Below are 72,089 nucleotides of genomic sequence, written 5' to 3' on the forward strand. Positions count from 1 at the left end.
TAGACTCATACCCAGTTTTCCTCTTTCTTTGTGGTATGAGAACTAATCTAGCTCCAAAGTAATTGTGAGCATTTACACATGGGGACTCCAAACACTACAAAATGAGGGCATGGTTTATTGTTTGTTCATTGTATGATTTAAAGAAGTGATGAAGAAAATATTAATGATTTGGATTAAACTTAAAAGCATGTCACCAGTACATGTTCCAACCCTATCCTACTCTCACCCAAATGTTAAACATTTACCATCACATTCTTGCTTAAGGATAACAAAGTTGAATTTATAGGATCAATTGTACTATATTAGATTATTGGTTCCAGATATTATTCCATCTCTGGAAATAACCAGCATTTAATCCATAGAAGATGACTAAGAATAGGACACATGGCCCAGGGGTTAGAGTGCCCAACCTGGAGTTAGGAAGACTCATCTTCATGATTTCAAGTATTGTTTTAGACACTTACTAAATGTATGATCCTAGGCAAGTCACTATCTTGTTTGCCTTAATTTCCTTCTCTAGAAAATGAGCTGGAGAAGAAAATGTCCAACTTTAGTATCTTTGCCAAGAAAACCGCAAAAGGAGTCACAAAAAGTATGACATAAATGAAAAATGACTGAACTGAATAGGAGTTTGGCAACTGAGTAGGAGTCAATCCTTGTAGAATCCAAAAAGATCCTGGCATGAGAAACCTATTGAGCTCTAAAGAGCTGAAAGTGGAAAAGAAGAAACATATTCTAAGAGAAACATAACATACAATATTGATTTCCCGAGTTTGCCCAAGAAATCACATCTCTACAATCAAAGAAAATACTAAAAGCAAATTATCCAATTAAATTGAGAAAAAAGTTTAGTTTTTATATCTAGAGACTTTCTGAAATGGTATGGTAGTATTTTTTTGTTAATTAATAAAAGCTCTACAAAGAGTAGAACGAAATGAAGGGACAGTAAATAATTACATGATTTGAAGTTTGAAACTGTTCTATTCAGGAAAAATCAGAACCAATTCCCTTTTGTCTGCATCATTTACAAAAAATAATGGGTTTCACTTTTGGACTCAGGTGCAAATCAAGACATGGTTGTTTTTTGGTTTTGTTTTTGTTTTTGGTTGTGGCTAATGTGGGAATTAATTTTGTTCAACAATGTTTATTGGTTCCAAGGGTTTTGGTTTCTTTTTTTCTTTTCTTTTCCCCCCCAATGGAATGGAAAGGTTGGAGGTGGGGAGAAATAAGTTTTTATTCAATGAAAAAAAATTTCATTAAAAGAAAAAGAAAAATGTTGACTTTTGGTCCCCTATCTCTTCTCTCAGTGACTCATTTGGTGGTGACTGTAGAAAACTGGCTTTAATTAAATATATAGCATAAAAAGAAGTGTGTATTTGAGAACAATCAGTCAAATCAGAGTATGTAATTCGTGTATTTCAGCACCAGAAATATATCTTTGGGTCATTATGTAATGGATAGCGTCAATTCTTAAACCACTGAGATTGAAATTCCATAGCAGTTGAAACTTATTGACTGCTTAATTGTGTCATAAGTTTCATTATGACTGTAAACACACTATGTGGTTTCATCTGAGTCTGTAGATTGCTGCAAGAAGGAAATAATACCATATTGGGAAGTCTGATTGCAATACAGCACTAAATGGGGATGAAAGTGTTGGTAAATTTTTCTTTTAAGTAATCTGCCCACCTTTAGTTTAAAATCAATTCTCAGACAATGAAAGTCATAAATTATCATAAATTTAGAATTGGAAGGGACCTTAGAAGCCATGAAATCCATGATCACAATTTACATAGAAAGAAACTGAGGCACAGAGTGGTTAGATGACTGACATGGAGTTATGCAACAAATAATTACCTGAGGCTGGATTTGAATGTAATTCTTCCTGATTCTTATCCTCCTCCTCCTCTTCCCCTTCTTCCTCCTTTAGGTCACTAGACCACCCTTTGAGAACCATTGGTATAAGTTGTTTTTCTGCTCTCTTTACTCCATATAAATTCCTACAAGTTCTATTAAACTTCCCTGAATTCTTCATATTCATTCTTTCTTGAGGCCCAATAATATTATAACTTAATCCATAATTATAAATTAATCCATATAATCTGTTTAGTCATTTCCCAAGTGATGAATTTATTTTGTTTCCATTTCTTTGTTATCTCAAAAAAGGCTGCTATGAATGTTATTTTTTTTTAAGATGATGAAGTAGGAGGGAAATTGTTCCCTTTACTGAAGCTGTGTTCCCTTTATTGAAACTATGCTCCGTTCAAAATTAAATTGTGTCCCCTTTTTGATCTGAGAGATCAGGATCTCCCAGGCTCCAAGGAGTCTAGAGAGAGGGCCCATCCTCCCAGGATGAGAGAAGCCACACTATTCAAGGGCAAATCAACTCCCATTGATGTTTTTGAAATTCTAAATTCTCATTCAATTGAAAAATCCTGGTCTGATCAGCTCATGCTGCCCCAGCCCCCCACCAAAAAGATATCCTTCAACTCAATTCCTTCCAGAGGGTCAAAAGTAGGACATGCCATGGAACTTCTCTTTCTCTCCTTGGCATAGCTGCCTTCGAGGACCATCTGCCTACTGTGAAGACATTCTCTTTTCAGCATTAACCCCACTTTATCTCTCTCACCTATTTCTCTAACAGGATTACACCCCTTTTTACCTCTCCTGCTAGGAGATTTCTTTGCTAGGAACTTTATCTCTCTGTCTCTGCCTCTCTCTCTCTGTCTCTGCCTCTCTCTCTCTGTCTCTGTCTCTCTCTCTCTTTGTCTCTATCTCTGTCTATCTCTGTGTCTGTCTCTGTGTCTGTCTCTCTGTCTCTCTGTCTCTCTCTCTCTCCCTTCCCCAATGCCAATAAACTTCTTTTTGCCAGTCTAACTTTTCGAGTTCTTTTAAGAAAGATCTGCACCAACCAGAAGGGGTTCCTACAACTCTGCCCTGTGCTGAACCTCATCAGTGGGACTTCTTCCTATCCTTTCTTTTTCAATACGTGAACATTATTCTTGTTCACACATAGACCTTTTGCATTAGAAAAATCTGTGAGTGATGAACACAAAAAGATAAGTAATGAAAATTAAGCTTCTGTTTTTAACTACTCCTTTTCCAATCCAACTTCAATTCAAGCACTTATTGATTTCCTTCTATGTACCTAGGCTTTTGCTATGTGGTGTTTGCCCTGAAGGAATTTACAGTCTCATTAGGAAACCAAAATAACATGCAGGAATTACTGGAAGAACAATATTAGAAATTAGACAATAAAAAAATAAGCTGAAAATAATCTGTGTAAGGGAAGAATTGAATATGAATCAGAAAAAGAAAGCTAAAGCAACTGGATGGAGTTTTAAATTTGTTTCTTATTTAGAGAATAAATGCTTTTGTTGGTGAGAGGATAACTCCTTCCCCTACAGACTGACCACAGTCATTGTGGGTGATTGACAAGGCTCTCCATTAAACAAAAGAATTGTCAGTCCTTTTTTTTTGTGAATTAGAAAGTATGTTAGGGATCAAATGATCTAACACTTTACTTTTCTAGGTGAAGAAGCTAAGTCTGAGAGAATTTAAATGTCTTGATTATGGCCATACAGTAAACTAATGCAGAGCCAGCTCTTCTGATTTATAGTCTAATACTTGAGACCCAGCAGAAAATGCAGGAGAATTGGGATCAGATGTCTTGAGTTTAAATCTGACTCAGCCAGGTACAAGTTGCATAGCTTTGGACAAGTCACAAGGAGGCAAAGGAGGAAGAGGGAAGATGAGGAGAAGGAAGAAGAGGAAAAGGAAAAGGAAGAGGAGGAGGAGGAGAAGAGAAGGAAATGGAGAAAAAGAAAAAGAAGGATGAGGAGGAGAAAGAGGAAAAGGAGGAGGAGAAAGAAGAGAAGATTTCAGATTAGATGATCTTTAAAGTTTCTTCCAAATGTCAACAATCATAGAAATACTGTAAGAGAAACCCTATGCTGTGTTCTGTCGAGACAAACTCCTCCAAAGTAAATTCTTTCAAATGTCTCCACAAATGAATAGTTATGAACATAGAATAAGGTTATCTTCATCCTCAGGAATGAAATTGACTGTCTATGCTGCCAAAATCAAAGCCACATGTCCTGAAGGGATAGGATTCCCTCAGTCTTCAATATTCAATTACTTTCTGGAATCTGCATGAAATGTTTTAGATTCTTGAGAAAGAGATTGAATAAGTGGTGCTGCAAGGAGTGATTTAAGAACTAGGAAAATATCTCAACGTTAAATTTCTTTTAGCCCCAAACTAGCAGCCTTTGCAAGGGACCCTTAAGATTATTTTTTGAATCCTTCATTTGTCACCTTGCTCAAGGTCACATAGGTGATAAATAACAGTAATATTTGAATACAGGCTCTCTGTCAAGTCCAGTATTCTTTTAATTATTACCACATTGGCTTCCTTGTTGATGTATTCTAAATTGTGGGCTGTACCTTGCCACAAGATTATGCACTTTCCCTAGCCTCCAGAAACCATTTTTTCCTTTCCCGTTTTTTTTTTAAATTTTTTTTATGTGGGGACCTCCACCATGGGTGGGGTGAGGATTGGGGAGGCAGAGCACAAGCTCCAGCAGATTCCTCCAAGCTAGAGAGTGCTTTGGTGACACACCTGGTGATGATCTGCATGTCTGCCAGCCTAGTTAGGTTTGGACAAGCTTATTACCAGAAACTTGGCTACCAGATTAAGAAATTATTTGGCTCCAGCAATTTATAATGACTACTCATTTGCTAGGGGTTGCTATCTTCATCAGTGGAGGGAACTGTTGACAGATATAATCAGAGCTCTTTTGAAATAAGAAATATAAATTCAGCAGTCCAATTTAACAAAAAAATCTATTAAGCATCTAATACGGGAAAGGGATTATATCATATTGTTACTTTATTATTTAAAGTATTTTGTATCTTAATGTGGTAATGAAAAATTGCTAAAAGACCCCTTGAGGGAATAATACATGAGTTATTGAAGAGAGAGAGGATGGGGGGAAAAACATATATCTTGTCCTTCAGGCATCTTTTCCTTGGAAATAAGCTAAAACTTGGAGACATTCCTCAGATGTGAGACAGGAACTTAGTGGGAAGCCCCCAAAGGAGGTATGAACTTTACAAGAGGAAGATAGGAAATTGATTTAATGTAGATAAGCTCTAGGGGAAAGAAGGGAACTGCCAGTTAAAGTTATTAAGTAGAGTGAGCCAAGATACCTCACCTGTTGGCTGAAGAAGCAAAGGTTAAAGCCAGTCATAACAATAATAATAATAAAAAAAAATGAACAGAAGTACAGGTGTGGTTAGATAATTTTTCTGGAAAAAAAGATCTGGGGTTTTTGGGTACTGTGAGCTTGGTAAGAATCAACAGAGTGGTGTGGTAACCAAGAACGTAACATGACTTTGTTACCTTAACGGAGGCAAGGAGGAAAATGATTTTATTCTACTTGCCTTGAATATACTATAAGTATGAACTCAATCATAAGATATATTATTTTAGGAAAGGTTTTGGCAAATAAATGCATGCACATGAAACACAATATAGGATCTGAGATTTAGAAGTCTTGAAATAGCCCAGGCAATAAAATTAAAAACAGCCAAGATGTTCATAATTTAGAGACAATTTATTTACCGGCCTGGATGGCCGGGATGGACTTCTCCATAGGGTTCTGCCTCGAACAGAAGTAGAGACAGCCTTATAAGCATTCTTGTTCAGCCTTGGTTACATTTCACGTTAAATACTAACTTGACTTTCCACTTACAGGGCGAAAGAGGGGACTTTCAATGGCAGATGTTTGACATAGATTATAGATCAGGGTTATCGAACATCATAGATACCCCTCATTGTTGATCAGGCACTTTGAAGTGCAAAACACTTCTTTTAATCTAGTTTGAGCAAACATTTCTCCTTAGCCTGAGGCCCTTGTGGAGGAGGGAAGGGGAGGCCAGTCCTTTGTCCATTTCAGTCTAAGGGAACTTTGAATTCAGATTTTCAAAGATGAAGCAGAAGTTAAATGACTTGAGCTATGTCATACAAGCAATAAGTGATAGAATCGAGATTTGAACCCATGTTTCCCAAATCCAGGTCTCACTCCTCATCACTTGGACATTATGATAATCAAGGAAGTCTGGAGAAGAGAAGATACAGAAAAGGTGATGCTTATCTGTAAATGAGGGATTGCAATTGTTCTGTCTGGTCCCAGCAGGTAAAACTAAGAATATTGTCTAAAGGTTAAAGAGGAGTTGACTTTTGGTTTAATAAAAGGAAAAAAAAAACTTCTGAAGCTCTTCTTTGTACTTTGAGGAAGACTGAAAGAAGTCTTTTAGGTCATGTCATGCTTCCTAGCTTATTAAATGCCTAGCTTATAGTAAGCACAATTTATACAGAGATTTCTCCTTGTCCTTCCTCGTGTGATTCTTTCATTTATAGAAAACATTCATTTAACAATAAAAACAATATCTTTATCTGGAGACAAAACTCATTATAAAAGGACAGATAGCAAATAAATACATTTAAAGGTAAACATATAGTTTGCCAGGCAATGTTGAGGAGAGGGAGGGTGGAGAAATGAGTATTAAATATCTACTATGTGTCAGGTGCCATAATAAGTATTTTACAAATAGTATCTCATTTCATCCTCATAAAAACCCTGAGAGGCAGATGCTACTACAGATGAGGAAAGTGAGGTCAATAGAGTGAGTGAATTGCCCAGGATTACACAGTTATTAGGTGTCTGAGGCTGACTTTGTTCTCAAGTTTTCCTGAATCCAGGTCTAGCTCTCGTTCCACCTGTACCATCTAGCTTCCTATGTGCTACATAAGGCATAAGTACAGCAGTTCTGGGGAGTTAGGTAGTGCAATATTTAGAGTGCTAATCCTGGAGTCAGAAGGACCTAAGTATAAATCTGCCCTCAGATCTCATATATTTAACTCTGCCTCAGTTTCCTCATCTATAAAAAAGTCAGAAAACCTTAAATGGGGTCTCACTAAAAGTCAGGCATGATTGAAAATAACTGAATAACAACAAAAGCATGGGTTGCTGAGCTACAATCCTGTGCTTTTGTGACTAGTGAAAATACACTGAAAAAACTGAACAGTTCAGAAAGACATAAGCCACGGTTAGGGATAGTACTTTTAGGAACCTGGAATCTTATAGAAACCTTCTGGATTAGTGGAAGAACTTGCAAAGTCAGTGTCAGATTAAATCTCAGATGTGTCAGAACTGGATACAGCAGTGCATCCTCAGGGCTGAAAAGATCATTTTTGTAATGTAAGGAAGTGGGGCATATATGGGAGGACAATAAAAAGATCAGGTTCTGAAAGGAACTTTAAAATCTTACTATTTTGTAAGCACTGCCAACCCAATAAACCTATCTTGGACTAGAAATTTTTTTTATGTGTAACATGTCATTTTGTATAAAAAGACTTTAAAAAAAAGGAATGAAAGAATTATTTCTCTGGAGGTGAATAGTATATGTCATCCCTAGTCCTTTGAGATTGTCTTGGATCACTGTATTGCTGAGAATAGTCAAATCATTCACATTTCTTCATTGTACAATATTATTATTATAATTTCATATTTCATAATATTCTCCTGGTTCTGTTTGCCTTACTTTGCATCAGTTCATGTAAGTCTTTCCAGGTTGTTTTTTTTTTTTTTTTTCTGAAATAATCCTGCTTGTCATTTCTTTTAGCACTTTAGTATTCCATTACAATCATATTCCACAGCTTATTTAGCCATTTTCCAACTGATGGGCATCCCTTTTATTTATAATTCTTAGCCATCATAAAAAGAGGTGCGATAATTTTGTGAAAATAGGTCCTTTGCCCCTTTTTTGAATGTTTTTGGGTTATAGAACTAGCAGTGGTATTGCTGGATTAATGGTATGAACAATTTTATAGCCCTTTGGGCATGGTTTCTAATTGCTCTCCAGAATGAATGGATCAGTATACAACTCTACAAACAATTCATTAGTGTCCCAATTTTCCCACATGCATTCCAACAAACATATTTTCTTTTTTTTTTTTTTTTTGCCATCTTAGCCAATGTAATAAGTATTAAGTAGTGTCTCAGACTTTTTGTTTTAATTTGCATTTCTCTAATCAATAGTGATTTAGAGCATTTTTTTCCACATAACTATAGATACCTTTGATTTCTTTATTTGAAAACTGCCTGTTCATATCCTTTGATCATTTATTAATTGAAAAATAACTTATTTTTTTTATAAAGTTGACTCACTTCTCTATATATTTGAGAAATGAGGCCTTTATTAGAAATATTTGCTGTAATAACACCCACCCTTTTTCTGCTTTCTTAAAAAATAATTTTGGTTTCTTTGGTTTTGTTTGTGCAAAAACTTTTAAATTTTATATAATTAAATTATTTTACATTTTGTAATGTTCTATTTTCTTTGGTCCTAAATTCTTCCCTTATCCATTGATCTGACAGATAAATTATTCCATACTCTCCTAATTTTTTTTGTGATGTAGCTTTATGTGTAAATCATATACCTATTTTGACCTTATATTGGTATATGGTATGAGATATTGATCTGTATCTAGTTTCTGCCATATTGCTTTCCAGTTTTCTCAGCAATTTTTGTCAAAATAGTGAGTTCTTATCCCAGGAGTTGGGGTTTTGGGGTTTATCAAACATTAGATTACTATAGTCATTGACTATTTTGTCCTGTGAACTTAACCTATTCCACTGACCTATTTCTTAGCCAGTACCAAATGATTTTGATGACCGCTGTTTTATAATATAGTTTTAGATTGGGTACAACTAGACTATTATCTTCATTTGCATTTTTAATTAATTCCTTTGAAATTCTTAATCTTTTGTTTTTCCAGATGAACTTTGGTATTATTTTTTCTAACTCAGTAAAATAATTTTGTGGGAGCTTGATTGGAATGATAGATTAATTTAGGTAGAATTGTCATTTTTATTATATCAGCTTGGCCTATCCATGAGCACTTGATATTCTTCCAATTTATTAGGTCTGATTTTATTTTCATGGAAAATGATTTGTAATTCTGTTCATAAAGTTCCTGACTTTGTCTTGGCAGGTAGACTACCAAATATTTTATATTATCAACAGTAATTTTAAATGGAATTTCTCTTTGTATCTCTTGCTGCTGGACTTGGTTGATAAGATACAGAAATTCTGATAATTTCTGTGGATTTATTTTGTATCTTGCAACTTTGCTAAAGTCATGGATTGTTTCTAATAGTTTTTTAGTTGATTCTCTAAGTATATCCTCATATCATCTGCAAAGAATGATAATTTGGTTTCCTTGTATCTACTCTAATTCTTTTAATTTCTTTTTCTTCTCATTGCTAAAGCTAATATTTCTAATACAACACTGAATAGTAATGGTGACAGTGGGCAGCTTTGTTTCATCCCAATTTTATTGGGAATGGTGCTAGTTTATTCCCATTACATATGATGCTTTCTGATGGTTTAAACAGATACTACTGACTATTGTAAAGGAAGCTCCATTTATTCCTATCCTCTCTAATGTTTTTAATAGGAATGGATGTTGGATTTTATCAAAAGCTTTTTCTGTATCTATTGAGATATAGGATTTCTGTTAATTTGGTTATTGATATAGTAAATTTTGCTAATATTTTTCTATTACTGACCCAGCCCTGCATTCCTGGTATAAATCCTACTTGGTCATAGTGTATTAACCTGGTGATAACTTGCTGTAATCTCTTTGCTAATATTTTATTTAAGATTTTTGTATTGATATTCATTAGGGATATTGGTCTATAATTTTCTTTCTGTTTTGATCTACCTGGCTTAGATACTGCTGGTCATTTCTTATAGAACAATAATATTCCATTATATTCATATACCAAAACTTTGAATATTAAATCTTTCAAGAAGATTTCATCCTGCACTCAACATAGGGGCTACTTCCGCCATGAAACTTGCCCTTATCACTGCCATTGAATGTGATTTCTCTTTTTAAAAATTTTTTGAATCTTTTGGTTTTCTCATATGCCTTAATGACATTCTATTTTGTATTATACTTATTTTATTTATGTTTTGTCTGGAGTAATAGAATGCAAATTATTTTAAGGCAAGAGCTCTTCCATTTTCCATCATCTTATCTCTAGTGTGTAGCAAAGTGATCATTTGGATTTTGATTAGACCTGTGATTTCATTAATATAGGGAATTCTTAATGGGTAAACTCTTCCTACAAATGCAAATTGGTGCATGTGCTGCAACTTATGGTTTTATAGAGTTCCTTGGGACATTTGTGTGACTTGCTTAGCATCACACAATATGTGTCAGAAACAGAACTTGAACTCAGGTCATCCTGACTGAACCTGGCTCTCCTATACTATATTTCTATTATCATTAAATTATAGTAGGTACTATGTGGGCACCAATGGTTGTCGAATTAAATTGAATTGATCTTAAGTCTAGTTATATTTATACTTCAATATCTGATCTAAAATATTTTCCAAAGTATCTAATATTAGAAATTCTCCACATTAAACCAAATGAAACCACATTATCACAAAGGATGTTTATATAACCTGGAAGTATTATAGGTAAAATGAAATTTTTTAAATATAGCAGTTTATGTTACCTACTAGAAAAAGTCTTTGCAATATATTGGAAAATAATTGGACAAGGAGAGGTAGATAAATGGACTAGGGAGAAGAGATACCTTAGAAGATTTCTAGGTGATCTTGGACAAGGCACTTCATCATTTTTTAAAATACTTATTTCCTCACCTGTAAAATGAAGAGTTTGAACTGGATGACATCTAAGGTTCCTACTGACAACAAAATTCTAGGAATTTATGACAATATTGACCCATTTATTTCCCTCCTTCCCAATCCCTTAATCATTCAGAGTTAACATCTTGAGCTATTTACCTAGCAACAATGTATAGATTTGTGCTGATAAATCTGCATTTTCCTTTGAATTCCTTCTTGTAACTAACAGCAAATATTCTAGCAATGGCTGGCATCTCGAAAGTGGAAATCCACTTTGGGAATGTAGTGAGTTCCCAAGAGAAGGCTGGATGATTACCTGGATATATACTGCAGGGGTTTTTTATTCAGGTACAGGGAAGTCTCATACAATACTGAGATTTGGTTATTTGATGGATGCAGAAAAGGTTCACTTGATGTTTTGAGGGTTGATACTAAACCAAGTGACATATGGACCAGAATTGAATGAAGGGTCAAGTCTCTATTATTTTTATCAATGGCAATCATGACAGAGGTTTTTTTTTTTTTTTTTTCTGATTCTAAGAAAGGAAAGAACATATACAAGTTCCTGTCTTTTAATTTCTCTTATGCCACCCTACCATTGTGGTGGTGGTCATCCCTAAGGAATGGGCTGTAAGCCCATTGTTATTCTATCCTCTCTTCGTCTCATAAAAAAGATGGAGGTAATGGTTTGTGACTTAAAAATGGCATCAGATATTTCCTTGTTTTGTAGTATTTTGGTTGGTTTTCTGGAGATCTTGGAGCAGCCTTTATTTCGGCAGACTAATCACCACAAGAATAGCCAAATGTTAGTCTAAATCCTTTATTATCTCCTTCACAATCTAGTTTCCTTTCCTGGGGCCCAGCTAGCTTCCTTGTGGCCTTCCTGAGTCTTGGTTTCAATGGAGAAGCAAAAAAGGAGAGGTCTGCTACCATGGTGGTGTGAGATTAAGTGAATCTCTCTCTGAGTCCCCTGGGCTTATGTTCCAGCCTCCAGCCACCACAAAAGTGGACGATGGAATGAATGTGCCTCTGAGTCCCACCCTGGCTGAGTTTGTCCCAGTTTATATGCTCTATTATAATTAGATCATTTACAGTATACTGAGTATAAACTAATCATTATATCACTAGGGAACTATTATTTGTTGTAAGAGTAATGTATCATACTGAACTAGAGAACTATTAAGCACCATGCTAAACTAGATAACCATTGTCTCATCAATTCCACTGAGTTAGCACCTTGTAAGAATCAGAATCCTTGTTTCAAGTACAGAGTTCTGGCCCATAAAATTGTCCAATATTTCCTCCTTCCTCCAATCGTCTCCTTCAATTCTGGTCCCTAAAATTTTCCTACTTTTGCTTTAGGGGAAGAAAGGGACACTGAATTACAATTTAATCGTTTCTCAATGTTAAGAAAGAGAATGGAGAGATGTGAATATACCTTCATCTGGGATTTTAACAGTCTTGATATAAGGTATCATATGAGAGACTTGTGAAACTTAATGGTTATAAAACTGTTGAAAGTAAAAGGACAGTATTCCTTTTCCATCAGATAACTAGCATTACTTCTGTAAAGGAAATATTGTGTGAATCCAAAATTAAGCTGGTTGTTATTAGATGGAAGACAATGAAGCAATGATACCAAGAACTGGTAGGGGAAGGTATGCATCAATTTTATTGAGCCAATACTACTAATATTATATATTGTTAGTGAAAATGATGATGATTGTCATTTATATGAATCTTTAAGGGTTGAAGTCTTTGAACACAAGAAAACCTCAAGTGGTTTCATGAAAAATTAGTTGCAACTGAAAATGACAAAACAACTGAAAAAACCATTGAAGAAATAGTAATTATTTAACCAATATGTAAAATTGACAATTCTACCTATTACTTTACTTATTCAGTGCCATATCAATCACACTATTAAAGAGTTATTTTATAGGGCTAGGAAAAGTATTTTAAAAATTCAGCTGGAAGAAGAAAAAAAAGAATATTGAGAATTTATTGGAAAAAATTATGAAGGAAGGCAGCCTAGCAGAACTGTACTTCAAACCATATTGCAAAATACTTATCATGAAAACAATCTGGTACTAGCTTAGAAAAAGAGTGGTGGAGCAGTGGGATAAATTAGGAATACAATTCATTGTAGTAAATGACCATAGCAATCTAGAATTTGATAAACTGAAACTTTTGAAATCAAATGAAGGTGGCCTAGCTGTACCTGATCTAAAACTATATTATAAAGCATCAGTCACCAAAACCATTTGGTATTGGCTAAGAAATAAATTAGTTGATCAGTGGAATAGGTTAGGTTCACAAGACAAAATAGTCAATTATAGCAATCTAGTGTTTGACAAATCCAAAGATCCTAACTTTTGGGATAAGAATTCATTATTTGACAAAAACTGCTGGGATAACTGGAAATTAGTATGGCAGAAATTAGGCATGGACCCACACTTAACACCGTATACCAAGATAAGATCAAAATGGGTCCATGATTTAGGCATAAAGAATGAGATTATAAATAAATTAGATGAACATAGGATAGTTTATCTCTCAGACTTGTGGAGGAAGAAGAAATTTGTGACCAAAGATGAACTTGGGAGCAGATTATTAGACTCTTAGAAGCATTAGAATACACATTGACCATTATTGATCACAAAATAGAAAATTTTGATTACATCAAATTAAAAAGCCTTTGTCCGAACAAAACTAATGCCAACAAGATTAGAAGGGAAGCAACGAACTGGGAAAAGATTTTTTAAGTTAAAGGTTCTGATAAAGCCCTCATTTCCAAAATAGAGAGAGAATTCACTACTTTATAAGAAATCAAGCCATTCTCTACTTGACAAAGGGTCAAAGGATATGAACAGACAATTTTCAGAGGATGAACTCGAACCTCTTTCCACTCATATGAAAGAGTGCCAAATCACTGTTGATCTGAGAAATGCAAATTAAGAGAACTCTGAGATACCACTCCACCCCTGTCACATTGGCTAAGATGACAGGAAAAAAATCATGACGACTGTTGGAGGGGATTCAGGGAAAACTGGCACTGATGCATTGTTGCTGGAGTCGTGACCGGATCCAATCATTCTGGAGAGCAATCAGCAATTCTGCCCCCAAAGTTATCAAACTGTGCATAACCCTTTGATCCAGCAGTGCTCCTACTGGGCTTCTACCCCAAAGAAATACTAAAGAAGGGAAAGGGACCTGTATGTGCCAAAATGTTTGTGGCAGCCCTGTTTGTAGTGGCTAGAAACTGGAAAATGAATGGATGCCCTTCAATTGGAGAATGGTTGGGTAAATTGTGGTATCTGAATGTTAAGGAATATTATTGTTCTGTAAGAAATGACCAGCAGAATGAATACAGAGAGGCTTGGAGAGATTTACATGAACTGATGCTAAGTGAAATGAGCAGAACCAGGAGATCATTATATACCTCAACAACAATACTGTATGAGGACGTATTCTGATGGAAGTGGATTTCTTCAACAAAGAGAAGTTCTAACTCAATTTCAATTGATCAATGATAGACAGAAGCAGCTACACCCAAAGAAAGAACACTGGGAAATGAATATAAACTGTTTGCATTTTGGTTCTTCTTCCCGGGTTATTTTTACCTTCTGAATCTAATTCTTCCTGTGCAACAAGAGAATTGTTTGGTTCTGCACACATATATTGTATCTAGGATATACTGTGACATATTTAACATGTATAGGACTGCTTGCCATCTGGGGGAGGGGGTGGAGGGAGGGAGGGGAAAAATTGGAACGGAAGTGAGTGCAAGGGATAATGTTGTAAAAAATTACTCTGGCATGGGTTCTGTCAATAAAAAGTTATAATTATTAAAAAAAAACTTAAACTTTTGGGTCAAGAACTCACCATTTGACAAAATACTAAGAAAATTGAAAAGTGTTACACTATATACCAAGAAGATGTCCAAACAAATAAATAATTTAGACATCAAAGGTAATATTACAAGTAAATTACAAGTAAAATCCAACAAGAATATTGGAAAAAATTTCAAATCACTGGATAAGGGAAGAGTTTATGACCAAAGAATAGATAGAGAGGATCATGGGAAATAAAATGGATTATTTTCATTATATGAAATTACAAATCATTTGCACAAACAAAACTAACACATCCAAAATGAGAAATAAATCAGGAAACTAGAAAACAATATTATAGCTAGCTTCTTTGAAAATACCTCATTTTAAAAAATTAGGAAATTGAGCCAAATTTATATAAACACAGGTCATTCTCCATTTGATAAGTGGTCAAAATATATAAACAGGCAGTTTTCAAAAGAAGAAATCAACACTATTATTAGTCACATGAGAAAATGTTCCAAATCACTATTGATTAAAGAAATGAAAATCAAAACAACTTTGACATGCCACCTTATACCTACCAGATTGACTAACATTGACAACATAGTTACAAATCCTAGAGGTGATATGGAAAAAGAGGGACTCTAATATACATTTGGTGGAATTGGGAACTGATCCAACCATTCTGGAGAACTATTTGAAACCCCATCCAAATGGCTATAAAACCATACATATCTTTTGATTTAGCAATGTCACTCTAGACCTATATCCCCAAAAAATCAAAGAAAAGAAAAAAGACTGATTTGTACAGAAATATTTATAGAAGCTTTTTTTTTTTGTGGTGGCAAAGAATGGGAAATTGAAGGAATGCTCATCAATTGAGGAACAGATGAATAAGTTATAGTATATCTTTGTTATGGAATACTATTCTCCTATTATTGTTCTATAATGATTTTATATTTATTTATATTAATGATTTTAGGGAGGCCTGGGGAGACTTACATGAACTGATGCTAAGTGAAATGAGCAGAACCAGGAGATCATTATATATGGCAACAACAAGGCTATATGATGATCAATTCTGATGAACATGGCTCTTTCCAACAAAGAGATGATTCACACCATTACTATTCAATATTATATTAGAAATGCTAGTTTGGCAATAAGAACTGAGAAAGAGATTAAAGGAATTAGAGTAGATAATGAGGAAACCAAACTATCACTCTTTGCTGATGATATGATAGTATAATTAGAGAACAACAGAAATTCTACTAAAAAGTTCTTAGAAATAATCCACACCTTTAGCAAAGTTGCAGAATACAAAATAAACCCACATAAGTCATCAGCATTCTTATATATCACTAATAAAATCCAACAGTTAGAGTTACAGAGAGAAATTCCATTTAAAGTAATTACTGATAATATAAAATATTTAGGAATCTATCTGCCAAGGGAAAATCAGAAACTTTATGAGCAAAACTACAAAACTCTTTCCACACAAATGAAGTCAGATCTAAGCAATTGGAAAAATATTAAATGCTCTTGGATTGGGTGAGCAAATATAATAAAGATGACAATGCAACCTAAACTAATCTATTTATTTAGCTCTATATAGACTCTCAAAAAACTATTTTAATGACCTAGAAAAAAATAACAATAAAGTTCACATGGAAAACAAAAGGTCAAGAATTTCAAGGGAATTAATGAAAAAAAAAATTCAAGTGAAGGTGGCCTAGCTGTACCAGATCTAAAATTATATTATAAAGCAGTGGTTACCAAAACTATTTGGTATTGGCTAAGAAATAGACTAGTTGATCAATGGAATAGATTAGGTTCAAGGGACAAAACAGCCAATAACTTTAATAATCTAGTGTTTGACAAACCCAAAGACCCCAGCTTTTGGGATAAGAACTCATTGTTTGACAAAAACTGCTGGGAAAATTGGAAATTAGTATGGCAGAAACTAGGCATTGACCCACACTTAATACCATACACCAAGATAAGGTCAAAATGGGTTCATGACCTAGGCATAAAGAATGAGATTATAAATAAATTGGAAGAGCATAGGATAGTTTACCTCTCAGACCTGTGGAAGAGGAAGGAATTTATGACCAAAGAAGAACTAGAGATCATTATTGATCACAAAATAGAAAAATTTGATTATATTAAATTGAAAAGTTTTTGTACAAACAAAACTAATGCAGACAAGATTAGAAGGGAAGCAATAAACTGGGAAAAGTTTTATAGTCAAAGGTTGTGATAAAGGCCTCATTTCCAAAATAAAGACAGAATTGACTCTAATTTATAAGAAATCAAGCCATTCTCCAATTGATAAATGGTCAAAAGATATGAACAGACAATTCTCAGATGAAGAAATTGAAACTGTTTCTAGCCATATGAAAAGGTGCTCCAAGTCATTATTAATCAGAGAAATGCAAATTAAGACAACTCTGAGATACTACTGCACATCTGTCAGATTGGCTAAGATGACACGAAAAAATAATGACGAATGTTGGAGGGGATGTGGGAAAACAGGGACACTGATACATTGTTGGTGGAATTGTGAATATATCCAGCCATTCTGGAGAGTGATTTGGAACTATACTCAAAAAGCTATCAAACGTATACCTTTTCATCCAGAGGTTATTACTGGGATTATATCCCAAAGAGATCTTAAAGAAGGGAAAGGGACCTTATGTGCAAGAATGTTTTGGTAGCCCCTTTGTAGTGGCCAGAAACTGAAATAGAGGATGCCATAATTGAGAATGGCTGAATAAATTGTGGTATATGAATATTTGAATATTATTGTTCTGTAAGAAATGAAACAGGATAATTTCAGAAAGGCCTGAGACTTCATGAATTGATGCTGAGGAAATGGAGTACCCAAGAGATCATTTATACTTTAAAATAATACTTTATAATAATCAATTTGATGGAATGGTCTTTAAAATAGATGAATCAAATCAGTTCCAATAGAGCAGTAATGAACTGAACCAGCTACACCCAGAGAAAGAACTCTGAGATGACTATGAACCACTACAGAGAATTCCTAATCCCTCTATTTTTGTCTGCCTGCATTTTTGATTTCCTTCACAGGCTAATTGTACACTATTTCAGAGTTCAACTCTTTTTGTACAGCAAAATAACTGGACATGTATACATGTATTTAACATGTATTGGTCAACCTGCCATCTGGGAGAAGGGGTGGGGGGAAGGAGGGGAAAACTTGGAACAAAAGGTCTTGCAATTGTCAACACTGAAAAATTACCCATGTATATATCTTGTAAATAAAAAGCTATAATAAAAAAGCAAAAACCAAAGCAAAACAAAACAAAAAATTGATATTTATACATATTAATCTAAATTGTTTTGTTCTTTTTCCTTTTATGGTTTAGGTATTAAGATTTTATCTCCAGAGTCAAATGAAAACATGATAATGAAATCTAAAATAATAAGTGAGTCAAAAAAATTGTCATAGAGACAGTTAGTAGCTATGTGAAAGAAAATGATAATGATGATGTAATGAATAATTCAATCTGTGAGACATCTGCTGTCCCTTCTTCCTTCCCTCCCTCCCTTTATCACTCCTTTCCTCCTTCCTCCCCCTTTTCCCTTCCTCTCCTCTGTCTCTCTGTTTCTCTCTCCCCTCTCTGCCTTTTTCCCTTCCTCTCTCTTTCTCCCTTTGTCAAAATAATTTCATCTTTTAAAAAGTGGAGGAAATTATAAGGGAGACTTTTATTCTGGACCAGATTTTGACCTACAAAGAGAAATTGAGTGCTGAAGTACAAATGATGGTACCTGGAGGAAAGGGACTATGTCATCTTAGAATTCATGATTAAGAAGGAGACAAAATCTGAGTATATTCTGACATGCACCATAGATTTTGGAAAAATAAATTTCAGAAAGTTCAGAGGAAGAATGGATAGAAACCCATAACTAAAATTTTATTGGGTAAGTCATCCCAACAGGAATGGGAAGACTTAAGGAATGAAATTCTGCAGATACAAACAAGTAATTCCAATGAGGAAGGAAAGGAGTTGTAGACAAAGATGGGTAACCATAAGAAATTCACAAATCAAGGGTTTTTTTTTTTTTTAAAGTAACTTGTATTATTAATGGAACTAAAAACAAAAGTAGTAATCTAAGGATGAATTAAAAATAGATATGATTTTGTAAGAATGATATCCTGGTGTTATAGCTTAGTATGAACTGAAATAATGAGGAATACTAAGGATATTGAAAGGCTAATCAGATCTCAGTCCATGCAATATAATGTCCATCCTTCATTACAATTATTCTGGAAGCAGTTACCTGTCAATTGAGCTCAATATCATAACATGAGTGGAGGAAGTGTAATAAATAATAAGGTTAGAAAGATAGGAGGGAACTGGAAAATGAATGGATGCCCATCAACTGGAGAATAGTTGGGTAAATTGTGGTATATGAATGTTATGGAATATTATTGTTCTATAAGAAATGACCAGCAGGATGAATTCAGAGAGGCTTGGAGAGACTTACATGAACTGATGCTAAGTGAAATGAGCAGAACCAGAAGATCATTATATACTTCAACAACGATACTGTATGAGGATGTATTCTGATGGAGGTGGATTTCTTCAACAAAGAGAAGATCTAATTCAGTTCCAGTTGATCAATGATGGACAGAAGCAGCTACACCCAAAGAAAGAACACTGGGAAATGAGTGTAAACTGTTTGCATTTTTATTTTTCTTCCCAAGATATTTTTACCTTCTGTATCCAATTCTTCCTGTGCAACAAGATAACTGTTTGGTTCTGCACACATATATTGTATCTAGGATATACTATAACATATTTAACATGTATAAGACTACTTGCCATCTAGGGAAGGGAAAAGTCAGAACAGAAGTGAGTGCAAGGAATAATGTTGTAAAAAATTACCCAGACTTATGTTCTGTCAATAAAAAGTTACAATTAAAAAAAAAAAAGAAAGATAGGAGGAAAATAACATATGAAAAACTTTAAATATCAAACAGAAAAGTTTGTGTTGAATCCTGGAGATAATAGAATTTCATTGGAGTTTATTGAGCTGAGGCTATAGGGACAGATAACACAGTCAGACACAGTCACTTCAGTAGTTACATGGAGGATGGATTTTTCTAAGTGGTCTCTAGAATATTTTTCTGACAATATCACTTCTTCCCCTCCCTTAAATTGATACTCTACAGCTCTCCCATGCCCTCCCTTCTCTTATTCTTTTGGGCTCTGAATTTCTTTTTTAATATATACAATATTCTCCTCTAACCATTCCATTGCAATGAATGAAGTATATTCTTCTAGACCCAAATTCTAGCCATAGATTCCATTACTGAGAGTCTCAGTAACATGCAAATATCAACTTTGCCTTCTTAATTTTGGATACTACTTTACCTTGTTTATTGGTCATGCTATGTTGCTCCACCATTTTAGTTTGAGAGAAACTCCTAGCAGCAGTTTTCTGATTCTTACCATTCAAACTTGATATCTTGGCTCACCAAATTTTTATTAGCCTATCACATTAGTATCTTACCAATCCTTATCCCAGAAAGTTTAATTTCATTCCTTTTAAACTACCCTTCCTTGCTGTAACTAAGTATATGGGATTCATCTTGGAGAGGATATTGTGAAGGCACTATTATATTAACATTCTAATTAGGTCCTTGGGCTTTATTTATTCTAGAGACATTTTCCTTCCTATTTCCTTTTTTAAGATTTATAAACCCTGACCTTGTTCCCCTAAATTCTGTCAATCAAAACCATCACCTGCCTAGATAAAGTATCTATCTTCTGCTAACCCTTTCCTTTTTGTCATATTTCCTGAAATTCTCCAGCTCAGTTCCTAACATCCTTTTTCTATACCTTCCATTGTATCCTATGTTCTCTCTGCTCTATTACTGAAAATGAAGGGGAATAAATTCTCCTTCATCTTTGAATATCCTTTGTATACTCCTGCCTTTTGGCACTAGCTAAAACTTGGCTTTCCCCTGAAACTGCCATAGTTCTCACCTCCCTTGCTAATTTGCTTTTTCATAGCACCAGAAGTATGAGTTGGCACTCATTGCCACTCCCAGGCCTTCCTTCTGGCTCTGGCTCCAGCATTTTTTTTTTTAATAGCCTTTTATTTACAGGTTATATGTATGGGTAACTTTACAGCATTAACAATTGCCAAACCTTTTGTTCCAATTTTTCCCCTTCTTCCCCCCACCCCCTTCCTCAGATGGCAGAATGACCAGTAGATGTTAAATATAATAAAATATAAGTCAGATACACAATAAATATACATGACCAAACTGTTATTTTGCTGTGCAAAAAGAATCAGACTCTGAAATATTGTACAATTAGCCTGTGAAGGAAATCAAAAATGCAGGTGGGCATAAATATAGGGATTGGGAATTCAATGTAATGGTTTTTAGTCATCACCCAGAGTTCTTTTTCTGGGTATAGCTAGTTCAGTTCATTACTGCTCCATTAGAAATGATTTGGTTGATCTCGTTGCTGAGGATGGCCAGGTCCATCAGAACTGGTCATCATATAGTATTGTTGTTGAAGTATATAATGATCTCTTGGCCCTGCTCATTTCACTCAGCATCAGTTCGTGTAAGTCTCTCCAGGCCTCTCTGAAATCATCCTGTTGGTCATTTCTTACAGAACAATAATATTCCATAATATTCATATACCACAATTTATTCAGCCATTCTCCAATTGATGGGCATCCACTCAGTTTCCGGTTTCTGGCCACTACAAACAAGGCTGCTACAAACATTCATGCATATACAGGTCCCTTTCCCTTCTTTATGATCTTTTTGGGATATAAGCCCAGTAGGAACACTGTTGGATCAAAGGGTATGCACAGTTTGATAACTTTTTGTGGCTCCAGCATTATCACTCAGCAACCTCTCATCTTTTGAAATTTATGCCTTCCAATTATATTATCTTGCTTTAATGTCTTCCTCTTCTTCTTGACTCTTGCCACTTCCCTTGTTGACTTCAGTATCTGCATTAATTGCCCTTTGGACATCTTGTTCTTTATTTTTATTACCTTTCTCTACTATTACAACCTTTGCTGCCCTAATCTCAGCTACACCTGAAATGACTACACTGAAATTCCCATCTGAACACAATCTAATGCTGTTTATGCTTTCTCCTGCCTGACCCCTGGCAACTTACCCTTCATCCTCTAAATGACCTTTGCCCCTACTATTTCCCTACTTTGATTTTATTTTCCTTCTACCAGAGTCTTAAACCTTTAGACAAGGCATTCTTCTTTGAATTTTTAATACCTTCCCCTTTGTCCTTCTGCAATTCCCACTCTGCTAACACAATTCTAGGCCATTCCCTACTATTTCCACTGAGAATTGCTGGAGGGAGTAAGCTTTTTTTTTTTAAATTAAAGTTTCTATTTTCAAAATATACATATGGTAATTTTCCACATTAACCCTTCCAAAACCCTGTGTTCTATTTTTTCCCCCTCCCTTCCCCCATCCCCTGCCCCTGGTCCATATTCAGTTCCTACTGTTCTCTCTCTGGATGCAGATGGCTTTCTTCATCACAAAGATCACTGGCCTGAATCACTTCGCTGTTGATGAGAGCCACATCTATCAGAATTGATCTTTATATAATCTTGCTGTTGCCATGTATAATGATCTTCTGATTCTTCTCATTTCACTCAGCATCAGTTCATATAAGTCTCTCCAAGCCTCTCTGAAATCATCCTGCTGGTCATCTTTTATAAAACAATAATATCCCACAACATTCATATGCCATAATTTATTCAGCCATTCCCCAACTGATGGACATCCACTCAGTTTCCGATTTCTTGCCACTATAAAAAAGGCTGCCACAAACATTTTTGCACATATGGGTCCCTTTCCCTCCTTTATGATCTCTTTAGGATATAAGTCCAGTAGAAACACTGCTAGACCAAGGGGTATGCACAGTGTAATAGAATTTTTTATAATTCTAAATTGCTCTTCAGAATGGTTGAATCAGTTCACAGCTCCACCAACAATCTATTAGTGTCCCAGTTTCCCCATATCCCCTCCAACATTCGTCATTATCTTTTTCTGTCATTTTAGCCAATCTGAGAGGTATGCAATGGTACCTCAGAGTTGTCTTAATTTGCCTTTCTCTGATCAAAAGTGATTTAGTGCACCTTTTCATTTTACTAGAAATGATTTTAATTTCTTCATCTGAAAATTGACTGTTCATATCTTCTGATCATTTATCAATTGGAGAATGGCTTGAATTCTTACACATTTGAGACAATTCTCTATATATTTTAGAAATAAGGCCTTTATCAGAACCTTTGAATGTGAATTCCTGCCTCCCCCCCTCCAATTTATTGCTTTCTTTCTAAGCTTGTCTGCATTGGTTTTGTTTGCAAAAATTTTTTTAACTTAATATAATCAAAATTATTCATTTTGCATTCCATAATGCATTCCATTTTTTTTTTTTTTGGCCACAAATTCTTTCCATTTCTACAGATCTGAGAGGGACATCCTTTGTTCCTCCAATTTGCTAATAATATCACTCTTTATGTCTAAATCATGAATCCATTTTGATCTTATCTTGGTATAGTGTGTTAGGTGTGGGTCAATAACTAATTTCTGCCATACTAGTTTCCAACTTTCTCAGCAGTTTTTGTCAAATAGTGAATTCTTATCCCAAAAGCCAGTATCTTTGGATTTGTCAAACATTAGATGACAAATCTATTTTGTATTTTGTCCTGTGAACCTAACCTATTTCACTGATCAACTACTCTATTTCTTAGTCAGTACCAAATGTTTTTGATGACTGTTGCTTTATAATATGGTACTGCTGGTATTGCTAGACCACCTTCATTTGATTTTTGTTTCATTAATTCCCTTGCAATTCTTGACTTTTTGTTTTCCCAGATAAATTTTGTATTTATTTATTTATTTATTTTAGCTCTGTGAAGTAATTTCTTGGGAGTTTGATTGGTATGCCACTGAATAAGTAGATTAATTTAGGTAGTATTCTCATTTTTATTATATTAGCTCAGCCTAAACATGAGTACTTAATATTTTTCCAGGAGATTAGAACTGATTGTATTTGTGTGGAAAGTGTTTTATAATTGTGTTCATATAGTTCTTGACTTTGCCTTGGCAGGTAGAGGGAGGAGGCTTTTTAAAACATGCTATGAGTTTATATCAAATATTCCAACTATCCAAAACTAGTCCCTTCCTACTTCCTATATAATATTCCTTTTATTTATGATTTACTTTCTATGGCCTTCTATGCTTGGGTTTTCCCATGGAGATACCACATATCTCACCAACCTTGTCAATTTGTCTTTATATGGTGTCCGAAATATGAATCAGCATATACATTGTTCCTCACAGATAGGAAGGTAGGTGGTTTAGTCGATAAAGTACTGGGCCTGGAGTCATGAAAACCTGAGTTCAAATTTAGGATCAGATACTTAACAGTGGTGTGACTCTTGAGGCAAAATTTTGTTTGCCTCAATTTTCTCATCTGTAAAACAGGGATAATTATATACCTCCCTCTTAAGATTGTTTTGAAGATTAAACGAGTTAATATTTGTAAAGAGAGTTGCAAACCTTAAGGTTCTATAGAATACTATTATTATCATTATTACTATCACACATTACACTATCTCTTCTCTCTATGCTTTTGCTATGATTAGCCCTCTTATCAGGAATGCACTCTCATTTCACCTTTGCCTCTTAGAATTCATTGCTTCCTTCAAAATATTATAATAGTGATACCTTTTGCACAGTGTCTTTCTTGATCTTTCCCTTTGCCGGGGACTTCTCTCCATTCTTCTTTGTAATTGTTTTATATATTTTCTATACACTTATTTATGCATGTCTTTTCTCATAGAATATATACTTCTTGAAAGCAGGGGCCATTAATATATTTTTTCTGTACCTCTAGCACATAACACTTGGCATATAATAGGTGTATAATAAATGCATATTGATTTATTTGGCTGTTCCAAATCTTGTCCTCTTTTTTTCAAGTGTTCTCCTTTTTTGTCCCCATTTTCACAGCCTGTTACCTAACCATTTAGTTTCCTTAGAAGTGTGACTGTATGTCCTCTCATTTTCTTTTCTCCATATCTCAAGATATCTCTAAAATCTTCATTTTCACCTTTGCTCTAATTTTAAAAGTAATTTTTTTCCTTCTTAAGATCAACTCTTTCACTTGTGCCCTTGATCTGAACTCTTGAGGGACTTCTTATTGGAGGCATTTCTCTATCTTTAGGCTCATCCTTTCTATGGCTCCTTCTCTTTTGATTAAAAATATGATTTTTTTCCTTCCTATCCTTTACACAAAATTCATACCATTTCCCTTGATGTTCCTCAAGTCTTAGCCTATTTTTCCTCCTCTTCTAGAAACCTTTAAGAAACTCAGCTTCTAGAGACATTAGTTTATACTTTACTATATCATCACTTGCTCCCTATTTATTCCCTACTCATTGCTATTTAAAGGTTGAAGAAGAATTCCTACCACTCTACTGAAACTATTCTAGGTCAGCAGTAACCTTTTAATTTCTAAATCTAAGGGTCTTTTTAAGTACCCTTTTCAACTTCCTCATACATTGATATTATTAGCCTCCTCTCTTTTCCTTCTCTACTATTTTACTTGGTGATCTAATTAGCTTCTCTGAATTTGGTCATCATCTTTTTACATATGATTCTAGGCCTAACTTCTCTCCTGACCTCTAGTCTTGCATTTCCAACTGTCTAATCTCTTCAAACACTCCCCATTTTCCTATTAGATATCTTTTTATCTTTTCCTGCTGACCAATTCTGAAATTATAATCAAATCTGTACTTTCATTATCACTAGAAAAAGTATGTCAATCCATTCCCCTTAGCACTTGTCATCATCTCTGTTATTTACCAAATTAAAATCATCCTTGGTAAAGATTCCCCCCTTCCCCAATATGTGTTATCCTTTCCTATTTTAGGGAAAAAATTGTCTTAGAATTTGTATCTGGATCTTGGTTTTTAGCACAGTGCTTGGTATTAAGCACTAAATTAATACCTTTTCATTTATTCATTTCATTCACACTCTTCCCATGTTTCAATCTAGTCTTACTTGCCTCTTGCAATTTGTCTTCTGGAATTCTTGCATTTTTGTCTTCAAATTTCTTTTTATTTTGGAGACCTCATCCTCTCATGCTCCTTTCCATTTTCTGGAAATAACAGCACCCTGTTTCCTTCCCTCACACCCTTTCCCCGAAACAAAACATCCTCATGTGTACTTTCAATGACTAGTTGCACTTCTCATGCTTCTTGGCAAACTTGTTCAGAGGGAGAATTGACAGACCCCTTGCTCCACAATACCCTTATAGACACTCTATAAGGGCATTGTGGAGCAAGGGGTCTGCCAATTCTATTTTCTATTATTCAGCAATCTTTTCTCCTCTGAAATTAACTCTTTCCAAAGCTATCACCCAAACCAAAACCTGATATTTGTTACCTACTGGCCCCCCAGATTACATTCTCCCTCTAAAAAAGTTTGGTCTCTTCCCTTTCAAACTAATCCCTGCCCTCACACTCAGGGATTTCAATGTACATATTGATATTCCCTCAAATAAACTTGTCTGATACTTCCTCAATCCCCTAACTCCAGTGACCTATTCTCTTCAGTCATGGGCAGATACATTCATGTGTTGGACTTCTTTATCACTTCAGAATATTCTACTTCCTACTAAAAAATCCTTAAAATCCATTATTCACATTATCCTCCTATCATGTCATCTCTCCCTCTACTTCACTCCAAATGTATTCTCCATCCTCATCACTTTCAGTCTCTCTGGCCCTTAGTGTTTTCCCAGTCCCGACTTCACTTTCCACCTTTCCTACTCTTGATCCTATAGTTAAAAGAATTCTATATTATGATGTCCTTTACATTCAGATCCCAGATCTCAACACTGCAAGAGTCATGTTTCATAGTTTGAAAGAATTCAGAGATTCTCATATAGTCACAAAAGATTTTATTTTGATGCCATAGCAGATGGACCAAACTTTAAAAGAGTCCGACAATTAGAAAGCATTTGGGAGAGTTTTATATACTGAAATTTGGGGCTCCAGCTAGTAGGCTAACAGCCTACATGTGGACAGCAAGGCATGGGGATAAGGAAAGAGTCAGGATATCTTTTCATTCAGGTAAGATGCGACATCTTTTAGCAAAAAATTGTTATTCAGGGAAGAAGACATGTAAGAAGTCAGAGTGTAGCTTTTACAAAAAGACAAATAAGAAGTAAGGATGGAGATTTTATAGAAGGCAAATAAGAAACAATAGATAAGAGGTTTCATTGCTCCACATTTCTTAGCTAGATGTGTAGTTTTGAATAGACTCTGGGCTCTGACCCATCATCTCTCCCCTTTCTGTCTTTTGGGGAAAGAAATTCTGGGGATAAGGGTTGAAGACCCATCACTACCACTATCTGTCTCCTCAGCTGCTTTGAATATTGCTGAAAGCCAATGAAGAAAGATACTGGATTCTGGAGGAGGTACTGTCTGGGTCCACCACAAATTTATTTTATCCAATCTCCACTGTGTCGTCATTGTAACAAGGCAATTATTTCCCTCCTCTTTAATTGGTTATCTATCCCAGGAAGACCTATTCCAAAACTCTATCTTCTCAAGTCTCCCACTTGGGTCACCTATTTCCATCTCTTCTCTCCTCTCACTTGTCAATCCTTTGCAATATGGTCTCCTATCTTTACTGTCACCTGATTCCGATCTCCACCAAATTGTCAATGGGATCTTAATTGCCAAATTCAATGGTCTTTTTTATCCTACTATCCTTCCTCCTCTTGACCTTTATGCATCATTTGACATTGTTGAATGCTTTGTGTTTAAATTGCTCTCTCTAACATCTCTTCCTAATTATCTGACCTCTTCTTTTCAGTCTCCTTGGCTAGATCATAATTCATATCCCTTATTCTAAATATGGGTTTATACCAAGGCCCTTCTCTCAACTTTATCTTCTTTCTTCATTCTCTTTTTTGATGACATTATTCGTTCCTATGGATTTAATTATTATCTTTTTTGTATATGGCTACTAGTTCCAAATATCTAGCTCTAGTCTCTCTCAAATTCTGGTCTCATATCACCAGCTGTCTCTTAGACATTTGAATCTGTATCTTGAAAATATCTCAACATGTCTAAAATAGAATTTATTCTCTCTTCCCCAGAGTCTACTATTCTTCCTAAATTTTAAATTTCTGTTCACAACAGACCATATTGTAGATTGAAATATTACCAAGAGTTACTGAATAAATTAAAATATAATTGGGAAATATTTCACAAAACAAATTTTAAAATACAAATCTAAAGCAGCCAAAATAACTTTTTAACTCATTGTGATAACATTAGATTCAGAACTTTCCAAAAATAAAAAGTTCCTATTAAGAGAAATATTTTCAAGATAATCTGATCACATCATGTCCAGAGTCTTATTTATTCTACTTCCACAAACTTTCTCATATGTATCCTTCTTTTTTTTGACTCACAGAGTCACCACCCTAGGTAAGACTCTTATCTCCTTTTGCCTAGATCATTTCAAGAGCTTCCCAGATGGTGTCCTTGACTCAAATAATTTCTCTTTGCAATCCATTTCCCACATAGCTGCTAATAGGACATTTATTTTAAAATGATAATTGACATATTTTGTTTTTAAATCACCTACCTTTACCCATGGAGTAGCTACGTGGAGCAGTGGGTACAGTGCTGGACCTGGAATCAAAAAGACTTGGGTTCAAATCTGACCTCAGATATTTACTAGCTGTATGACTCCAGGCAAGTCACTTAACTCTGTTTGCCTCTTTTCCTTATCTGTAAAATAAGCAGGAGAAGGAAATGGCAAATCACTCCAAATCACAATCACAAAATTGTCTTTGCCAAGAAAACCTCAAATGGGATTACAAAGATTTGGACACAACTGAAAATGACTAGCAACAATAACCTTTACTAATATATTCCTTCTCTGTCTCCTAGAGAGCTATCTTTATAACAAAATAAAAAGAAGAAATAAAACAGGTCTATAAAACTAATCAACACATTAACCAAATTTAGTATAATATATATAATTTTACATTCATAATACCCCTGTTCCCATCAAAGAAAGGAGGAAATACATACTTATATATCTTCTTTAAGACCAAATTTGCTCACTATTATTTCAGAGAATTCTTTTTAATCTATTTTGTTAGTTCAGTTTCTATTATTATCATTATGTATATTGTAGCAGATCCTATAGATCTTTTCATGCTTCTCTTTATTCTACAAATTCATCATTTCTTATAGTACAATAAAATATCATTATATTCATGTTCCAGAATTTGTTTGTCTATTGCCTAATTAATGGGCTTTTAAAAATATTCTTTTCTACTACAAAAAGTAATGCCATAATATTTTGGTGTACATAGAATCTTTCTTTAATCATTGGTCTTGGTTGTATATATATGCCTAATAGTGGCATTTATGAAGCCAAAGGATACCTGTACTTCAGTTACTTTCTTAGAATAATTCTAAATTTCTTTCCATAAAGGTTGGACAAATTCATAGCTGTCCTATAGTGTATGAGTATTCTTGTCTTTCCAGAATTCCTTCAGTGTTAACTATTCTTCCTCTTCCTCCTCCCTCTTCCCTTGCCCATTTCAGCCACCTTCAGAGGCTTTGAAACAAATTGTTTTCATCTGCCCATTCCTGTCCCCAGGGAAGTCTTCACATATTTAAGGTAAATATCCCCCTAATTGCCTGATAAGTTTGAAGCCTATTGGTTATGCTCAACCTGGTCTAACCCATTTGCCAATATGATTTACCCAGATTGACAGTTTCTTGGAGCTGCAGGTGAGTTGAGTGCCAAGTGGAAACCAAAGAGGAATTGAGCAGCCTAAAAAGGGATTGGCAAATCCCCACAGTATAGGGACTAGTCCTCCCTGAACACTTCATATATCCCAGTCCATAAAGTCTAGAGTAAACCTTATCTAATACCAGGCAGGGTGCTCTGTGTGTAGAAAGAAATGAAAAAATATTTGTTGAATTCATTTGCACGACTGCTACAGCTAGGAGAGGAAGGAGCAGAGTACCAGTGCAGTCAGCTGGTGAAAACTTGCTGAGCACTCCTCCCAGGATTACTCATAGAACATTTAATAAAGGTCCCTGCAGCAGAGAGGTTGCTGTGCATTTGAAACCAATCCACAGTCATTTTACAGAGGCTGAGAATGGATCACAGCCATCTGGTCACTAGAGAAAATTGGGTCTTCAGCTTCGTATGTTTAATGGGCAGGGTGGTAACAAGGAATAAAAAAGCCCTCTTCTGGGATATGAATGTTGCTAAGTATTTTCAGCAAACTCATATGCTCAAAGGGCATTTTTGTGTTCCTTTGGGAAAGAAGCAAAACTTAGAAGTCCCATTAATTGGATCTGTCTAGGGCAGGGACAGTGGTAAGAGTGGAGATAGTATAATCAATGTGGAAAATGACACCAAAAAAAATGAATTGTCTTCAAGCCTGGTAGCATGTTAATGCATCCTTAAAATACTTTCCAGTGCACATACATTCTCTTTTCCATACTGGTATCAATTATAAACAATACAAGATGAAAAACACTGCTTGATAATAATAATAATAATAGGAGAGGGGTAATTATAATAATTTAGTACACTTAATGATGATAATAGCTAACATTTACATTTTGTTATGTTTTACAAAGAACTCATATACAAGATCTCATTTGATCTCTGCTCTCAAGGAGTTTATAGTCCAATTGGGGGAGGATGGGGTAAGGAGGGTTGGCTAGACAACACAGTAAATCAAGTGTTTTGTTAGGACATAGAAATGATCTTTTAGTTACCATGCCTCTCTCCTTTATAGGCAGTATGTCATAGTTGATAGAAAACTAGTCAGGAAGTTCAGTTATTGTTCGGTAGTTTTCCAAATGTGTTCAATTCTTGGTGACCCCATTTGGGTTTTTTTTTTTTGACAAAGATCCTGGAATGGTTTGCCATTCTTTTTCTGGCTAATTTTACAAATGACGAAACTAAGGCAAACATGATTAAGTGACTTGTCTAGTGTCACATACACACAAGTAGTAAGTGTCTGAGACCAGTTTTGAACTCATGTCTTCCTGTCTCTAATCTTGGGCTGTTCCATTCAATCCTCTGATTGCTGTGTTGATTGTATTGAGTTTGGCAAGTCATTTAACCCCTTGGTGTTCCAAGACAGAAGTGTCAACTGCTCAGTCCATGGGTTGCATTTGACCCATAATGCTTCCCAGGAAGGCCCAAACCACATTACTATGAAAAAATTAGGAAATAATTAGCAAAATAAATAAAAATATAATAACATATAGTTAGCATTACATGTGAAAACTTAGTTAATATACAACCTGCAGAGATTATTATGTATGGATCAATGACTGCTGTTTCTATCTGAGCTTGATACTGTTGTTCTAGGAAACTCTCTGAAGTTCTATGGGGCAGAACAGGTTCTGATTTACATCATAGAGAGTTTCTTCACTTAAAAATTCCTTTCACCAATGAAATCACGAATCCAACCCTTTCCCCTCCTTTCTTAATATTATGTCAAGACTAGTTTTCTTGGCCAAATATTAATGTTGTTAGAATGGTGTATATTATCAGCTAGCATCTAGGTTTGGCTTATTTGCTTTGTGACTTAGCCAATTTAATTGCAAATCAATGTTCTTATGCTTCTGGGATACCTCCCTTTCTGTTGATATGTCCTTAAGGAATACAAACAAATTTTTAATATTAGTCAAGTCAAAGGATAACTCAGTAGGCAAATTGCTTAATATTGGAGTCATCTTTGATTCTTCCCACACCTTTTTAACACCCCCACATCCCTATCTAACAAGTTGCCAAGTCCCTGTTGATTCTGTCTGTATAATCTCTTTTGCATCTTTCCTTACCTCTCCACTCCCATGGCCACCTCCCTAGGATAGGCACTTATGACCTTTTACCTGTTCTATTGCAAATGAACAGCCTCCTAACATCTTCCAAGCTCTGCTATCTCCTTTTCAAGTCATCCTTCATAACTCTTCAGAAGTTGTTGCTAACAGATTGTGTTATTCCCACATTTAGAAAAACAAAATAAACAACAAAACAATAAACCTTTGGGGATGCCTTTTATCTGCCAAATAAGCAATGGGGTGATGCATGAACATATGCAATGAATATTTCCTCAAATTTCTACCACTAAGTACAAAATCAAGAAAACAAGAGAAAATGTGCTGAAGGCTTAGGTGCTACTAGTTGCATTGCTGACTCATTCTGTTCTGTTTGTGCCTGTTTTTTCTATTGGTGGTAGTTGTCTTTGTATTTTGCCAATGGATTGTTCCATTTGAGTTGTAATGAAAACACAAGATTTGGTGGGGGTGGAATGAAAAGAAAAGAGTGGGAGTAGGGACAAGAATGTTATCTCTACATATTTATTCTGAATTCCTTTGTCTTCTTAAGACAGGTTTTAGCTTATAATCCTGTTCAATTACAATATTCAGTTTAAAGCAATCCAGCAAATATTTGTTGAGTGTCTACTTTATGAAGGAAACTATTCTAGGCTCTGTGGATCATGGAGAAACATAACTCTTGCCCTCAAGGAGCTCACAGTCTAATAGCAGAGTTAAATCAAGTCTTACATGCATCCATGAGTCCTTTTGTGGTTATAGAAGAGAGATGGGGAAAGAACAGAGGAAGATTTTATTTATGTATGTGCTCATGACTTCCTTCCTTCCTTCCTTCCCTCCCTCCTTCCTTCCCTCCCTCCTTCCTTCCCTCCCTCCTTCCTTCCCTCCCTCCTTCCTTCCCTCCCTCCCTCCTTCCCTCCCTTCCTCCTTCCCTCCCTCCCTCCTTCCTTCCTTCCTTCCTTCCTTCCTTCCTTCCTTCCTTCCTTCCTTCCTTCCTTCCTTCCTCTCTTCCTCCCCCTTTCTCTTTCCTCTCCCTCTCTTCCTCTCCCCTTTCCTTTCTTCTTCTCTCCTTCTCTTATTCCTTCTCTCCTTCTCCCATAGACCTTAGAATTCAAGAAAGAATATTCATGATTTGAGATTTAAGAATTCTCTACATTACTCAATTCCTGGCATCCTACTAGAGTCTGGCTCTTATCCTTCTCCATTTTAGGCTTTAAAATAAGATTAGTCAGGCTTGTTATGCTTTAATCCAGGCAACTCATCTTCCTCTGCCACCATTTAATAGTCATTAGACTTTTGCATACTTGCCTGAAGTCATCTCTCTGATTTTAGGAGCTTAAAAAGTTGAATAAAAGGAGTTTTCCCAAGTAACTAAAATAATTAAAATACGCTTTAGAAATTAACTTATTTGTAGTTTTTATTTGGCAGAAATTCATTTCATGGTGTTTGATCCTAGTTCCAAAGTGAAATGACTATTTATAAGAAACAATACTGCTCCAGGGACCTCTGGAAGTAATAGTTATGTGGAAGAATCACATTTTTCTTCCATTGTGTTCTTTTGCAAAAGGAATTTAAGTTGAAATAATCAATCAATCAACAAACATTTATAAAGTACTATGTTGAACTATGTTATGCATTAGGGATCCATTGACAAAAAGGCCTATGATCTCATAGAACTTAATTTCTATTGGAGATAACACTTACATTTGAAAATATCTATTTGGGAATCTTCAGACCTTCAAATTCTAATTGTCTCATTGGTGTTTCTATATCTATCTATCTATCGCCTAAGAGCCAATATCTCAAGTAATGGCTGTTATGGAAGGTTGCACTTGTATTTTAATTTCTTGGGGTTATTTTATAAAGGAAATTTAAAATACAACAACCCACCTCCCACCCCCACTACTTTACCACAAGGAAAGATGAAAGGAATTGGAATTTTTTTTATTATTATAACTTTTTATTGACAGAACATATGCATGGGTAATTTTTTACATTATCCCTTGCACTCACTTCTGTTATGACTTTTCCCTTCCCTCCCTCCACCCCTTCCCCTAGAGGGCAGGCAGTCTTATACATGTTAAATATGTTATAGTATATCCTAGATATAATATATGTGTGCAGAACCAAATAGTTCTCTTGTTACACAAGAAGAATTGGATTCAGAAGGTAAAAATAACCTGGGAAGAAAAACAAAAATGCAAGAGTAGTCCACATTCATTTCCCAGTGTTCCTTCTCTGGGTGTAGCTGATTCGTTCATCAATGATCAATTGGAACTGAATTAGATTTTCTCTTTGTCGAAGGAATCCACTTCCCTCAGAATATATTCTCATACAGTATTGTTGTTGAAGTGTATAATGATCTCCTGGGAACTGGAATATTTTAGTCACAAGAAGACCTAAAGGGAAATTTAGGAAGTCTATAGTGTCATACATATAGAAGCAAAATTCAGTTAACTATTCTGATGCTTCCAAAAATCATATTTACCTAACATTTAGATCTATCTTGACTGTTATCTATAGTCGTCAGTGCCTAAACAGGGCCTTGGAACTCTTACACTGAAAAGGGCATCCTAGGATCCTCAATCGTAAAAAGCCAAAAAGAGTCCTTAGAAGCTAACTAGTCTAATAACCTTGTTTTACCTTGTTATGAGCCCGGGGAGGGGGGGGGGGAGCCCATGTTTATAATAAAAGACTTGTCCAAGGCTATCCAGGTGGTTGGTAGAAAGCAGCAAGATACAGTGGAATCAGCATTGCCTGGAATCAGAAGATCTAGGTTAAAATCCTACCTTTGAAATTACCCATGTGACCTTGAATGAGTAATTTATCTTGCACCTCAGTTTTCTCACTTTTCAAAGGAGGCTGGTGTTCTGGAGAGCCTCTTAAAATTGTTCCAGCTCTTACTCTAGGATCTTAAGAGATAGAATAGAGCAGACCCAAGTGCTTTGACTTCAGATCTGACACTGTTTCTGCTGCATAGCCACATTGTCTGAGTCACAGGGGAACTGTCCTTTGGCACCATGTTGAAAAAAAGTTCCCTTGCCTCCATGTGCGTGCTAATGTTCCAGCTGACAAGTGATGATGGCATCAGACTGATTTGTACTGTTGGCGCAATCTTACCAAACACGTTCTTTGGGAACATTAGTGAGAATTGTTGATTGTTTCTGGATAATGGATAGACATTCATTTGTGGTTGGAGGATAGAGAGAAAGAATAGCTGACTGTATTCAGAGATTTAAAGTTTGCTAGGTGTTTTGCATTCATTGTTTTTGTTTTTTTAAGTCTCAGAGCAATATTGTCTGGTTGCTGTGACAGATTTATCGATTTTGGCTAACCTGTAAATTTCAGAATTGGGATTTTAACCCATGTCTTTCTGACTGCATAACCCAGCATTCTACCCTTACCAAGTCAGTTGGAAGAATAATAATGCTAGCTAATAATGATAGTTAGTAATTACACAGCTTTGCAACCCTAGAGTCACATAGATAGTAAGTTTCAGGGGCAAGATTTAAACTGGGATTTTATTTACTCCTAGCTCAGTTCTCTATTCACCACACCACCAAGCTGGGATGGAAGGAACCCATGTTTATAATAAATCATCATACATTTAAACTTAATATAGATTCTAAAACTAAGGTTTACCTTAACATTTGATGGAAAATGAGAAACTTTTTGAATTCTTGTCCTTTAGGGAGGGGATTGAACCTATCTATCCATTTTCATATCAAGTAAAAATGGGAGAGACAGAGACAAGGACAGAGACAGACAGATAAGAGAGACATACAAAAAGAGACAGAGAGAGACAACATATTAAAGGAGAACATAGAGAAAACAGATGCAGATGCTTACAGCAGCCTATCTTGCAGGATGATGTCATTGAATGGGGAGTGCTTTTCTATTGACCTGAGATGGTTATTTTGTAAAAGACTTTTAGTGTACATGACAAACTGTCCAATTATATATAGCAGCTGATTTAGTTTTCTTGTTTTTGCTTTGGTCCTTTGCCATTTGTGTTATGGCAAATGTGGATTTGTGTTTATATAAATTTTATTTGTATAATTTCATGTTAAATTGTTCTCAAAAACATATTACTTGTGATTGTTTTTCTGTGTCAGGTACTAAATAGCTCTGTGAAAATGTAATTTTAAATAAGTAATAATTACAGAAAGAAGGTGAGAAAGAGAGCAAGAGAAAGACAGGCAGAAAAAGAGACAGAGACAGTGTGAGAAATAGAAACAGAGACAAATAGAGACAGAGAGACAGAAAAGTGTGTGTGTGTGTGTGCGTGTGTGTGTGTGTTTGTGTGTGAGTATGTGTGTGTATGTGCATGTGTGTGTGTGTGTGTGTGTGTGTGAGTGAGAGACAGAGACAGAGAAAGAGATACAGAGACAGAGGCAAGGACAAAGACAGAGACAGACAGACAGACACACACACACACAGAACCATCCTGAAATTCAGAATGATTTAAATTCAGTTTTCAACTCTGTAATCCCTTGTCTGTATGACTCTGGGCAAATCACTCAGCTTTTCATTGCTGTGGTCCAGTGGTATGAAGACCCAGCTCATGGATTGCATGCAGCCCATAACATTCCTGTGTACATAAAACAGATTAAAATGTAGATCTTATCTGATTTTGATGTTTTGATGTATTCATAAAGAAAGAAATATATAAACAGTGTGGTCTTCTAAATCAGTATGTGACCTGAAGGGAGCTATGTGTATGATTTTGTGGCCCCTGTTGCTATTTAAACTTGACACTGCTACTCTAAGACACTGCTTCTAGGACTAAAAGTGGCAGAAAGATGGGGACTTGCACGGGATTGGGAGTGTCCTCATCTGGAAGTGATATGGTTTCAATGCTCTCAATTCCAGGTGGTCAAGAGGTTAGTGGCAATAAGAGAGTTGTTAAGAATTCCCTTTAAATCAGCTGCAGGTTTAGGAGTGAAAGAATTCACTCATTTCTGAATTATTAGTCGCAAAATGAAAGTTATTGGGTAGAAATCAGTTTCTAGTGGGAAATGGAGTTTTGGCACTGAGAATGCTTTCTCAGTGGGCAGAAGGATCCTGGCAAAGTGCACAGGCCATCTGCAAAGACCTTAATTGAGGGAGGCTGTTATATTGGGTATCTTAGTGGAGGCTGGGACAGCCTGAGCAGATCAGACCAAGTTGGGGGGCTTCAGGAGTCGAGGTTCCCAGGCTTAGATTCTTATCAGTTTTCAGCCCGGATCTCTTATTGGAATTAACAAATACTTCAAAGAGATGCTTTTTTGACCAGGATTTCTAATAGAGTCAAAGGCTCTGGCATCCTGCAAAGATAACTTATCTAGGGGGATATGCCTTCCCCAAGAGGGGCTGAGACTCTGAAAAGGATCACAAATCAAAAGGAAATACAGTTTCTTAAAGAGACCACAACTTATAGTAAAGGAAACAGTTCCCTCTGACTTCAGAAGTTCTCTAAATGAATCAAAGTACTGCTTCAGAATAACAGCAGTATGTTCAAAGGAAGACTCAGCAGTACAGACATATTTGATTTCCGGAGCATGGAAGAACTCTATTTGCCCAACCTTTGTAGGAGTGTTCCCTGCACCAAGCACAGGATAATGGACCCATGCAATAGCACCAGATGATAGCACCAGATGATTGCTACAATTGCCATACATAAGAACAGCTCTAAACCAGGAACCCAAGAGAATATGGCCTTCCTGAGCATTGACTCAGTGAATGACATCTTGGGGAAAAGTGCCCCCATTTTTCTTTAATTATAAACTAAGCTGACCTGGATAAGCTCTTAAGATACATGAAAGGTCCACCTGGTGCAATTTGTTTTTAGTCTCCAAAAACTCCCATTCTTGAAATTTACTGGAAATTTTAATATCTTGCTTGTTTTATTTTTTTAAAGGTAGAATAGAGAATAGGGATGGACATGTGATTTCTCTGGAACAGGGAATAAGGAAATTTCCTCTTCTAATGTAAACCTCCACTCTTTTGCAATTTATAATCTGAGAAATTTGACTAGATTACTGGAGATATTAAGTGATTTGCCCAGAGTCCAATAGACAATATATGCTAATATGGCCAGTTAGTTAATAAACATTTAATAAACATCCACTATATGCCAGGCACTCTGTTTCACATTAAGGAGTACAAAAAAAAGCAAGACAGTCCCTGTTCTCTAAGACCTCAAAGTCTAACATGGACAATATATAAGCAACTACATTCATTCTCTCTGTCTCTCTCTCCTTCTCTGTCTCTATGTCTCTGTCCCTGTCTTTATCTCTCTTTCTGTCTCTGCTTCTCTCTCTCTATCCATATATGTATATATAAAATCTGAGATCTATGTGTAAACTATATATGTTTATATATATGTATATATATATATATATATATATATAATAAATCTGAGATGATCAAGAAGAGACTAGTATTAAAGGGAGGCAGAAAAGGCTTCCTATAAAAGGTAGAATTTTAGCAGTGACTTGAAAGAAGCCAGGGAATCCAAAGAAAGTAGGAGGAAGAGAATTCTAAGCATGAGATATAGCAAGTCAAAATTCCAGGACAGGAATTTAGAGTATCTAGGCTTCAGAATACCCAGGGGGCCAGTGTCGCTAGATTGAGAATTGGATTGAAATATTGGATTGAATTTAAAGAATGTAATCAAGAGGATACAGTTGATAGAGGATGTGGATTCAAATCCTGACTATGCTACACAACACCAAATTGCTTCATGTGTCCTCTCTGGGTCATCAGGTCTTCCTGGCTCCATGATTGGTTCTCCATCCATTCAGGTACTTGTTCAGGTACTTGTTCAAGGTTATCTTCTCTAAAATCCCCAATTACTTTTTGAAGTTTTGTTCTTTTTAACCTTCTTTCTCCTCCCACCCAATTAAGTGACCCACTAACACATATGTGTATTGTACTCTTGGCCAGCACATTCTTTCCTGTCTGGAAAGCTGAGCCAAACATGTATTTGTTTACTTCTTCCTATTTTGTGTCTGGTTACACTCCAACTAAGACTACGTGCTAGAGTCTGACCACGTAGGTTATAACTCTTTTTGGAATATATAAGGTCATCAAAGAGGCAGGCAGAAAACAATGAAATGGAAAAGCATTTAAGAATTCCCCATGAAAACCAACAGTTCAGTAAGAAAACCTCCTGAAAGTGTATTAAAATGAATTCCAATAATGTCAGGTCAACAGACAGACTTCCCAAAAGCTACAGCTCACTTTATTCACTCTCTACTTTCAAAATATTTTAGAGTTCAGGTGACTCTGTAGACCAGATCACTGAGCAAATGTACTCTTGGTATCTAGGGTACCAAGATACCAGATTTCCTTGATACCAAATCAATATTGAAGGAAGAACTTTGAGATTTTGGGGGGGCAGCATAGATGAATGCATTTTTTGTTGGAGGATAATTTTGCCCTAGATACCAAGAGTACATTTGCTCAGTGATCTGGTCTACAGAGTCACCTGAACTCTAAAATATTTTGAAAGTAGAGAGTGAATAAAGTGAGCTGTAGCTTTTGGGAAGTCTGTCTGTTGACCTGACATTATTGGAATTCATTTTAATACACTTTCAGGAGGTTTTCTTACTGAACTGTTGGTTTTCATGGGGAATTCTTAAATGCTTTAATTACAGCTTTTCCATTTCATTGTTTTCTGCCTGCCTCTTTGATGACCTTATATATTCCAAAAAGAGTTATAACCTATGTGGTCAGACTCTAGCACGTAGTCTTAGTTGGAGTGTAATCGAACACAAAATAGGAAGAAGTAAACAAATACAAGTTTGGCTCAGCTTTCCAGACAGGAAAGAATGTGCTGGCCAAGAGTACAATACATATATGTGTTAGTGGGTCACTTAATTGGGTGGGAGGAGAAAGAAGGTTAAAAAGCATAAAACTTCAAAAAGTAATTGGGGATTTTAGAGAAGATAACCTTGAACAAGTACCTGAACAAGTATCTGATATTTGTCAGATAGGATTCACATTCTGTCACAAAAATCTTCCATCCTTGGGACATTGAAAACCTTCATCTGCAAACTTCCTAGAGAATAGAAAAATGGAAATTCTGTTAAATAAAGGGAGAAAGAAGGGGAAAGATTGTCCCCTACCAGACTTTTTTTTTTTTTTTTTAATTAAAATTGTTGATCAAGATAGCAAATTGTCACTTTTAATTAAGTTTAATACACAAGGTTTGTATGAGCTATCAGCATTGTCAATTAGGATTAAAAGCCTCTGGGAAAACCATGATATTGTGTAGACCACAAGATAGTTTTCACACCAGATTACTTTTCTTGGAAAACATTTTAATAAGGGATTAGTTCTGCCCTGGAAACTTTCAAATTTGGGACAGATACCTTTTCATCAATAACACTGGAGGTAAAATCTGCCTGGGAGCAAAGAGATGATTCTTTGGAAATCACTTCCAGTCCCATGTCTCTCAGACTGTCAATCATTTACAGGCATTTATTAGACAGTTACTATATGCCAGAAACTATGCTAATTGTAGAGTACTACAGAAAGAAAGAAAAAGTCCCTGTCCTTGAGGAAGTAACCTATAAAAGGAAACCAATAGAGAAACAGTAAAGAACATTTCAATTATCATTTGTAAACACAAATAAATGACTTCTACAAATAGATAGATGCATATATGACTCTAGCATCTATAACTCCAGGCCTGACCTCTCACCTGAATTCTAAGATGAGCAAATTCAACTACCTGTGGCACATATCTGATATGATGTCCTACTCAACAGTGACCCATTATTTTCATGCTCTCTAGAACTTTCTCTTAAAAAATCTGTCTCTCGCACCAATCAGTTTCAAATTTAGAATCTGGTTTTATCTTTGTGTTTTTTTTTTCTTTTTTCTCAAATATCCAATGACTCAATAAATTCTATTAGTTTCCTCTCCATCATTTGCATGTATTCCACTTAATAAAGAATGCCATCATCTTAGTATAGGTTCTCACTGCCGCCCACCTATGTTATTGTAGTATATATACATGTACAAATGCCTATGAACATGTATTTGTTCATATACATGTATACACCATATATGCAGTACTTATTTCTATATATATATAGGTATATACATAGGGGCAGCCAGGTTGGGCAATGGATAGAGTACTAGGTTTGGAGTCAGAAAGACTCTTCTTACTGTTCAGATTGGGCCTCAGACACTAGCTATTTGACCTCAGGATAAATCACTTAATCCTGTTTGTCTCAGTGTTAAAAACTGAAAATGTTCATTTAAATAAACTGAAGAAGGAAATGGCAAACTATCCCAGCATCTTTGTTAAGAAAACCCAGATGGGGTAATGAGGGGTCAGACACGACTGAAATGACTTAACAGCAACAATATACATTGGTTTATATGTATATATATGTACACACACCTATATATATATACATATATGTACATATATATGCATATAAATATATGTATATACATGCAGGTATATGTAGGTATTTGCATTGAATATCTATATCTATATATATCTACATTGATATCTTTGTAATTTATCATCTGTAAGTATCATCTCCATCTGTTGGTCTATATGATTATCTATCCATCCATCTTTCTGAGTGTCTATCTCTTTTTTCTCTCTCTTTCAAAAAAAATCAACATTCAGTAGAGTTGCATGCCTGATAATGTATACAACATTTTGTCCTAATCACCAGTCCCCATTCTGTGGAGAGGAAGAAGTCACAATTATCTGTTTTCTTGGCTCATTATCATGGTTTTTGTTTTTGTTTTTGTTTTTTTTGGCTATTCGAAATTTGACTTTTTGGTTAGCTTTTCATTTTCATTATTATTGACATACATATTGTTTTTCTGGTTCTGATAATTTTATTCTGTATCAGTTTATACAAATCTTCTGTTTCATCAAATTTCTAATTTTTTTCACTGCTGAACAACATTTCATGCCATTTGCATACTGCTGTGTGTTGAAAAAACATGATGAATTTTTAAAAAATGATGAATATTTTGTATATTTGGGGCCTTTCTATCTTTAAACTCCTTGGAGTATATGACCAATACAGGAATGTTGGGTCAAAGGGAAATTTTAGGTACTTAAGTAAGAGAGTGACATGATACAGGTAATACTTTAGGAAGGCTAGTCTGGTTTTATGTCGAGGATAAATAGTGTGTGTGTGTGTGTGTGTGTGTGTGTGTGTATGATAATATTGGATTAACATTTATTAATTAAAAGGATCTTGTACTAATTCAGGTGAGGTGTGATAAAGGCTAGTCTAATTTGAAGGCAAAGGGAACATAGGATCTAGAATGAAAGGATCTTCACACCTGGATTTGAATCCTGATTCAGACAATTACTAGTGAGTCACTTAGTCCACTTATACTTAGTCATTTAATCTCATTGTTTTTGGTTTCCTTACCCATAAAATGAAAGGAGTGGGGCTAATAACCTTTTGAGCTCTATTGTCATCTCATGATCTATTCCTATTTATTTTACAGATGAGGAAAGTGAAAACCCAAGACAGGAAATAACTTGTTCAAGTTCACACAAGTGGGAAGTAGTAATGCTAGGATTTGAATTTAAAGTTCTTATTCTTTATCCAGTGCCTTCTCCACTCTACCAAGTGGTCCCTCAATGGAGAGAAAAAGACTAATTCAAGAGAGATTTTTTTTGGGGAAAAAAAAAACTAACAGCAATTGGCAACTGATTAGATAGAGTATGTAGAGAGAGTTCTTAGGTTTCTAAGCAGTAATATAGTCTAGTATCTTTATGTTGTTTTTCATTGTAATTCCTCTACAAACTATTACACCTTTGGAGTTTTGACAGAATTACACATGCAACATCTCTGGGTAATTCCCTAATTTGAACTCACATTAGCAATTTTGGATCCATAGGAGGCTTATTACTCTCAGGGTCTAGGGATCATCCTGTGAGTTACTGTTTCCAATACTATACCTCTTGAACCCCCAGTAGTGTGCTTCCCCATAACAACTAGTCAGTAATTAGCTTTTAGCAAAGGAATTTATTAAGACAATATAATAAGAACCGCTGATTTAAAATATTTCTTTTCCCACAAATATACATAGATTCCAAGGGAAGAGTGGATACAAACTTAGAATTCTACTTTAGTGAGGTTCATATATAAGAGACATAGATAGGAAAGGATCATTTACAAATCTTTGTATTCTATGATCTCAAAGTCTTTCTTTATTTATAGGATTTTCATAAAGTTCTCCCTAAGTGCAGTATTTCTTCTGAGCACTCCATTCAGTTGGGCTTTAGGGACCAGATCTTTTCTTGAATCTATAGCATTTATTTTTCTCTGCTATGGTGGGGTCATGGTCCTTAAAAGTGTTTCTTCCCTCTGGTGACTGTCTTTCCATTCTGTTTGTCTCTCTGCTTCCATCTAGATGCACTGATTTCCACTAGCTCAGTAGTTCTGATAACATGTTTTGGGAGTTGGAGTTGGGAGAAAGAAGAGAAAAATTTCCCTCCCCACAGGAGTAACCTTAACAAAGTCTTCCTAAGCCTGTATTTCTCATCTCTCATCTTCTGGAATTGTTGGAATTCAGCCAGCTATTTAAAGTTTGCTTACTTGGCTCTGGTCTCTTCTTGCTAATAAAGGATTATGTCTCCTGGAAAGGGATCTATCTGTCTGTCTATCTATTTTTATTTTTATTTTTTTATTTATCCCTCATCATATGACTATTTTCTTTTAAAAAAAAATTTTTTTTACGAAAGCTTTTTATTTACAAAGCAGATGCATGGGTAATTTTTCCAACACTGCCCCTTGCAAAACCTTTTGTTCCAAATTTTCCCCTCCTTCCCCTAACCCCCTCCCCTAGCTGGACCGTAGTCCAATACATGTTAACTATGTTGAAATACATGTTAGATCATGTGAGTACTTTCTGTGACTATATCAGCTTAGCTGGGAGAGAATCCTATTACTCCCTCTCGTGACACCATTAACTTAGCTATTGTACTATTTTCAAATCTTTTTATTCATACCTCATCATCTTATTAATTTTTGCAAATTAAGTTCATGCTAATTGCTCCTTGTAATATAACAACAACACAAACAACAACTAAGGTTTATATAGAATTTACTCTGTGCTAGGCAGTGTTAATTATCTCATCTGTTCCTCAAACAATTCTGGGAGGCAGATGTTATTATTATTTTTATTTTATAGATGAGGTAGCTGAACCAAACAGGGGTGAAATGATTTGTCTAGAATCACATGGCTAGTAAGTGTCTGATTCTGAATTTGAACTCAGATCTTTCCTGACTACAGGCCTGGCATTTTATCTACTACTCCACTTACTGCCCAATTAGAATGATTATTTCACTACTACTAAAGGGTAGCCAATTGATTAAAAGGGTAGCCTGCAAGGGAGGAAACAACATTGAGTCAACCTATTTTAGTCTTATGTATGGTCACGGAATCAGGATATTAGAAAGTGAAGAAGACCCCTTCATTTTATATATGCATGTGTAAAGTATACCAATGCAGCTAGATGGTACAGTGAATAGAGGACTGGGCCTGGATTCAGGCTAATTCATTTTACCTCTGTATCATTTTCCTCAACTGTAAAATGGAATAATATGCACTACCTTTCAAGGTGGTGAAGATCAAATGAGATAATATTTGTAAAGTGCATTTTAGTTGGCTCAGTATATATGCTAATCATAATAACAATAATAATGATTATTATTGTCAGTTGGTGAAAACTGGGGTTCATAAATGAGAAGAAATTTGCATAAGACGAATGGCAGAGCCAGGACCTTAAAAACTTATTACACTATCTTTTCCATTCAGATCGGAATGAATTCAATAAGTATTTGTCAAAAGTTATAGCATAAATTGTTATGTGTGAATCAGAGGAGTGCTCATATATCTTATTTCTTCACTAAATTTTTTCTAAATGGCTCTAGGGTAAACTAAATTTTTACACTTTCTACTCCTTCAACTAAGGCAATCACAGATAATTTGAACACTTGAATTTAAGGTCAAGTCAAAACAAAGTTGAGGAAATAATCTAGAGCATTTAGACAAAGTCTTTTTCTTTCACTTGCATTATCTGGTGATTATACTCTTTTACTTGAATGGAACTATTCATTGTGTCAACTTGGTAATTTAGAATTGGACTTTTTACTAACCTTGAAATGAGCTCTCTCTCTCTCTCTCTCTCTCTCTCTCTCTCTCTCTCTGTCTCTTTCTCTGCCTCTCTTTCTCTGTCTCTGTCCTCTTCTCTCCTTTTACTTCTACTTTTCTTTCTTCTCTTCCTCTTCCTTCCTTACTCTCTTCCTTCTTCCCCCCTCCTCTGTCTGTCTCTCCTCAAATCAGTCCTGATACCAGTGGATCAAGGATAGAGTTAGATGAACAATTCTAGCCAGTGGCCAAAGGTTCTCTTTGCCAAAATGCTGTAAAAAATGCTCTCCCCAGAGCTTATACATTTACTGATTGTTAAATGGTGACGTCTATGGAGAGATAGGATTTCATTTTCTATTAGCATCTCATATTAGGAATTTCCCAGGCTCTTTGTTTCCATTCCTTCTCCTCTAATCCTTTTCTGTGGTTAAAGTAGAAGATAGATAGATTGGGATTAGGCTGTGTAGGACTTTAAAAGCTAAACGGGAAGACACTAGAGTTATTTAAGTGGGGGAGTTCCATGTCAGACTTGTATTTAAGGAAAATTATTTTGGCAGCAGAGTGTGAGAGCAGTCTGGTGAGAAACTAGGGTCTTAAATAATTATATTTTGTATTTAATTTTTTTTCTTTTCATATTAACTTTTGTTTCCAAATATATACATAGAAAACCGTACTTTGTAACAAAGAGAGAGAGGAAGAGAAGAAGAAGAAGAAGAAGAAGAAGAAGAAGAAGAAGAAGAAGAAGAAGGAGGAGGAGGAGGATTTTTTCGTTTCATAGTAACAATTTGGAGGATTTGAGAGAGGAAGGGATAAAATGACAAGAGAGCGAGGGAGAAATACAGAAAGAGAAAGAGAGAAGCAAAATTAGACAGTACATCAAAATCTGACACAATATCAGATTGCTATACATACAGATGTATATACACACATACAGATTGCTATATGTAATGTAGCATACCTATAGACCTCTTGTTCAGCAAAGAAAGGAGGGAGGTGAATTTTCTCATTTCTTCCTTAAGGCAAAGTATTGTCATTATACCTTATGCTGTTGTTGTTGTTGTTATTGTTTTTAATGTTTTTGGTAATAGTGGTGGTATCAGGTGGATTTGGGGAAGATGTTATATTGAAACAGAAAAAAAATAATTTTCTGTTTTTAAAGTTATGATGCTATCAAATTTTCCATTGATCTTGTTTTGTTTCCTTTAGAACTTCTCCCCCTCTCCTTTGTGACACCTTCCCCTGAACTCATCTTCCTGTTCCCTCCCTCTTGTTCATGTCCCATTTTTATTTTCAGCTTGCTCCTCTTCAATCTTTCCAGTTGATCTTATTTTTTTTTTCCTGACCCAAATGCCTTTTTCCCTTTTCCTTCTTCAGTCTAGACAGTCTTTCCTGCCACTTTCCTTTCACCCACGCTTTTCTTTCTTCTTGGCACTCAAGTTGTCTACTTTTCCCACCTCTTAATTTAATAGTTTTGAAATCCTGGTCTCAAATTTCTTATACTTCCAGTCTATTCTTACACAGCTGCCAAAGTCATTTTCTTTTCCTATAATTTAAAGCCGTGATGTCAAGCTTTAACAGAAACCACTAAACCATACATAAGAGTCCCTTTGGGCCATGTATTGATTTAGTTTTAAAATATAATATTATCTATGTTTTGTTGTATTTTTATTTATCTTATTATTTCACAATTACATTTTCATCTGTTTCAGGCTGCACTTGGAAATGTTGTGGGTTCCACTCAGTTGGTGAACTACATGTTTGGCACTTCTGGATTAGAGCAAAACTTCTTAAACTATGGGTCATATAACTGAATGAAGGATTAGTGAAATTATAATTTATCACCAATAAATATTTTCTTTGTATACCTATTTTATATACCTCTTTAGGATTATGAAAAAATTTCTCTTGCAAAAAGGGAGTAAAGTGGGGTGAATGGAAAAAGTTTAAGAAACCTTGACCTAGGGGATCAAATATAAGTTTCTCTATTTAGTTTTTGAAGTCCCACTCTCACCCTGATCTGCACCTGTCTTTGGTGCCTCCTTGGACATTAATCCCCCTTTCACACTGGAATCCAGCCAAATTGTCCTTTTCTTTTTCTTCTGCAGGACATTCTATCTGTTTTGGTGCTTCACAGAATCTCTCAGCTATACATGACTTTTCATGAAGCCTTTCATAAATTCTCCAAATATTAGTATTTTACTCTCTCACTACTTTGAATATATTTGTATTTATTAATTTTGTATTTATGTTATACTTATCTCTTTTGTTAGAATGTAAGTTTCTGGCATGTCAAGAGTGCTTCATTCTTTGTATTTGTAGACAGTGCTAATGCTTTCTGATTGATTATTTAAATTAGGTGACGGATAAATATTAGTCCAGTTGAACTGAATATTTATTTTCCAAGGGGACATAACCCTACTGGGGGGTCTTTAGTGTTTCATTTAGTGCTAATCATGTACTGCCCAAATTCTCCCTACCTTGCAGTCAAGATGAGGGGGGTGGCATTAACTCAAAAATCTAGGGATTTGATAGTGAATTTCCATTGCTATAACATCATGGACACTTTGTATTCTTGGATGTTTCCAGGGTTTTTATTCTGTTGTTGAATCGATGAAAGAGAGGAAAAAGTCAAAAGTTTTGAATCTGACATCCCTGGGCAATTATGGGTTTTCTATCTTTTATGGCCTCACATGTCAAGAGCCTTCCATGCAGTGAAAATTTTCATTGATCCCATGGATGCTGACAATTCATCAAGCTATCAACATGAAGGAGATGGATTAGCTCGTTTCTTCCCACAATAAATTCCACATTTTGATGTGCTATTTGCCTTCAGAGGTCTCATTAGTACAAAATTCCTGTATATAGTTCTGACTCAATATGAAACTGAGGAATATAATTAACAGGAGCATAACTCCTTACCTAGCATTTACTTTATGCTTCTGATCTACTGATCATATATTATTTTGTGTTATAAACTTTAAAAATGTGTATCATATCCTTCTGTAAGCTTCATGAAGCTAGGGTGGTCCAGTGGATTGAGTGCTAGGTCTGGAGTCAGTAAGACCTGAGTTCAAATTCATCTTCAGATATTTACTAGACATTACTGAGCAAGTCAATTAATCCTCTTTGCCTCAGTTTCCTCATATAAAATGATCTAGAAATGGCAAACTATTTCAGTGTCTTTATCAAGAAAACTCCAGAAAGAGATCATGAAGAGTCAGCTATGACTGAAAAAATAAAACAACAATCTCTCCTACAGATGTCTCTCATCCCATGTCCAATCAATTGCCAAATTCATTTTCAATATTCTTCTCCCTATCTCAGCTTACTCACTATTCTAGTACAGACCCTTATCGGCTCGCTTCTATTTTTGTAAAGTTCCCTAATGGGTCTCCCTAACTATAGCTTTCCCATTTTCCAATTCATCTTCCACACAACTGATACAATGCTACAATGGGAAGACATGGGATTTGGAGTCATCTGACCTACATTAAAATTCTAACTCTGCCATTTATGACCTCTGTGACATTAGGAGAATCTCTGAACCTCAGTTTCTCAGAGTACAACTCTTTTTAGTGGATAGATTTCCAGAGCCAGAATCATGAAAATCTGGGTTCAAATCTCACCTCCAACTAAGTAAATCACTTAATTAAATCATTTAACCTCTTCTAGCAGTTAAATAATGATAACAATAAATTAAATAAGAAAAATAGGATAATTGGACAGACTGACTTTTAAGGTATCCTTCAGCTCTAAATTTTTGCTTCTACACCATTAACCAGATTAATACTCTTCAATGGATCCCTCTTAGATACTGTTTAATTTTTAAAGCCTTTCACTAATCTTACCTCCCTCTTTCTAACTAAACTTTCCATACCCTTCCTCCATGCCTTTGGAGTATTCTCAATACTTCAATGAACTCTATCCTTATTTTAAAATTCAGAATACCTATATTGCTTCAAAACTCAGCTTATATCAACTCCTACATGAGCTTTTCTTATCCCATACAGTTTCTAGTTCCCATCCTCTAGAGATTATTTATTTTATATTTCGCATCTATCTATGTACATGTCCACCCTCTATTTTCCTCCTTCCCCCCCATGGAATGTAAATCCCTCAGGAGCAAACACTGTTTGATTTTTGTCTTTGTATCCCCAGCACAGTGATTGACATATAATAAGCACTTATCACAGAATTGTGAAAAGGACTTTACACCTCATCTGGTACAACTCCTTTATTTTACAGATGAGGAAACTGAGCCTCAGAGCACTGGTAAGTGACTTGTCCAAGGTCAAATGTAGATGGCAGTGTTGAAATTCTTACTCTAGATTCAAATAGATGCCTGTTGAATTAATGAATAAAAGAGAAATTTTTTGTTGAATGATTGAATGTTTTCTTTATTCATTTGTGAATTCTTGCTTTGGAGATCCCATTTCACTTCACATTTGTGACTCATTCTTTCTCTTGCTTCACCTCTAAATGTTTCTTTGAATCTTTGAAGACTGAAATCTTCTTGACTCCAGAAAGAGTTGTGGTGACCTGCTTTTGTATTAGTGCGTGTTGTAGGGCAAGCTTTCCTCAGTGATTAAAATCTCCCACAAACATTAGTTCTTGAGACTTTCTCAACCCTTTTATCTGCTTTAGAAGCAATCAGTCTTCCATCTTCCTCCCTCTGCCAACCTAGTCATGCCCCTTCTGATTGCTTCATTTATGGCCTTGTCTACACATGCAAAATGGAAGGGAGAATAGAGACAATTAGATATATAATTCAAGGCTCCTAAGTCATTGATTTGTCATGCTTGATTTTTTTTATCTACATAGATCAGATAATAACAAATACTGTGCACTAAGCTCTGACAGATATAGGGCAATGGCCTGGCCTATATGCGGTCCTGAATGATGAGAAAGTCTTCTCTCTTTGAGCATATGTTCCTAAATCATAATCCTACACCTTTGTCCTCCTCCAGGTTTTGAATGGTTTGCTATTTCTGTTGGTTGTTGAAAATTATTTCTAATTTACTTTAAAAATGAAAGAAAGGAGAGAGGAAAGAAGGGGAGAAGAAAGAGGACAACAACTCCTATATACTAAGCACTGTGCTATGCTTGTGGAGGCTTCCTGGTGTAGTTCCAAGAATTCTTGGAGGAAAAGGAAAACTGAATATATGAATCCCATCTCTGAAATTGCAATGGGCAATTCATTGATCCTTAGTTTTTTTTTTTAAAAATAGGAATAATAATACAGGTAGTATATACCTCATAGGACTGAACAGGACTGTTTGAGATAATATTTGTACAGTGCTCAATGAGATAATACTTGCAAAAAATCATTTAGCACAGAGTCTGGTGCAGAATAGGCCCTTTATAAATGATTCTTCCCTTCCCTTTCCCTGATGTGTAAAAATCTCATTTAATAGCTTACTTCGTAGAATTTTGCAATTTAATTTAGGAAAATGAGACTTCCATATAAGTAGGAAATTCTTGATTTCAAGTGAGGAAAGTATTTTGATAAGGCATTGTAAAAGAATTGTCCACGGTTAGATCATCTTTTAATTTTTGTTTTGTTTTGTTCAAATTTTGTTTTAGAACATTTTCTGTTGAATACTTTAAGTGTTAAATAATGTGCCAAATGGAAATCTAATTCTAGGTTTTTGTTTTGTTTTTTCTTAAAGATGATTTATTTTGTTTCCTCCAGAGCAGGGTTTCTTAACTGGGGGTCCATGGATGGATTTAGCTGGCACCATGCATTTGGATGGAGAAAAAAATTCATCTTTATTTTCACTAAGCTCTAGCATTTTTTAAAATTACAAAATAGACAACATTATGTCAGGTCAATATGTAATGGGCTGAAGCTCGAATTGATGCACTGAGGTCCCAAGCATGTGAGGTTAAATAGTAATTGGACCATACTCTTATTAATATATGCTTGGAGAAAGAATGGCCCCCGCCCACTCTTTGTGCAAGTTTTGAGGTGTTGTATGGGAAATGATGTAGGGATGATTTTGGTGGGTGGAGAGAGGGGCGGAGAGAGAGGCAGAGAGACTGCTGGCCAGGTTTGTGTCGCGGCTGCTCACATTCCTAGAGTCATCCCTCTTCACCTCCACAAAGAATAAAGATCAAGGATTTTCCCTTAACCTGAATTCCTGACTCTGACTGATTTTAAAATACGTAGTCATCACATCAATAGACGTCATCAGACTGCCAAAGGAGTCTGATAGAAAAAAGGCTATAAGAAGCACTACTCTATGAAGTGATATTATCTCTCTCTCTCTCTCTCTCTATATATATATATGTTAGGCATCAATTACTAATTAGCCATTATGATTCACAGGCATATATCTAGCCTTAGTCTCCCCAGGTCCAATTCTGTATTGCAAAATACCCATGATATTTCAGATTGTACGTACATAGGCATTGTAAATTCAACAGGTTTAAATCACATCTCATTATCTTTATCCTCCAAACCACCTCTCCCAAATGTTTCAGTTTCTGTCATGGGCAACATCATTCTTCTAGTCCTGCATTATTTATGTTTGTCATTACCTTCAACTCCTCCCTCTCATTCATTGAACATATAAGTTAAAAACTAAATCTTTCCATTTCACCCTTTACAATGTTGTTCATGGTCTGACCTCTTTTGTCTATTCATGCAGTGAGCTTAATTTAGGTTCTCACCACCTCTTACCTGAACAATAGTAGTTACTTCCATTGACCTCCCTGTCTTAGGTTTCTCCCCGCTCCATTCTGTTTTCCACACAATTGCTAAAGACATCCTCAAGCATCTCACCATGTTGCTCCCTTTGATGAACTCCATTCCGTCTTTATCACTCTACGATGAAATATAAACTCTTATATTTGGCTTTTGAAGGCTTTCACTGATAGTTACATATCCTTCTAACTCATTATGCATTATCCCCCTTCTTACACTCTGCAGTCTAGCCAAACTGGTCTCACACACTTATGGCACTCCCCAATAGCACCTTCAGTCTCTATGCTTTCATACCAGTTCTCCCTCATGTTTGGAGTACACTCCCTAGTTATCTCTGCCTCTTAGTGTGGTGTTCTCTTCTTTTTTAAAATATGATGGTTTTCTGTGAGCAGGTTTCTTGGGGAGGTTTTCTGGAAGCAACCTTAGTTTCAGTTCCAAGTAATAATCACTTCAAATGCAGTCAGGAGTTAAAATCCAGTCCTTTATTGTGTCCTTCAAAGTCTTGAGCTACAACCCCTAGCTCCTTCCGAATGTCTCCAGCCAGCACAAAGGTGGAATATGGAATGAATCTATCTCTGCCCCTGAGAGTGGGCTTCAGTCCCTGGCCCTGAGAGCTTCTTGCTTATATGCTGTACACTGAGTACACACCAATTATTATATCACTGGGAAACCATTATTTGTTGTAGGATTAAATCAATTCTAAACTAGATTTAAACATTGTCTCCTCAATTCCACTTAGTACCTTGTTTCAAGTTCTGGCCCATAACATCTCCTTGTAGGATCAGATCAATCATACTGAACCATGCTAAATTAGATAATTATTGTCTCTATCAATTCTAATGACAATACTTTGTAAGGATTCCAACATCTTGAAATTCCTAATTTTTTTACAAGATGCTTTACATGCACCACATTGTTTGAGAAGCTTTTCCTGACCTCTCCACTTTGCCAATTTTCCCCATAAATATATGTATATTTAAAATTACTGGTACCTTCAAGGAAATTTGCTTTGAGGAATGAGAAGGGAATGAACAATTTTTAAGTGGCTAATATATACCAAGCTCTTTATAAATGTTATCTCATTTGATTCTCACAATTCTGGGAGGTAGGTGCTATTCTGTCTCCATTTGCAGTTGAGGAAACTGAGGCATACAGAAATAAAATGGTGTGCTCAGGGTCACATAGTTAGTAGTGTCTGAGGCTGGATTTTGTAGAAGGCTGAAACCCCAAAAAGATATGCTTGAATCAAACAACCAAGCTAGAGCTTAATGAATAAGCTAATTACCCATTCCATGTGAGACAATGACTCTATTAGCATATATTTGGGTAAATGGCTCTTCTCACTGTTGGTACTTGCTGAATGTTTGGTGTTAAGATAATCATAGGCAAGGATTGGAAGTGTGTGTGTGTGTGTGTGTGTGTGTGTGTGTGTATGTGTGGTGGGGAGAAGCAGAGTCACTTCGCGGCAAAAGGAGGAGGAGGGAGGCTGGAGATTTTGGACTCCAGAATCCAGGATTGATCTTTGGCAAACCTCGTGGCAGTTTGCCTACCTCCTTCACTTCTCCCCCTAAAGACCAAGGACTTTAATTCATCCTGACTTTGGCTGACCCTGAAGCCCTCCAGGGAGCTAGCCTATACTTTACAGGATTTGAATCTCTTTCTGTTTTCAGGCTCAGTGCTCTAACCCCTGAGCAATCTAGTTTGCTCCTAAGCACAGTTTAAGTAAGTTGCTTAAGGTTACACAACTAGAGTCTGAAGCGAGATTTGAACTCAGCTTTTTCTGATAAAGCACTTTATCTTCTATGTACTAATATTAAGTGCCTCCTATTTGTACTCAAAAATGTGGGTGAATAGTGAGTGTATGACATCAGATCATGACATGTAGTTGGATTTCCATTGAATGGATGCTTCAGGATGCATTTCTTGAATAGACTCTATAACCCTAACCCTAAATCCATTAAAATTAAAAGGAAGAAAACTCTGGGCAAAATCATATTTAGGAAACTGAAATGCATAGATAATAAATATCAGAGCAGGGATCCTATGTTGCCCCCTACCACTTGAACCTGGATTCTAAATACTAACATTTCTCTAACAATGTGGTTACTGTCCATAGTTGTAAACCATGGAACACTACATTCTCTAAAGTAAATCTAAAGTAAATTTTGTTGTTGTTGTTTACTTGCATTTTGTTTTCTTTCTCATTTTTTCTTTTTGATCTGATTTTTCTTGTACAGCATGATAATTGTGGAGATATGTATATAAAAGACCTACACATATTTAACATATATTGGATTACTTGCTACTTAGGGGAGGGTGGAAGGAAGAGACAGAAAAAAATTGGAGCACAAGGTTTTACAAGGGAAAATGTTGAAAATTATCTATGTATGTGTTTTCAAAATAAAAGGCTTTAATAAAAAAAAAATCTAAAGTGAAAGTGACTCTGAGGGCAATGAAGGTCATGTGATAGATATAAATAGGCTATAGAATATGAACAACACTGACTTATTCTTGAGAAGTGGTATACAAATTCCAAGGTCCTGAAGAGCTAGAACAAAAAGTGAAACAGTAATGTAGTGAAATGTGGGATAACAGATGACTAATAGCCTGAAACTCCCACTGACCACAAAGCATGGCAATAACCAGAGGAAAGTTTCCAGTAAATTGTAAGTTTTATGGAAAGACAGGGATAAGAATCATACTGATGTTAAGATGCAGATATGTTATGATTGGTTATAATAGGCTAGCCAATGAATGGAATACACAAAATGATCAAATCAAAATCCTTGTTCAAAAATTAGATATCTTTCCCTATATCACCATGCACTGATTGGGGGTAGGGCAAATGATAAGGAGAAGAAAGGGGAAGGGGAATTTGGAATTCCATAGGGTTGCTCTCTATATAACATTATATATTAGGGGAAGAATATTATACTTTAGTCCTTGTATTAAATTGGGTATAGTGCTGGTACAAGATAGCATTACATACATGCTTAAACTCATTTGTGTAGTTGGGTTAATAGCAGGTGATATATAGCATCAGATTAGGTGTTTCCTTTGCAAAGCAGTGACTGAAGATGTGGTCTTGGGGCACTAGAGGTGCCAGACAGAGTCTGACCACGTTGCCAATGACTCAGAATAGAGTATTTCCAGGTGGCTGAACCTCAGAATTGTGTATGAGAATATAAAGTAGAACAGAGGTCCATGAGCTTACCAACATCAACATCATTAGAGTGAGTTTAACCGATTTATTACTTAATATGTGCAAGCATAGTGCTGGGCATCAGGCATATGAAAACAATAGCAAAATAGTCTCTGACTTCTAGGAGATTGCAAGCAAATTGGGAAGAAGATGTAAACAGAAAAAGTATGATGCCTTAAATTTGCTTCCTCTTACACCTAGAGCTAAAACTAAAGTGGAACAACTGGGGCATTGGCTAGAACAAGGCTTCTTAAACTTTTTCTACCTCAGACCTCTTAGCCTGAGAAATTTTCATACAATCCAGTATATAAAATAGATATACAAATCAAATATTTACTGATAATAAATCATAATTTTATGACACTCCCTCCCCACCCAGCATTCAGTTATACAAACCCATGTGGGGTTGTGACCCACAGTTTAAGAACTTTTGGCTAGAGCACTGACACTTAGGAGGCACAGATATTCAAAATAGCAATTTTTAAATATTGTGCAATTTAAAAATTAGTCACATTTACAACTTGGCATATTTTCATTCCAGCAGGTAGAAACTAGTTAGCACTAATAATGAATTAAACTGGGAAGCTACTAAATGAGCTTCCTTTCCAATTCATCCCTTTTCACCCTCATGTTTCAGGACCTTCACACCAAGTGAGCACCTCTGTAGGCAGCAACCTTCCTAATAGAGGCCTTACAGTGTCCGCCATAATTGCCACTTAGAGCTCTGCCTTCCCTTTAATACTCTTCCTCCAACTTTCTAAGTTTTCTTCTTTTCTTGCTATTTCCCAGAGTGACTTTTGCAGCTCTGATGAGCAGAAACCCTGACAACTGTGCATTTTCATGGTTGTCATCAAATTGAAAGTTAGACATTAGAAGGAAGGATTGGAACTGGAGGGTTCCTAGAGGATCTTCTGCTCCTTCCTTGTTCTTACCTTTAGGAAATTTTTAAGAAAGGCATTAAAATACATCAAATACTTTCAGAATAAGGAGACCAAATAGAAAACATACATACCTTCCATCCTTTTCATGTTAAAAAAAATGTTGAATTTGGATTCATATTAAATAAACCCTTCAGACAAATTCCAGATCTTACTTATATATATATATATTTTAGATTAAAATGATCTCTTGGCGTAATTAAGACCCATTGTTTCATTCTATTTCATTCAGTTCAGCATTTATTAAACTTAAGGCATTAGTTACTGAGACCAAAAAAAGGGTACCTGCCCTTAAGCTGGTAGATACAGCATGTAAACCAATAATTATTTACAAAATAATTTGAAGAGGGAGAAAAAGTGATTGGAGATAAGACATAAAGGTTGGTCAGATTGGTTGCAATAATACAATCCAAGTCTTCTCTTTTGTAGGAGCTCAGACCATTTTTAAATATGTTTTATGGAATGAATGAAAAAAAATGCAAATAAAGATGGCCTAGTTATACCAGATCTAAAACTATATTATAAAACATTGGTCATCAAAACCATTTCATACTGGCTAAGAAATAAAGTAGTTGTTCAGTGGAATGGGTTAGGTTCACAAAACACAATAGTCAGTGACTATAGTAGTCTAGTGTCTGATAAATCCAAAGACCCCAGCTTCTGGGGTCACTATCTAATAAAAATTGCCAGAAAAATTGGAAATTAATATGACAAAAACTAGGCATTGACCCACACTTAACAAGCTATACCACGATAAGGTAAAAATGGGTTAATGATTTAGGCATAAAGAGTAATATTATAAGCAAATTAGAAGAACAAAGGATAGTCTCCCTCTCAGATCTGTGGGAAAGGAAGGGATTTGTGGCCAAAGAAGAACTGGAGTACATTGGGAATGCAAAATGGATAATTTTGATTATATTAAGTTAAAAAGTTTTGTACAAACAAAACCAATGCAGACAAAATTAGAAGGGAAGCAATAAACTGGGAAAAAAAATTTTACATTCAAAGGTTCTGCTAAAGGCCTCATTTCTAAAACATATAGAGCATTGACTCAAATTTACCATTCTCCAATTGACAAATGGTCAAATGATATGAGCAGACAATTTTCAGATGAAGAAATCTAGTCATGTAAAAAGGTGCTCTAAATTACTATTGATCAGAGAAATGCAGATTAAGACAACTCTGAGGTACCTTCAAGACCTCTTAGATTGGCTAAGATGACAGGAAAAGATAATGACAAATGTTGGAAGGAATGTGGGAAAACTGGAACACTAATATATTGTTTGTGCAGTTGTGAATGGATCCAACCATTCTGAAGAACAATTTGGAACTATGCCCAAAGAGCTATCAAATTGTGCATATTCTTTTACCCAGCAGTGTCTCTACTGGGCCTGTGTCCCAAAGAGATCATAAAAAAGGGAAGGGGACCCACATGTTTGTGGCAGCCCTTTTTGTAGTGTCAACAAACTGTAGAGTGGATGCCCATCAATTGGAGAATGGCTGAATAAGTTATGGTATATGAATGTTATAGAATATTATTGTTCTATAAGAAATATCAGCAGGATGATTTCAGAGAGGCCTAGAGAGACTTGCATTAACTGATGCTAAGTGAAGTGAGCAGAACCAGGAGATCATTGTACATGGCAACAGCAAGATTATACAATGATCAATTCTGATGGACGTGGCTCTCTTCAGCAATGAGATGATTCAAACAAGTTCCACTTGTTCAGTGATGAAGAGAGCCCTCTACACCCAGAGAGAGAACCGAGGGAGCTGATTGTGGACCACAACATAACATTTTCACTCTTTCTATTGTTGTTTGTTCGTATTTTGTTTTCTTTCTCATTTTTTTCTTTGATCTTATTTTTCTTGTGCAACATGATAATTGTGAAAATATGTACAGTGGAATTGCATATATTTAACATATATTGGATTACTTGTCATCTAGGAGAGGGAGTTGGGGGAAGGGAAGGAAAACAAATCTGGAATACAAGGTTTTGCAAGGGTTAATGATGAAAATTATCTACATATATGTTTTGAAAATAAAAAACTTTAATTAAAAATACACTAAAATATGAATAAAATTTAAATAAGGTCATATGAAAAACATTCATTGAACACTTACTGAATGTTCAGCCCTTTGCTAGGCCCTTTGCTAGGCACTTCTCTGCATACCAACCCTGTACACTTATTTGGCATTCATGGTATATTAGAGTTTCTTATTGCTGACAGAGAGAGAATATATTATAATCTTAGGTGGGTGGGTGGAGAAAGATGGGGGAGAAAGGGAAAAAGAGAGTGATCAGATGATGTAGAAGTAATCAACATATACTATTACTATATATCTATTGTATACATATATGTATATATATATATATATATATAAACTATAATTACTATAGTATATTATGATATACTAACATATATCTAAACTTGGTAGGTGTCTAGCTCTGTCTGCCGCTAATAACAAAGGAAAAAAAAAATCTTTGTCTTTATGGATTAAAAGAGACAATGTGTATATTTATGTCTATGTAAAATTTATACAAAAATTATTATAGAGTGATTTCAAGAAATGAAATAAGTATTTGGGGGATTAAGAAAGACATCCTGTAGGAGGCAGAATTTGAGCCAAGTTTTGATACAAGCATGTGCTGGAATTCAGTACTGATTCATGAAAGTTGATTGCTAATTTTTTAGCTTCAATATTTACATCTCAAAAACTGACAAATACTACAAACAAATGATTTGTTGTTTTGTATAGACAAAGTGATGGAAGAAATGTCAACAATACAGATTAAATTTAAAAGTATATCCAGTATATATTTCACAGGTCATAAGTGGAAGGATTTGGAATTTAAACTCAGATCTTCTGTCTCTAATTGTGGTGTTCTATGTAAATATTTTAAGCAATTTTTTTTTTATTTAGCATTTTAGCAATTTTCTTTTTTTTTTTTTTCCCTTTCTTGTTTTAAACTTTTTAGGAGCTAAACTTAATTATATTCTTGAATTTTCTTTTTAAAATTTCATGACTTCAGGGAAGATACAATTTTATCTAAAATCTATCATTTTGGTGGTTGCCAGAAAGATTGTTTTAAAACTGTATGATTCATTTCTAATGGAGCAGTAATGAACTGAACTAGCTATGCCCAGAAAAATAACTCTGGGAGATGACTAAAAACCATTACATTAAATTCCCAATCCCTATATTTATGCACACATGCATTTTTGATTTCCTTCACAAGCTAATTGTACAATAATTCAGAGTCTGATTCTTTTTGTACAGCAAAATAATGTTTTGGTTATGTATACTTATTGTGTATCTAAGTTATATTTTAATATATTTAACATCTACTGGTCATCCTGCCATCTAGGGGAGGGGGGGTGGGGGGGGGTAAGAGGTGAAAAATTGGAACAAGAGGTTTGGCAATTGTTAATGCTGTAAAGTTACCCATGTATATATCCTGTAAATAAAAGGCTATTAAATAAAAAAACAAAAACAAAAACAAAAACAAAAAACTGTATGATTCAGAAACATTCTTCTTCCCCTTTCCTCCCAAAAGAAGTGCTAATTAACATTGAAAAGAGGCATGCTTAAGTTACTTTTCAAATCAAGCTGGGTTGCATTCTTTCCATGTTTAGACAATAATTCACCTATTGAATGGGCCAAACTAGTTCTCATATAGGACAAAGTTTAAATATTACAGCTAAAGGGCCTGAAACCATATATACCTCGCAGTTTTAGGGAACAAAGGTAATCCTGATATTAGTTCAATAAGAAAAAATAAAGTCAATCTCAAAATTGTTGGAAGCCAGGCTTGAGGGCTCAAATCATAGAACAATGTACTATAGTTCTTTTGTTCTTAAAGTTAGAGCTATGAGAATTCATACCTCCCAATTTACATGGTCATAATAATGTAATAAAACTCTGTTCCCTGATCTTTGTATGTGCCCTGGGGAAATTCCTAAAAATGTTCCACCCTCCACCCCTCTCCACCCCCCAATCTCCCATCTCTGGGAAAACTACCTGGCTTCCACAGGAAACTCCCACCTCCAATTAATCTGGGAATCACTTTGGTCTAGGAAACAATCACCACCCTTATTGATTTGGAAATTAGCCCCTAATCGCTCCCTAGCCCCAAACCACAGAAGGCTAAATAAAAAACAAGACTCTGTACCCCAAACTTCTCTATCTTCCTAATCAGCAAGAGGCCCACTGAGAGAAAAAGTTTTCTCAGTGAAAATAAACCCATTTTTGCCAAACATTGCTTGCAGATTTGAATTCTTTCACAAAATCTGTGACCCTGGCCTGGGGACTCCCATCTTTTTTAAGGTATCCTTACCCCTCAACAATAATACATTGATTGCAGGAATTGAAAGGTGACCAGGGCTTGGGAAGTTCCAGTGAGCTAAATCTCTTCTAATGGTGATCCTTGAGTGACATTTTTCATTTGATAAACATTTATTAAGCACCTATTATCTGCCAAGTACTGTGCTATAAAGATACAAAAAAGAGACAAAAGAAAGTTTCTGAAGGGACGGAGCAAGATGTGGAAGAGGACACATGCTTCTTTCTGAGCTCTCCTACCCTCACACTAAATTCGAATTCAGCCTCTGAAAGAGTGCTACACTGGTAGAATCCACGAATATTGGGAGTACAGCAAATTACCAGCAGAAGATAATTTCAAAAATCGCCAGAAAAAGTCTGTTTTGATTGGGCATGAACATGGGAGGAGGGCAGACACAGACACTGAGATCAGCACACACTGTGCAGACAGAGGTGGGGGGTGAAGGAGGGTGTGGTCTCTGCAGGGCAGAGAATCTACAGGACGACTCTGCTCAGGTTGTAAGCCAGTAGAGAAGTTATAAAACATCCAACACAAACACAAAAGGTAAAGCGTGTACTCCAAAGTGCTGGAGTCTCACAGGACCTAGCCATGCCCACCTAGCACCGGATGTGACTCAATGAGATCCCAGCACAGTCACTATCGCTTCCTGGTCAGTAGAAGAAGCTTGGAATCCCCTTACCCTAAAAGCAGATCCCATTTTTTTTTAAATGAGTAAAAAGGCAAAGCGAGCTCTAACTATAGACAGCTTCTATAGTGAAAGAGAACAGATTTCAAACCCTGAGGAAACTAAAATCAGATTGTTTCCAAATGAAACCCCAAAGGGTGATATAATCTAGTCCCCAGCATACAAGGCTCTCCTACAAGAAATTAAAAAGGATCTTAAAAGAGAACTAGAAGAAAAATGGGGTAAGGAAAGGAAAATTCTGCAAAAGGGTCTTGAAAAGGCATAAAACTCATTAAAAAAAGATTTGATAAAGTGGAAAAAGAAAACAACTTCCTGAAATGTGAAATGGAAATGGTAAAGAACTCCCAGGAAAACAGAATTTGTAAATTGAAAAAAAGAAAATAATCCCTTAAAAATTTTTTTTTTTGTGAAATGAAAAGAGAATAGGAACTCCAGAAGGTGTTGCTGGATCAAAGGGGGTGTGCAGTTTTATAGCCCTTTGGACATAGTTCCAAATTATATTGCCTGAAATCTTCATTCCTTTGAGCCTTGGAGATTTTCTATATTAAAATAAGAACATCCTAGGAGAGCTGCCATGCCCTCAACTATTAGTTGACAAAGTAGTTCACATTTTACAAGAGGATTATATAGTAAGTGAGAGTAAAGCCAATGAGGTAAAAGATTAGGATCAGGGGAAGGTAAAAGTAGCATTTGGGATGGAAGTTGGAGTAGAGAAGTGATAAGATCAACAGGAGTAGGGGAAAAGTTTCCAAAACTATTGGAGGACAAAGACAAGGAATATCCACTTCACAGTTTTGCCTAAAGCTAAATGTGGATAGATGTTACACTTCAGGTTCAATAATCCTTTTGCAAATATTAAATCTGTTTTTTTAAATTCCTGCTCTAGGCTAAATTCTACATCCTAGACCAATTTTTGGCTAGTCTTTCTTACAGAGGTTCTTAAAGTTTTAGACTTTTTTTGTTGAAAAGGATAATTATTTTGGAATCTACTCAAAGTATATGGCACCACCAGTTTCACAATGTCTTCTACCATATGTACACTTAATATGTCTAGTTCTTCCTTATTAAAATAGTCATTGAAATATTAATACATGACCAGGGTCAGAGAACACGTAATCTATAGTTCTGTTACCTTCTACACTTTCTTTTTTTTTATTTTTTTTTATTTTTTTTTTTAATAGCCTTTAATTTACAGGATATATACATGGGTAACTTTACAGCATTAACAATTGCCAAACCTCTTGTTCCAATTTTTCACCTCTTACCCCCCCCCTCCCCTAGATGGCAGGATGACCAGTAGATGTTAAATATATTAAAATATAAATTAGATACACAATAAGTATACATGACCAAAACGTTATTTTGCTGTACAAAAAGAATCAGACTCTGAAATATTGTACAATTAGCTTGTGAAGGAAATCAAAAATGCAGGTGTGCATAAATATAGGGATTGGGAATTCAATGTAATGGTTTTTAGTCATCTCCCAGAGTTCTTTTTCTGGGTATAGCTAGTTCAGTTCATTACTGCTCCATTAGAAATGATTTGGTTGATCTCGTTGCTGAGGATGGCCTGATCCATCAGAACTGGTCATCATCTAGTATTGTTGTTGAAGTATATAATGATCTCCTGGTCCTGCTCATTTCACTCAGCATCAGTTCGTGTAAGTCTCTCCAGGCCTTTCTGAAATCATCCTGTTGGTCATTTCTTACAGAACAGTAATATTCCATAATTTTCATATACCACAATTTATTCAGCCATTCTCCAACTGATGGACATCCATTCAGTTTCCAGTTTCTAGACACTACAAAAAGGGCTGCCACAAACATTCGTGCACATACAGGTCCCTTTCCCTTCTTTATAATCTCTTTGGGATATAATCCCAGTAGTAACACTGCTGGATCAAAGGGTATGCACAGTTTGATAACTTTTTGAGCATAGTTCCAAACTACTCTCCAAAATGGTTGGATTCGTTCACAACTCCACCAACAATGAATCAATGTCCCAGTTTTCCCACATCCCCTCCAACAATCATCATTATTTTTCCCTGTCATCTTAGCCAATCTGACAGGTGTGTACCTTCTACACTTTCATCTAACTCTTCCCTTTTAGTAGTTGGCCTTCTGAGGTAAGTGGTCAGCTACTACCCTAGCCACTGTAATTAGCAAATTAGATTATTAAGCAAGAATTATTTAAGGTTTTTGAAGTCCCTTGATAAAAGAGAAGATAGATTCAAAATGAAGAATAAGACACACATTTTTCGACATAGCCCACATGGGATAAGTTTTGCTTAATAATGTACATTTGGCAAACTTTGTTTTTCTTTTATTTTTAAATAGTATTTTATTTTTCTAAATACATGAAAAGGTAGTTTTCAGCATTCATCTTTGCAAAATCTTGTGTTACAAATTTTTCCCTCTCTTCCTTCTCTCCCCTCCCCAAGATAGCAAGCAATCCAATATATGTTAAACATGTGCAATTCTGAGCATATTTCCACATTCATCATATTTGTCTTGTTGTGCAAGAAAAATCAGATCAAAAGGGAAAAAATATGAGAAAGGGAAAAACAAACAAACAAATGACATTAACAACAAAAAGGTGAATCACATTCAGTCTTTATAGTTCTCTCTGCATGCAGATGGCACTTTGCATCACAAGTCTATTGGAATTGCCTTAAATCACTTCATTGTTGAAAAGAGACAAGTCTGTTACAGTTAATCATCACATAATCTTGCTTTTTACTATGTACAATGTTCTCTTGGTTCTGTTCATTTTGCATTAATTCATGTAAATCTTTCAAGGCTTTTCTGAAATAAACCTGCTCATCATTTTTTATAGAATAGTAATATTCCATTACATTTCTATATCATCACTTATTCAGCAATTTCCCAACTGAAAGTTCCTTGCTACTTCAAAAAGATCTACTACGAACTTTTTTTTGCGCTTGTGGGTCCTATTCCTTCTTTTATGATTTCTTTGGGATATAGACTCAGTAGAGACACTGCTGAATCAAAGGATATTCATTTTTACAGGACTTTGGGTATAGTTCTAAATTGATCTTCAGAATGGTTGGATCATTTCACAACTCTACCAATAATGCATTAGTGTCCCAGAAAAACTTTTTTTTTTTCTCCAATCGGGGATGAGGGAGAGGCCATGGAGAAAGATAGGGATAGGAATAGTAATATTAGTAATAGTAAAAAAGAAAAGAAAGAAAAAAGTGTCGAGGCATCTTCTTTTTTTTTCTTTCAAATATTGCAAAGAAAACCTGAAAGAAGCATGGAGAAATAGTACAGCTTTGAAAGGTACAGGGAGAACTTATTATATGCTTTTTAAAAACCTTGCAAGGGAGTCCTGTGATTTATTGCTCTGGTTCTGAATAAAGCTGTCGTATCACTGTGTTTCTGGGAAGAAGGTAGTATGTACTTCTAGAAATGTAGTGGGTTCAATTACATTCAATTTATTTCAATAAATATTTATTAAGCATATACTGTATTCCAAGTGCAGTGTTGAGAGACGCAGACTCCAGGAAGTCATGGTTCTTGCCTTTAAGAAGTTACTAAATTGAGGGGGATAATACATTCATAAATAGTTATAATACATAATATGATCATGAGTTCATACATACAAAGAAAATGTCCTGCATGAGTTCCAGTAAGGAAAGATAGATCATTTCTGACTGGGAAAAATCAGAAAAGACTTCACAGAAAAAGATACTCTCAATGAAGTGCAGTCAATGAATAGTTGTTTTCTTGAGAAAGGACAAAATAACAGAAATAGAATACAAACATTAACTACTTATCAGAAGCTCATAGAACTAGAGTAGATGTTCTTAGCCCTTAAAAGATTTTTTATTTTATTTTTAATTAGCGAAATAAAACAAGCATTTCTAAAATATGAGAATAAAAAAGATAATTGGACATGAAACTGCAAATTTGTTATATACAACTTTCTATTCTTTAAAATATATAATATTATTATCATATACATTTTTTCCTTTTTTTCTCTCACCCCCCCCCCCCCAAGAGATAGCTATCATTAGATGTGTGTATGTATGTATAAAATTATTCTATGACAAGGCTCCCTTGGCCAGTCTGGTGAAGCCTGTGAATCCCTTCTTAGAATAATATTTTAAATGCATAAAATAAAAATTCAAATTCAAAGGAGTACAAAGGAAACCATTTTCATTGAAATACCAAAACATAAAATATTTTTTGATGTAGTATTTGTCTTTTTATTGATACATTAAATAACAAGATAATAAATTTAAAAATATAGGCAAGTTAAAGTTAAAAAAAGACAATATGAAAATTATTTTTGTTTAGCTTATAAACAGTATGATGTTCACAATTACGAACATTAAACCTGTGAGATGGCCTATGACAAGGCAACAAACACATCATCTTGGACATCCAAAGAATTTTCAACTGTATTCTGACATGAAAATATTTGTTATTTTTTATCAGTGACAAAATGACAAGTGCTTCCAACACTACTATGGTTTGTTGGCTCAATCCACATTCATAGGAAATGCTAAATTACAGTTAATCAACAAATGTTCATTAAGCTCCTACTATATGTCAGGCACTGTGCTAAGGGCTGCATATATAAGAGGCAAAAGACAGTGTTTACTCTCCAGGGATTTGCAATGTAGTTTCAGAGGCTAGTGGTAATGCATTTTTCCCCATCCAAATTCATAGATATCCTCTCCCAGAAACCAAGGATTCATGGATTCTATGTTAAGAACCTCAGATCTAAAAGTTGATGAGATCTCAAAGGTCATCTAGTTAAGTTTTTAATTTATGGGAAATTTGAGGTCCAGGGAGTTTGTGAGTTGTTCAAAGTCATAGAGACAGTAAGAAATGGGTAGAATCTGAACTTTTGTCTTCTATCCTGTAGAACCCAATGCCCATTTTACTGCCTCTGTCTGAAACTTATAATAATTTAGGCTACTTCTTCCACCACCGCCCCTTTTGGTGCAGATGCTCAAAGTCTTAAAAGTTTTCAAGAACATGAGCAGTAAGAGTTTGCTATTATTCTATTGATGGTCTATTTGAAGAAGAATAGGGGACAAGATTGGTGAATTTCTTGTAATAGAGTACACTCAGGTGAGGAAACTCAGTCTACTATTGTAGGTTCAAACATTTTTATAACTTTCCTTTTCAAAATTTGCCTTGGCAGCCCTTTTTGTAGTGACAAGAAACTGGAAACCGAATGGATGCCCATCTATTAGAGAATGGCTGAATAAATTGTGCTATATGAATGCTATGGAATATTATTGTTCTGTAAGAAACAACCAGCAGGATGATTTCAGAAAGGCCTGGAGAGACTTACATGAACTGATGCTAAGTGAAATGAGCAGAACCAAGCAGATCATTATACACAGTAACAATAAGACTATATGAAGATCAATTCTGATGGACATGGCTCTCTTCAACAATGAGATGATTAAAACCAATTCCAATTGTTCAGCGATGAAGAAAGCCATCTACACCTAGAGAGAGGACCATGGGAGCTGAGTGTGGACCACAACATAGCATTTTCACTCTTTCTGTTGTTGTTTGCTTTCATTTTGTTTTCTAAGTTTTTTTTTTCCTATCTGATTTTTCTTGTGCAGCAAGATAACTGTATAAATATGTATACATATATTGGATTTAACATATTTTAACATATTTAACATGTATATTAGACTACCTGTCATCTAGGGGAAGGGGTAGGGGAAAGGAGGGGATAATTTGGAACAGAAGGCTTTGCAAAGGTAAATGTTGAAATATTACCTCTGCATATGTTTTGTAAATAAAAAGCTTTAATTAAAAAAAAATTAAATTCTTCACTACAGAATAAAGTGTTGGGAGAAATTTTATGTAAAAAAAAAAAATTGGTCTTGGGCACTCTCAGATTAAGGGTCATAAAATCCATATATTTCAGAGGCTGAACTAGGATCCATATCCAAAGCCTTTTTAATTTCGAGACCAGTTGTCTACTACCTTGCTCATGTTCAAGGCTCGGAATTCATAGGAATGCAGCAAGTCAGAGGAACCTCAAGCATTCATTTAACAGAAGCCAAGCCAACAAAAATATGCTCTTTGTCCCACCTCCATTTAAGGAGAGGCCCCAGGATGGCCATCATTTTGTTTCCCACTTGGATTTCCCCTTCCTGCCCCCAGGAACTTCATCTTTGGGAAAGATCAAGTTGGCCTCCTTCCTCGGACTGGTTAGTATCCTTTCTCTTCATCTGGCTAGAGAAGAGAACTGTCCATTTAAAGAGAGGGCCCAGGACACCCATCTTTTCATTTCTTATCCAACTAACTGACTCCTTTGGGATTTTAAAAAATTTTCCACTATCTCATTCTTTCAGATTCCTTTTGTGTATTGTCAGAATACCAGGTCTGGAGTCAGGAAGACTCTTCTTCCTAAGTTCAAATGTGGCCCCAGATACTTATTAATTATATGATTCTGGGCAAGTCACTAACTCTATTTGCCTCAGTTTCCTCATCTGTAAAATGAGCTGGAGAAGGAAATGGCAAAGTGCTCTAGTATCTTTGCTAAGAAAATCCCAAAAGGCGTCATGATGAGTCAGACATGATTGAAATGACAAAATGATGACTTCTCCCATTAGATGGGAATAAAAATAAAGCCTGTCTTTTGTGTGTGTGTGTGTGTGTGTGTGTGTGTGTGTGTTTGTATTTCCTAGCATTTAGTAAGTGCCTAATAAATGGTTACTGACTGAAGATCTCCTGTAAATCCTTCACAACAGAAAGCCCATTCCACTTTGGGATCTTTCTAAATATTTATTGGTGGTGATGTGTCTGATTCTTTAATCTCATTTGAGTTTTTCTTGGCAAACATATTGGAGTAGTTTGCCATTTCCTTTTCCAGCACATTTTATCATTGAAGAACTGAAGCAAACAGGGTTAAATGACTTGTCTAGGTTCACACATCTAGGAAGTGTCTGAGACCAGATTTGAATTCAGGCCTTCTTGGCTCCAGGCCCAGCACTTTATCCACTAAAAAGCCACCTAGCTGCCTGAATAAATATTCAAAGAAATCTTTTTCTGGCATTTAAATTGGACTCTTTTCAAGTTATATAGTTATTGTATTATATTATATATTTAAGATACATATATTATTTTCAAATTCTATCGTTCCCCGTCTTCCCAGCACAAATCTAATTCTTTTTCTATACAAAGTACTTTAAATGTTTGAAGGCAGCTGTCATATTACCCCTAAATCTCTTCTCCAGGTTAAATGTCCTTGTTATTTTCTTCTGATCCTCATATGGCACAAAGACCCCTGACTTTCCTGGTTGCCCACCTGAGAACATTATCAATGTTCTTTCTAAAATGTGGTGTGGAATGAACACAATATTCCATGTAAGGTATGGCCAGAACAGAATACAGGGAGGCCATCATCACCTTTCTAGATCTGTTGGAAGATTCGCAACCTGGAAAGACTGGTTGCTATGCTTAGTCACTTTTCTAAATGCTGCAGGCTTTATAATAAGTTTATAACACCTGAGAAGAAAACAGAAAACATAGTATCCTCATGTTCTTGTTTATTTAAGAGATACCCCTTATAATCTTCTATTTATTGAACTTGGTTAACACACTAAAATTGCTGAAGAAAATAATAAAGATCATCTCATCATCCTAGCTGCTAGATAGGATGGAATTCTTTTTTTTTTTTTTTTAAAGTTCCACATTGCTACAGTTCTCAGCTGAATATCACAGCTTCCATATTTTTTTTCATTCTCAATGAATTTTATTTAAAAAAAATTGAACCGGAGTCCCTGATCTTTTGATTTGGAGACCAGGTTATTGTAAAATTATAGAGGAAGGCCTTTGTATTTGGAGAGTGGTGAGACTCAGCAGGGTAAAGAAAGAGAGGAGATGGGGAGGGAGAAAGAAAAACTTGTGTCAATAATTCATTTCCTTTTGAACCTAGCCGTGGGGCCTACACTGCTCTATTTGCTCATTCCTCTCCTTTTTCACCAATTCATATCTATTTCAGATTTCCAAAGCCCAATATAAAAATCATCTCCTTTAGAAAGTCTTCTCTGATTAACACATTGTTAATAATTCAAAAGTAGATTTGGAGGACATAAATATGTACTGAGCTAGACCTCGGAGGTTTGGATAAACTCAGATATTAGATAAATCATAATTTTAAGGTTAGAAGAAATCACAGATCATCTAATTTAACTCCTTTATTTTACATATGAGGAAATTGAGGCATAGAGAAGATATTTACCTTGGGTCACACAATGGCACAATTCTAGCAGAATCAGATCTTAAATAGTCTAGTGCTCTTTCTATGAGCATGGCCAGGGGTAATACCAACTAAAATTTTCACAAGCAAAATATTGGATGCAGGAATGCTTTCTGAAATGTTGGGTGGATTAGGAAAGCAGTGCCTACTTGAAATCCTTGCTCTTATTTCTTTGTAATTTAATGTCTTTTCTTAGTTCTCAGGTTTGTTGAATTGCTGCATTTGACATTATTGGTCACTTTCTCCTCCTGTATATTTTCTCATCTGGATTTTTTTGACTGCTCCTTCTCAGCTCTTTTCTTGCTTTCTCCATCTCCATTTACCATTCTTCATGTCCCATTTACCATTCTTCATGTCAAGTCCTCTAGCTATGGGTGTCTCCCAAGATTGTGTCCTGGGTGTTTTATTTTTTCTCCCCACCTTTCTTGATGATTTCATTAGCTTCCATGAGTTCCATTCTCATCTATATATAGGTGATTCCCATAACTATGTCTTTAGCTCTATTCTCTTTCCAGAGCTATAAGAAGATTGGTCTGGAAAGTTCTAAGTTGCATGTGGTGTGCACCATTTGTGGAACTGGATGTAGTTCTGGGTGCAGCATTTATGAGTTCCTATGCTTCTAAAGATGCTGTATGTAGCAGGGTTTTGTGTATTCAGTCTAAGCTGGAGATGTAATAGTGTCTCATTTTGTTATTCAGATTTCAGCAGAATCAGGGCTAGGCTGTCAGGTTTAGTGTATTTGTTACACTTTGGGGTGGCGGAGGGAGTAATTCAGTCAAACTGTACATTGAAATAAAGAGGTTCTTTTTTTCCACCACAACATCTTTTGAATCTATGAATCATTTGAATCTCTTCTCTTCACTCAGCCAACTACATTATAATTCAGATTGATTGATTTGGTAGTTTCCAGGATATAAGTAAAGCCTTAAAAAACAGAACATTTGCTGTTAGAAGCTTATATAGCCAGATATGAAAGATCCAAAAAGAAAAGAACCTTGATAAAGAATTGTTGAGAAGAATCTGAGAGAAGATAGGAACATTAAATTAGTGTTTGGGTAGCTCTGCAGACAGCAATGTTGACTTGTTCATAAGAGTAATCCATCTGAGACGCAACTAGAAAGGATTAATTCAAAGGATCAGAGCAAGGGAAGAACACTCAGTGACTTGATAAATGTATTATTAAGCCAATCACACACACACACAAAAATCCATGCATTGAATCTTTACTATGTGCCATGCTAGGCATGGGGGCATCCAAGAGCAAAAAATAAAATTATCATGACTCACAAGGAGTTTATACAGGGGCCAACAAGTACATTATAAATATGCACTATTATATACACATATATGAATGTGTGTGTGTTTATACATTCCAGTTATATGGGACATTATTTCTACAAAGACTGGATTACTGAATATACAAGAGTAGAAATAATGTCCACTGAAACTGCAAAAATTGGGATGAGATTGTTTAAGATTCTAAAAGCTAAACAGATGAGTTCATATTTTATCTTAGAAATAGGAAATTATTGGAGTTGATTAATTGGGGAAATACATAATTAGCTCTGAGCCTGCAATTCCCAAGAGTTCAAATGATTTTTCCTAATAACTGTTCATGAGTGACTCATGATGTCTCCTTTTCTTAGGAATTAAGGAAAAAGAACTTAGGAGCCAAGATTAGCATTCTTGGCACATAAATATGCCTCCTTTAGATGTCAGGCTCTTTGAGTTTCTCTATCAAAGTTGCGACTCTTCTGCTTTTCTTCTGTTTCATTTGACTGCTTGTGTCTCACTCTTTCTGACAACATATATTTAAAGCAATTTAAAAAATTACAAACTTGAAAACCATCTACAAATATGAATTTTACCATCTATGAAGACCAGAAAAAGATTTATATATAAAGCAATGAATCAAATGAATGCAGATTTAAAAATATATTAAATAATATCAATATTTTTCAGCTTGTCTTTGTCCATCTCTAAACTTTTTATCCTCTCTTCTATGTGTTTTAAATATTTTATAAATGCTTGTTTCTTTCTTATCTCCTTTAAAAAATTACTATTATTTCCTTTCTCTCAATTCTATTTTTACTCAAAAACCCTCCTCTATGACAAATAGGTATGATAAAGCAAAACAAATTTATGTTGTATTGTTTGCCTCTGAAAATATATGTTTCAGTTTTTACTTAGAGGCCATAATTTCTCCATCATAAAATGGGAAACATGTTTCATTCATCATCAATCTTCTTGAGTTGTGACTGATCATTGCTATCGGTCAGCATTTCTTAAATCTTTCAAAACTGTTTTCCTTTACAATGATGTATTCATTATAAAAAGTAGTTCTTTTGGTTCTGCTTAATTTAATCTGTATGAGATTATACAAGTTTTAAGAAGTTTCTCTCAATCCTTTTCATCATTTTTTTATGGCATGAGATGTAATATTTCATTACATTTCTATGCCTGAATTTGTTCATTTATTTCCTAATTGATGATCATAAACTTTGTTTCCATTACTTTGTTACAACAAAAAATTCTGCTACAAATATATTTGTTTATATATTTTCATTTCCTATATTTTTGAGCTCTTTGGAGTATATGCCTAGAGTGAAAGTTTGATGGTAGTTCCAAGTTGTTTTCCAGAATGGTTAGACTACTTCATAATTTCACCAATAGTGCATTAATGTGCCTCTTCTCCTTCAGCTCCTAGTTTCCTTTGTCTGACATTTCTTTATGGTTTGGGTTTTAAGATCACACCTGTCTCTTGGAATGCATCAAGTAGAATGCCATATTTTCTTATTTTTGTGTAAAAAAAAATTATGTAAATTTTTGAGTTAATTGTTCTTGGAGCATTTAATAGAATTCTCTTATAAACCTACTTGGTCCCTGTTTTTTTTCCCCCTTTTCTCTTCTGGGAGTTCACTTATGGCTTATTTGATCCTTTTTATTTGGATTGGATTATTTGAATTGCCTATTTTTAATGATAACTTGGATATTCTATGTTTTACAAATATTTGCCATTTTTTATCATATTGATCTATTTTCATTCTACATAAATTTTGTGAATACAGTTGGCTTCAGTTTTCAGATTTTTCCACAATAGATATAATTTATTCATTAGACAATTAAAATAATAGCCCAATTGTTATTTTAGTCATTTTAAGTATAAATCAAACCAATTGTTATATTATCCTGTCAATCACACTAAGGTTGTCTTTTACATCATGAAAAGCCAAACTAGTTTCTGAAATGATCATGAAGACCTGATTTCACCTACAATTAGAAGGACATAGTGAAGAGATGAATTGTACAG

Source organism: Sarcophilus harrisii, chromosome 3, assembly GCF_902635505.1.
Source record: "Sarcophilus harrisii chromosome 3, mSarHar1.11, whole genome shotgun sequence".
NCBI classification, from domain to species: Eukaryota; Metazoa; Chordata; class Mammalia; order Dasyuromorphia; family Dasyuridae; genus Sarcophilus; species Sarcophilus harrisii.